At 39.5% G+C, this 63,643-nt stretch overlaps 4 protein-coding genes and 1 pseudogene across 4 annotated transcripts; 3 read left to right on the top strand and 2 right to left on the bottom strand.

Annotated features, from left to right (window-relative positions):
- Window positions 1-16,506: 16,506 nt before the first annotated feature.
- Window positions 16,507-19,377, top strand: LOC107762355 (RING-H2 finger protein ATL65). The gene has a single exon (XM_016580708.2). The coding sequence runs from the start codon at window positions 17,634-17,636 to the stop codon at window positions 18,879-18,881; it is 1,248 nt and encodes a 415-aa protein (XP_016436194.1). The 5' UTR covers window positions 16,507-17,633; the 3' UTR covers window positions 18,882-19,377.
- Window positions 19,378-26,550: 7,173 nt separating this feature from the next.
- LOC107779466 (putative CoA ligase CCL6) lies at window positions 26,551-33,811 on the top strand. The gene is made up of 20 exons (XM_075218126.1): window positions 26,551-26,565; window positions 26,814-26,965; window positions 27,880-27,943; window positions 28,194-28,283; window positions 28,386-28,442; window positions 28,607-28,655; window positions 28,782-28,858; window positions 29,127-29,166; window positions 29,246-29,340; window positions 29,432-29,596; window positions 30,036-30,146; window positions 30,258-30,345; window positions 30,473-30,539; window positions 30,640-30,715; window positions 30,790-30,907; window positions 31,384-31,629; window positions 32,072-32,211; window positions 32,553-32,735; window positions 32,808-32,927; window positions 33,483-33,811. The coding sequence occupies exons 2-20, from the start codon at window positions 26,820-26,822 to the stop codon at window positions 33,528-33,530; spliced, it is 1,980 nt and encodes a 659-aa protein (XP_075074227.1). The 5' UTR covers window positions 26,551-26,565; window positions 26,814-26,819; the 3' UTR covers window positions 33,531-33,811.
- A 532-nt stretch (window positions 33,812-34,343) lies between these two features.
- On the bottom strand, window positions 34,344-36,262 carry LOC107779465 (cold-regulated 413 plasma membrane protein 1). The gene is made up of 4 exons (XM_016599908.2): window positions 35,985-36,262; window positions 35,551-35,658; window positions 35,353-35,423; window positions 34,344-34,833 (listed from the first exon to the last, which is right to left on the bottom strand). Exons 1-4 carry the CDS (start codon window positions 36,167-36,169, stop codon window positions 34,580-34,582), a joined length of 618 nt encoding a protein of 205 aa, XP_016455394.1. The 5' UTR covers window positions 36,170-36,262; the 3' UTR covers window positions 34,344-34,579.
- Window positions 36,263-37,972: 1,710 nt separating this feature from the next.
- LOC107779464 (phosphoribosylamine--glycine ligase-like) lies at window positions 37,973-41,975 on the top strand (annotated as a pseudogene).
- Window positions 41,976-46,661: 4,686 nt separating this feature from the next.
- LOC142162428 (uncharacterized) lies at window positions 46,662-47,219 on the bottom strand. Its single transcript, XM_075218779.1, has one exon. The coding sequence runs from the start codon at window positions 47,217-47,219 to the stop codon at window positions 46,662-46,664; it is 558 nt and encodes a 185-aa protein (XP_075074880.1).
- Between the last annotated feature and the right edge of the window lie 16,424 nt (window positions 47,220-63,643).

The following is a 63,643-nucleotide window of genomic DNA, read 5'->3' as shown; positions in this document are numbered from 1 at the left end:
ATGTGTGCTCTCTCTCCTATGAAAGAGTGCAGGATATTCTAGCAGTTAGGACCATATAAGCGAAGTTACTCTGAATGATATGCATTTGAACGATCAAGCACATCAGACTCTATAAACAAACAGTAAAGCCAAAAAAATGATAAATGTATCACTAAAACTGACAAGGGGAAACCGGTTCCCTACAAGGTTTTTTCTCAAACAAATAAGTTAACATTATCCAATTACATGTCAGCAAATTTCAGAATAGGGGCATATGGTAATGAAAGGACGAGAAAGAAACAAGGTAACCGAAGAGGGGAGACGTTTATAGGTGCATACAAAATATTTGCTCCTCCTTCTGAACATTCATTCCTCGAGAGAAGCTGCGGAAGAAAAAGGCAAAGAAAGTATTGGTGAGTTTACACGATAACACCACTTGATTTAAGCACACCGAATCTAAGAAATACAGTATGTAATTCGATTAATCAACAAAGAAACAACTTAGTGTCAACTGTCAAGGGCGCCAAAGAATGTGCATAATGTAATTGTATCAGTAGAACATCAACCTTCTAAGGAAGACTAATTCTGAAAATGACTACACAGTCACTATACAACATGAACCTTTAGCTAGTACTTAATCCAACAACAGTGCACAGGGATTGATGCTTAATTGCAGTCCAGCTTGAACCTTTAGCTTATACTTGAAATTCTATAATACTACATAGGAATCAGATTTAAGAGTATCGATTTGTGTGAAATAATTTCATCAAAAAGATTAAACTATTAAAGAATTAGACAATTTTCCTTAAAGACTGGATCAACTTTTTTTGAGAATATGACTGGAACAACTTTTCTAGCCCATTAAAATCTTTTCTGACGATGGGTGGCTGGCTGCAAGGCTCAAAGTTAAAACCTTTGCTGGCTCTAATACCATATGAATTGTGTAAGCCAACTCATCTCAATTTGATTATTTCAAGAGATGTCCCCTTGCCTGGTTGCAAAAGGAGACTTCTACCACAAACCGTAAGAATACTCATTCTTCAGCTGCTAACTAAAAAAAAAGGGCCAAACCAACTGCGTTCAGATTGTAATAACGTACCAAAAAAATGATTTTCTTGCACCAAATAAAGACTTATGTAACAAACCGTAACACTGACAGTAGCTTAGTAATGAGTCATGTGTGTGTGTGTGTTCCCATATTTTTGGTGCATGAATTTATTAATTGATGTTTGTTTAGGGCACATGATATGATTAAAAGGCTGCATAACCAAGAAAAATGGGCATTTAAATAAAGTGAATATAAGAGCAAAGGATTGAAGTATTGGAGTGCGCCACGAGCTGAGCCTAGCGCCCATGCGGCACCAATTATAGTCACAATAGGAGAAAAAGAGGTGCTTACTTCTACCCTTTCCATGTGGGAGCCTTGTTAGTCTAGGGCTCTTTCTCCTCCTCTGATAAATATTGTAATATTCCACGAACATGGTAGAGACAATTTTGGGAGCATTCTTGGAGAAGTAGGCACCTGTGACTGATTTCCTTTATCTAGAGTTATGGGAACCTGAGCATGTTATGGTCCATATTATGTTTGAATGAATTGATTTTCGTGAACCAAGGTTTATTTGTTTATTTCAATTCTTACGTATTCGATAGCACAACTAACGATTGAATACTATCTATAAACCCTAGACTGAACTTGGAAAAGGTAATCTAGGGTTGATTTGGAATAAACTTTGCTAGTTTGTGAACCTGGCGGTCGGAGAACTAATTCGTGGATAGAATAGGAATATATCTATTCACTGTGCATAACATTAACAGGTACTTTGCAATTCATTCTTATTAACCTTAATACCATAAGTGTATAGATAGTAGGTTAATTTGGATAAACGAATAAGAAATTGGAGAATTCTTATGAACAATAGATGGCCGTGGTTACTAGCCCTAGTGAAATTAATTTAGTCAAATCGTAATAGGGTCATAAGAGGACTGTGAAGGAGAACCATAGCTCAACTCAGCCCATAACATCAATTCCATTGATGAAAACAAGCTGAGCAAAAATACATATGCAGATGCTATCAATAAATTAATTAATTAACTACGCCTCTTATTCCAAACAAGATGAGACGATTATATGAATACCACATTCAGCAAACTAGAACATTCATCCTAATTTCACTATTTTCATCTTACCACATCCTCTATCCGTTCTTGGAACAATCTAAGCTTCGGTCGCATACAATTAGATAATAATAGTATATAATTAATCCAAGTAAATTCTCAGGAGAAAATTTATAAGCATAAATTCAACTAATAACAACAATTAAGTTGAAAATCGTATAATCATAAGGATAAATTTACCTGAGAAGAAAGAGGAGCAAATAGAATAAGGAACCTAGAGTTCGAGCATGAGTTCTTCTTTCGAATCGGAGAAATAGTGGAGAATGTATGGGGTGACCCGAATCACGGCGACCCAAGTACCAAACAGGGCAACGTGTGTCTTCAGCTGCTTCAAAGCAGCTGCTTTGTCAGGTTTACGCATGAACAATCCTGGAAACATTGTTGCTTCTTTTGCTACTCTGAGATTTGAGATTGAACGATCCAAAAACCCTAGCTTCCAACTGAAAAGGGAGTAGCCGCTGAGGTTTTAGACTTGTGTATTTAGTGATTGTCACTCCTGGGCCTCAGGCCCAATTTTTATTATATAAGGGAGAGTGTTTGGGCCGGGTCTAATATGACTTTATTAGCCGACCCGTTATGATTTGTATTGAATTTGATTCTTGCAAATTGCAATACCATCATCGTGCTTAAAAGTGGAATTGAAGTGCTGAATTTAACAAATGGAAATAGTTCGAGATGATTTGGCCTCTAACTTTATAGGATTACCTAGACAGCAAATTCTTTTAGATGTGGATTTCCTTGTCTGTGGCTGTTAGTTTTACTTGATAAGTGATGGTGGTGGTTGTTTAAAGGTGAGTCAGTGAGAGTTGAGGATGTGTGAGTTTGGATTCCACAATAACCAAAGTAATAGAAAGAGTTTTTTGATGTGTTGAGTCAATTCTTGATACTCTTGTGTCGCACTTAATCCATGGCATTTCAAAGAGTAAATGTTATTAATGATTTATTTGTATTGAAAACAATTGTTAGTCTCAATTGATGCTAGATGAGGTTACTTTAAGACAGCTGAATTTTCTTGGATTTTCCCTTGAGGGGTGGGTCTTATTTTGTTTGCTTGAGGACAAGCAAAAGCTTAAGTTTGGGGGAGTGATAACTAGGGATTTTGATACATTTTATACTCCTTCTTGCTTAAGATTTGATTAGAAATGTGTACAAAATAATCTTAAAGGCTCACAAGTTGTGCTTGATAGCAGGTTTGATCAACAAGGTGACAAGATGTCAAAGATCAGCTCAAAAGGAGTGAAACTTGCACTAGTATCAAGACAAGACAAAGCTCAGACAAAACAAGGCCAGTGCAGCCGCATACCATTCTGTGCGGTTCGCACAAGTGAGGTTCAGAGAGTATGATATTCAGGTAAAAAGAGCAATGCAGCCGCAGTAGTTTTGTGCGGTCTGCACTGGGATCAATGTGGCCGCACTCGATTTAGTGCGGTCAGCAGTAAGAAGGATCAGAGAGTTGCCAGTTCCAAGTTTCAAGCCAATGTGGTCCGCGCTCCATTTTCATGCAGACCGCACTAGAAGCCTCCGCGGTCGCACTCCATTTTGTGCGGTACGCATTGCCTGAGTTCAGAGAGATGGATTTTTATGTCAAGAGCCTTAATGCAACCGCACGTGATTTTGTGCGGTCCGCACTAGCCCCGCAGGGGTATATTTGTCTAGATTTTTCAGCTTAGTATAAATAGCTTCTTTTCCCATTTTTAGGTCATCAGATAGTTTTAGCTAAGAGTTGCGCTCGTGGGTTCGAATATTTTAGCTATTTTGGGCAATTTTATCTACATTTCAACATTGAATCTTCTTGTTTATCTTAGTAATTAATTAATATGAGTTGTTCTTCATCTATTTCTTATTTTTTCTTCTTTAATTATGAGTAGCTAAACCCATAAGCTAGGGTTGTGGCTCAACCCTAGTGTGGGTAATTGATGGGTCTTGTGTTTTAGGGCTAGATTGATTATAGGTGTTTGATATTTGAGCTAATTTCATGTTTAATTGCTGAATTAATGGTTGCAAACATTAATTTGTGTTTAATTGACTTGATCTCTTCTTGAGAAAGAGAGCTTAAGTCTCTCAAATTGGTCCAACAAAGAATTGGGGCGTACTCAAGAGACTAATAGCCCCAATTAGGGTTAAACCTCGAGAGAGTAATACCCGACTTGAACCTTGATTGATTGTGCAAATTTGCATACCCAAATAGTCTTGAGAAAGTCAATTCGGGCAAAATCACTTGAACCATCGAGAGGTGTAGAGTGGGTAAAAATCGTGCAACGGTTATATCATACTCCCCAAATATGTCAATAATGTCTTAGACTCAAGTATATGTCAATTGACCACCTAGGCGAAAGTCACTACCCTAGTGCATTTTAAACCATTTGAACAACCCGCGACATTTTACTCTTAGCTTATTCTAGTTTAATTTACCATTGTAGTTTGATAAAAGTAGAAGTAAAACAAAAATCCAAAAATATTTAGAAGTGTAATTTGGAACACATACCCAACTCTAAATTTGATTGATACCCGACTCCAACATCTAGCTCTCTGTGAAAATCGATCCCGACCCTAAATAGGGTAAAAGCTGCTTCGACCCTCTCTCGCTACTCAATAGTAGTGCAGGGTAGGCTTCGACCACTTTTTGGCGCCGTTGCCGGGGAGCTAACGGTTTTGGCTATCTATTTAAATAGTTTTGTGTATTGTTCTTCTTTCCTTTTTTGTTACTAATTTGTTTGTGTCACAACTCAGGTACTAAATGGCAGCGAATAACGCCAATGACCCTCTTAGAAATGTGATTGCGGGGGAGGAGGTAGATGATGTCGGAGATGATGAGGTGCCTCTTGTACCTCAAGGACAACGTAGAGGCCGCCAGGCTAATGCTAATGTTAATGACAATATCCCAGACCCTCCTCCGTCACCTTCAATAGTGGCTCCTAGAGTACTTCCAAACCAAGGCTATGCAAGTGATATTGTCCCACCCCGAATTCGGGCGGGCAATTTTCAAATAACCAATGTTATGTTGACCTTACTAGAGCAACGTGGGTATTTCCGGGCGCTACAAATCAAAATGCTTACAAACATCTCAAGGGGTTCGTGGATACATGTTGGGGGAACAAGCAAACTAATGTGTCTGAGGATGCTCTTAGGTTGAGACTCTTCCCATTCTCACTTAGAGGGAAGGTATTGGATTTGCTCGAGCGACTTCCCAACCATTCCATCACTACTTGGGATTAGTTGGCGGACAAGTTCATTGCAAAATTTTTCTCACTGGGGCATATAGTTGCATTGAGAGATGAGATCTTGGCATTCAAGCAAGAGCCCACGGAACATTTGCATGAGATTTGGGAGCGTTATAGAACAATGGTGAAGGAATGCCCCAACAACGATATGACTGAGGTGATGATCCAACAAACCTTCTATCGGGGCATTAATACAATAAACCAATGCATAGTGAACCAACTTGCTGGGTGCAACTTCATGAAGCTGTCGTATGATGAGACTTGTGACATTCTTGACGAGATGGCTGACACTTCTTCCGCTTGGCAAAGTAGAGCCAATGTTCCCCAGGGTGACCCCACGGTTATCCATTTCCATAAGGAAATACATGATCATGGGCAGGCTATAGCCGAGTTGACAACTACGATGAACCAACTAGCAAAAGCACAGTTGCAACAAGTTCAAAATCCGTCCCAAGTGAATGTCATGGAGGATGTTAACATGCTTGTCAATAAAAGAAGACAAAGAGGGCAACAGAACCAAGGGAATTCGTAGCAATTTGATAATGATTATTATGAGCACGTGATTTTTGCCCTATGTGAATTACTCCCATAAATTCAAGATAAATAAATTTTTCCATTATTTGCAATTTTGTAGATTGTTTGTAGCATTTCGTTAATTGTTTGCATTTGTCTGTGCATGTTTATTTTATTTCATTCATGAAAAATACAAAAATACATTGCATTTGCATTTAGGAATTAATTTACATTTTTAATTGGTAAATTAATGTGTTTGACAAAAATAGAAAAATCACAAAAAATAACTCATTTTTGCATTTTTATTTTTAGTTTCAAATTTTGTAGTTCTCTTTTAATTTGATAATTAATTAGTTGTTAAATTTTATTTTTAGTAATTAATCTAATTTGGTAGGGTAATTTGGTTTAGGAATTAATCTATGTTTTAATTTTAATTTTTTTTTTTAAAAAAAGAAGAAGAAAGAAATTGAAAAAGAAAGGAGAGGAATTGAAAGAGAGGGCTGCTGGACCATTTTTAATGAAAATTCCATCAGCCCAATCGATTTTTTCCCGGAAACTCTCTCGAACCGGCCCAGATCCGTGTCCCAACCCGGTCCAAACCCTATCAGTGACCAAACGACCCCGTTTTCGTTTTCCCAAACATGAGTCATTGATCTCACCCAATCCAACGGTTGGGAACTAGGGTGCTTGACAGTATATAACTGTCCGAACAGCCTGACCCCCCCAATCCATCTCACTTTATCCCCTTCAGAGAAACCTCCAACCCTAGCGCCCCCCTTGAGTTCTCTGCCATTGTAATCGGCGGCGGCGCCTCCAACTAACCCCAAATTTACACCACAACACCCCATGGATTCCTCTGTCCCAATCCCCAACCAATTTCTCTCGAATCTTTCCATAACTCTTCAAATCTCAAATCTAAGTTCGAAACCCTAAAACCCCAAAGCGCACTATCTTTGATTCTGTGGCATGCAATCGACCTAGGCTTGTGTTTCATTCAAGTTTGAAGTTGATTCAACGCAAATTGATGTTGTTCATTTGTTCTCGACAAAGAACAAATGATTAACATTTGTTTCATTTAAATCAATGTCTCCAGTTGGTTTCGAGTTGGATTTGGTAAGTTTTCTTCATTTCTTTGTCTGTTTTTGTTGCTTCACCGTTTGTTCCTCTTCCTTTCTCATCTTTTTCTCTAGTCAGTTTTTATTTTGATTGAAATTTGACGAGGGTTTGCTGTCAAATTATTTCCGTTCATTTTTTCAGCTTTTCTTTTCAATTTTTAAAGGTTGTGCACTGATTTTGTTTATTCACTTGTTTAGTTTTTAGGTTTAAACTTCTGATTCTTGCCCTTCTTGTTTTAGTTTTGTAGTCAGTTTAATTAGGTTTGCTTCAATTTGAATATGTATTTTAAATATAGCTCATTAGTTAGTTTAAAAAGGAAAATCAGTCACTTAACTAGAATTTTAGTTTTGAAATCCTTCAGTTGTTTAGTTCTTCTGATTTCTCATTGAATAGCTAAAATAGAGCTCTGATTTTGGTTTGGTCCCTGGGTTCAATTCTGACCCATTTTAAAAGAGCAACTTATTCATTTGGGTTTAAGTCATTGGGTCAATTTGACCCATTTGGTTTCTGAAGTAAATAACAGGGGTTTAAAGGGTATTTTGGGTAGTTTAGCTTAGGGAATCTTGCATAACTAACTTAGGAAGCTGCCTAAAAAGTGGGATTAGGACTAATTTAAAAAACTGATTTTTAAACCAAGGACATAAGAGCAAAAATAAAAATTTGAAAAGGGGGAAAGGGCAATAAACTGACCCATTTTCTGCTGCTAAGGCTTGCCTAGAAAGGCATTGTTTCTTCACTCACAAAGAAAAAAGGAAAAAAAACACTGAAAAATTTTCAAACGGCTGAGCTAAAAAGAACTCCAAAACTCTTGCATTTTGGTAGAAAATTGATCTAATTCTGCAATTAGTCTTTCAATTCTGAAAATTTCAAAGGATTTCTAGTTTATTTTGGATTCAAAGATGGTCTAAAGGCTATTGATCACTATTCCATTGCTGTTTTTGAGCCGATTCTATTGTTGTTTCCCCTTTGTTGAGTTACTATTGCTGCTGCTTCATAACTTCAGGCTTTTGTGTTGTTTGCTTGTTGTACTCAGGTACACATCTCTGATTCTGAATATGTAAGATTGGATCGTTTGGCTTGAAGAAATGAAGATCTCCGCATTTACTCGATGTTTTTTTTCTTGTTTTTTCACCCAACTTGTTAATTTATTTCTTATGTTTTAGTATACTTAAAAGTGACGTTATGCCATGAACATTTGGGACTTATGCTGAGAGTTGTACTTGGACTTTTATGTGTGCTTGTAATTTCAGCCTTGTTTTGAATAAATTATTTTGAATTTTAGATAGTTATACAGTCATGCATGAGCTCAATGTGAGATAGTTAATACCATTGTTAGGTTTTTCTTTTGAGTCAGGTGTTGTATTCTTAGTGCTATTCGATTTCAGTTTACTTCTTCACAAATGATTAAGTAATTGATTTAGTCTTTTCCAAGTTCATGTTGAAAGGTTTACCCTTCTTTTTCAGAAATATATAGTTGAAACAATTTGACTTGCTTTGGAATATGGAAAAGGCTTAGGAGTCTGTTATTGGCATTGGGTATTAAGTCATGTGGAGAATCATTTTTTTTTAAAACTTTCAGTCGACTTTGTTCAAGCTTCATACTGATTTTCAGACTTATGATTTAATCATGAAAATTTCGTTAGTTTGTTTTTCCTTACAAAAGTTTGGTTTAGCATTTTGTTCTTGGAGTAATATAGGTTAAGTAGTAAATGGATGGTCTGAGTTTCAATGTTGATTGGTGGGTCACAAACAAAGCTTATGAGTTAAATAATTGTACATGAGTTATGATTATATTTTTATCATAGAATGGCACTAGAATATATTCTGCGTTTGCTTTAAAGTTGCAAGAATTGCTCATGTTTTGGTTTTGTCCTCATTTTCCTGAAAAATTGTAGTTGGGTTTCGATTGGTTGAAATGAACTGCAACTGGGCCTTCGTGATGGCCCAGTCATGCCTGACGCCCTTCGCTGAATTCTGTATGCATCATGGGCTTCCTGAGGCCCGGTTCTCTTCCATGTTATGGCATGGCAACCTATAATGGGCTATTGGGCTAGCTGCCAGCCCAAGTTTTTAGCCATAGGCTCGATTCTTTTTAGTACAAACCCATTAATTGTTAAGTTAACCTTAAACATTAGCCTAAATTAATTAGAACGCTTTTAAGTCTTTCTTAATTAATTAGTTTCTTAAAATTAGGTTGAGGTGTGCTATATTAGTCGAACATATAATTTATGGTCCTCAAAATTAAATTTAGAAACCCCTTTGTTAGAATAATTGGAGGCGTGCCATGCCAAACAAAATCTCAAAACTCATGGCCCTCACTTAATTAATTTTAACCCTTTAGAAATCAAGGTGTGCCATTTAGTTGAACTTTCCATGGCCCTCGCAAACTTGAAAGCGCGTAGTTGGTTTAGGCTCGTTATTTTAAAATTAATTTCCTAAACTCGGGTGTGCATTTCATGTGACCCAACTCCAATTCTCAACAACGTTAAATAAAATGTGTCGTGGACCGCGGGTGCATTTCATGTGGAGTGGTTCAAGATATGTTTTAGATAACGTTGAAACTTCCTAAAACTAATCAAAAGCGGCTAATAAATTAAAATATACCATAGGCTAAAACATGTATTAAAATTAGATAATAGGCCAATAATAACAGTTGAGCGACCACGCTAAAACCATGAAACCCGGGAATGCCTAACACCTTTTTCTGTGTTAACAGAATTCCTTACCCGAATTTCTGTGTTCGCGGACTATAAAATAGAGTCAATCTTTCCTCGATTAGGGATTCAAAACTGGTGGCTTGGGACACCATAATTTATCCCAAGTAGCGACTCTGATTAAATAAATAAATTCCGTTTCGATTGTCACTTTAAGTTGGAAAAAACTCCCTTATACCCTTACAAGTGTAGGAAAAAGGAGTTATGACAATTGTGGTGGATTTCAAAATGATGGTTATGATGAACAAAGTGAAGAGGTGCAATACGTGAATAATTATCAAGGCCAAAGAGGCAATTCTTCCAACCAACAACAATGGAGACCCCAAGCCAATTGGGGCAATCAACAACAAGGCAATGGTAATTGGGGGAACAACAACCAAAATAACAACTGGGGAAATCAGAACAACAATCAAAGCAACCAAGAAAATTGGAATGGTAATAACAACAATTGGGGTGGTAATAGCAATCAAGGTGGATGGAACAATGGAAACCAAGGAAACCTGGGGCAAGGCTTTCAAAGGCCCCCAATGTACCAACAACCAAACAATCCGTCCCCATTTCCATCTCAAGGTCCTAGTTCTTCTAGCAATGATATAGGTAGAATTGAAATGATGTTCGAACAGATGATGAAGAAGAATGCGGACTCGGATGCCCGGTTGGCTTCCCACAATACCTCTATCAGGAACTTGGAGGTGCAGTTAGGCCAAATCTCATAGTCTTTAAATATTCTCCCTAAGGGTGCGCTACCAAGTGATATGGTAGTGAACCCGAAGGGTGGGAACAATCATATTATGGCGGTAACAACAAGAAGTGGGAGAGGCGGTGATGTGTATGCCTACAAACAAAAGCAGATTGTGGATGATAATGTTGAGTTGCAAGAAGATGCAGTTCCTTTGGTAGTTGAAAATGTGATTGATGAAAATGTGAATGAAGAAGTGAGAATTGATATTCAAGATGTCGAGGTGGAAACTCAAAATGATGTGAACCCGTCTAGGGAACACATAATAGACATGCCGGAGCCGGTTGTGTCTAAAGACAAGGCTCATTTGCCAAGGCCACCTCCGCCTTATCCTCAAAGGCTCGCGAAGCAGAAAAATGAAAATCAGTTTAAAAAGTTCATTGACATGATGAAGAACTTATCCATAAATGTGCCTTTGGTGGAGGCTCTTGAACAAATGCTAGGCTATGCTAAATTCATGAATGACTTGGTAACAAAGAAGCGGTCTATGGATTGTGAAACTATAAAGATGACTCACCAAGTTAGTGTAATAGTGCATTCAATGGCCCTGAAGCTTGAAGATCCCGGTGCTTTCACCATTCCTTGCACCATTGGGAATGCGGATTTTGCTAAAGCTCTATGTGATTTGGGGGCTAGTATCAATTTGATGCCCTATTCCGTTTTCAAAACTTTGGGTATTGGGCAGCCGATGCCGACTTCCATGAGATTACAAATGGCAGATAGAACGATGAAGAGACCATTGAGTATTATTGATAATGTGCTTGTCCGGGTGGACAAATTTATCTTGCCAGCTGACTTTGTGATCATGGATTGTGAGGTAGATTATGAAGTTCCTATCATTTTGGGGAGACCTTTCCTTGCTACGGGGAAGGCCTTAGTTGATGTGGAAGCGGGGAACTCACCTTCCGGGTAGGTGACAAGAAAGTGGTCTTTCATGTGTGTAAATCAATGAAGCAGCCCAACACCACCGAGGTGTGCTCTTTTGTGGACCTCGTCACAGCAGTGATAATTGATGACACCAGTACAATGATCAATATGGAGTACCCATTGGAGGCCGTATTATTGAACCTTGATGTCAATGAGGATGCAAGCTGAGTGGAGTGCGTGAATGCTTTACATGGAATGAGCTCTTACTCTTATGAACCTAGGAAATTATCTTTGGACCTCGAGAATAGAAAGACTCCACCAACAAAACCTTCAATTGAGGAGCCTCCGGTGTTGGAGTTGAAACTACTGCCTCCACACCTCAAGTATGAGTTCTTAGGCTCAAATTCTACTTTGCCACTTATTCTTTCCTCCTGTCTTACTAATATGCAGGTTGATGCCACATTGGCGGTACTTCAAAAGCGAAAAAAAGGCAATTGGATGAACTTTAGCTGATATTCGAGGGATAAGCCCTGTATTCTGTATGCACAAGATTATTCTGGAAGATGATGCAAAGCCCTCCTTGGAACATCAAATGAGGTTGAACGAGGCAATGCAAGAAGTTGTGAAAAAGGAGATGATCAAGTGGTTGGATGCCGGGGTTGTGTACCCCATCTCTGATAGCTCTTGGACTTTACCGGTGCAATGTGTACTGAAGAAGGGTGGCATGACCGTGGTTGCAAATTCACAAAATGAGTTGATTCTTACAAGAACCGTCACCGGTTGGAGGGTATGCATGGACTACTGCAAGTTGAATAAAGTAACCCGCAAGGATCACTTTCCTTTGCCTTTTCTTTATCAGATGTTAGATCGACTTGCTGGGCGTGCCTTCTACTGTTTCTTGGATGAATATTCTGGGTACAACCAAATCTTGATTGCTCCGGAAGATCAGGAGAAGACCACATTCACTTGTCCATATGGCACATTTGCTTTTTCTAGGATGCCTTTTGGGTTGTGTAATGCACCAGCTACATTTCAGCGGTGTATGATAGCCATTATCACCGATATGGTGGAAGATATTTTGGAGGTATTCATGGACGACTTTAGTATTATGGGGGATTCATTTGATGAGTGCTTGAAAAATCTTGATAGGGTCTTGGCCCGTTGTGAAGAAACAAATCTTATTCTCAATTGGGAGAAATGCCACTTTATGGTGGAAGAGGGCATAGTTCTTGGGCATAAAATTTCAAAGTATGGTATTGAGGTAGACAAAGCAAAAATTGATGTGATTTCAAGGCTTCCTCCACCTACATATGTCAAGGGAGTCCGAAGTTTTCTTGGGCATGCGGGGTCCTACCGGAGATTTATCAAAGACTTTTCGAAGGCAGTGAATCCCTTGTGCAAGTTGTTGGAAAAAGATGCGAAGTTCGTGTTTGATGAAAAATGTATACAAGCCTTTGAACTTCTCAAGCATAAGTTGACCACCACTCCTATCATTACCACACCTAATTGGAGCTTGCCCCTTGAGCTCATGTGTGATGCGAGCGATGTTGCGATTGGGGTGGTTTTGGGTCAAAGAGTCGACAAAATGTTTCATCCGGTGTACTATGCGAGCAAGACAATGAATGATGCTCAAGTGAACTACATGGTGACCGAGAAAGAACTTTTGGGTATTGTGTTCGCAATGGAAAAAATTTCGGCCGTATCTTATGGGTGCTAAGGTTATTATTCATACCGACCATGCCGCACTCCGGTACTTGATGACGAAGAAGGATTCCAAAGCTAGATTGATGCGATGGGTCTTGTTACTTCAAGAGTTTGATTTGGAGATTCTGGACCGGAAGGGTAGTGAGAATCAAGTGGCGGACTACTTGTCTCGCTTGAAGGAGGAGGGGAGGCCTCGTGACGGCCTATAGATCAATGATTCATTTCCCGACGAACAACTCCTTTCGGTGTCGATGAATGATATGCCATGTTTTGCCGATGTTGCTAATTTCCTTGTGACCGGTATAATCCCGTGTGAGCTCTCTTCTAACCAAAGGAAGAAGCTCAAGCGGGATAGTTTGGATTTCTATTGGGATGAGCCATACTTGTTCAAGATTTGCACGGATGGTGTGATCCGAAGGTGTGTCATGGAGGAAGAGCAATTAAGTATCTTGGAGGCTTGTCATTCCTGTGGCCATCATGGCGGGGCGAGGACGGCCTCCAAAGTTCTTAGTTATGGGTTTTATTGGCCAACTTTGTACAAAGATGCAAGTGAACTTGTGAAGAGGTGTGATGAATGTCAAAGAGCGGGTGGAATTTCGAAGAAAAATGAGATGCCTCTCAATACCATCCTTGAGGTTGATATTTTTGATGTATGGGGCATTGACTTTATGGGCCCGTTTGTTAGCTCGTATGGGAATACATATATTCTTATGGCGGTGGACTATGTTTCAAAGTGGATCGAAGCCGTGGCTTTATCCAACAATGAGGCCCGGAGTGTTGTTGCATTTCTTAAGAAGAGCATCTTTACAAAGTTTGGTATTCCTCGTGCAATCATAAGTGATGGGGGTCTTATTTTTTCAATAAAACTTTTGACACTTTGCTTTCAAAGTATGGTGTCAATCACAAAGTTTCTACTCCCTATTATCCTCAAGCAAGTGGTCAAGTTGAAGTTTCCAACAGGGAAATCAAAAGCATATTGTCAAAGACGGTTAATGCAAATAGGACTGATTGGTCAAAGAAGTTGGATGACGCTCTATGGGCTTATAGGACTGCTTACACGACTCCGATTGGTATGTATCCGTATCGGTTGGTGTTTGGGAAAGCTTGCCATCTACCGGTCGAGTTAGAATACAAGGTCATGTGGGCTTTGAGGAAGCTAAATCTTGAATGAGATGTTGCAGCTAATTTTCGTGTGGAGCAGCTTAATGAACTTGATGAATTCCGACACCATGCCTACTCTAGTTCGTCCTTGTACAAGGACAAGATGAAGTACCTTCATGATAAATATGCTCGTAGCAAGGAGTTCAAAGTTGATGATTTGGTGATCTTGTTCAACTTTCGGTTACGTCTGTTTTCGGGAAAGCTTAAATCAAAATGAAGTGGACCTTTTGAAATGGTGTGTGTGACCCCGTTTGGTGCTCTTGATTTAAAGAACAAAAATGGGAAAGTTTTTAGAGTGAATGGGCATAGGGTCAAGCACTACCTAGAAAATATTGATGACAACCACGTAGTGGCACTTCTTCATCTCAAATGATTTGATGGTAACCAGCGTCGTACCATGACGTTAAATCAGGCGTTTCTTGGGAGGCAACCCATGCGTTTTTATTCTTGTTTTTCTTTGATTTTTATGGTAGTATAGGATTTATTTTTGGACTAACTGGTTGTGAGATGGTACATGATTGTGTTGATGCAGTGCAGGACATAGTGGAAAAAGTGTTCAGGTCTCTGAAGTTGTCAATGCGAACGCACTATATTTAGTGTGGACCGCACTGGTGAAAGGGGAAATGTCCAACTCTCTAAAGTTTGCCACCGCGGCCGCATTACATTTTGTGCGGTCCGCGGTGGACCACTGCGGCCGCATGACATTTTGTATGGACCGCGGTGGGTTGCCTTCTCAAACTTGAAGCATGCTATGTAGTGCGGACCGCAGTCCATTTTGGGTTGGTAAGCTGGGCCCCAGGTCCTTTTCTATAAATAGGGCCCGAGGCCCTCCTTTTATACGTTTCGATCTTTGAACTCTTAGAACTCTTAAAGCACTGTTCGTCACCCCGGTTGCTTGTAATTAATTGCTTGGATTCATTAATCTTCATTTCATCTCACAACTGGTAACTTAACTTCTTTTTAATTGCTTTAATTTTGTTATTCTCCTCTACTTTTTGTTTTTCTTGTCTCTTATTCTAGTATTCCCGTATTTTCTTCAATTGGTTAGGTTAGGGTAACTAGTTCTTCGATTAAAGTAGAATTGAGTGGTTAAAAACAATGGGCAATCACTTAGAAACCTTACTAAGGTGAATATTGGACTTAAAAGCAAATGATTTTGAACCCTAAGTTAGTACCGCAATTGGGCACTCAGTGCGGACCGCAGTGGTTTTTGTGCGGTCCGCAATAACATTTTGTGCGGACCGCATTGCTGAAAGTCCTGAAGCCTGTTCTTCGAGGACCGCGGCCGCATTGCATTTTGTGCGGTCTCCGGTGCCTTAATGCGGACCACATTGCCTTTTGTGCGGTCTGCAGAGTAATTGTTCAGAGAGTGGGTAGTCTGAACCCCACCTCTGTGCGGACCGCATTGACATTTTGTGCGGACCGCATTAGCCTCTGTGCGGCCGCATACCATTTTGTGCGGTCCGCACTGTGTGATTTTTGCAACTGTCTGCAACCTTTATTCTTCTACAACTGTGAACTTAATTGAATCTACTAATACTAACAGAGCATACCTGAACTTGTTTGCAGACAATGGTGAAACAAAGGGGCAAGAGCTCTAAACAACCAGGAAGAGGAGAATCCTCCCGGGGAGGGAAACAGAAAATGGTAAGATTGACTGTTCAAGCCCGACAAAATATTAAAAACATGAGGAAGATGATGAAAGCTGCTGATAGTGCCATTGACATTCTGGGAGTAAGTACGAGCCCTCCCGGGAGATATCTTCAGACTCAATCCCAGAGTACATCCCTAACTGGCCGGAGAGAAACAGACTAAGAGACACTCCTCCCACTTCTTGAGCTTTTCCTCTCCTATATATATTACCAATCTTCCCCTTTATCCAACGGTCTTTAACCAGCGTACCCTCTCGTGACTATACTCTTTCTTACTCGTCCAAGTATTACGATATATGTTCTACCGTGTAAGCTTTCTGACGGCTCGATCTCGGCAGTGGCCGAGATACTCGCAACTATTACGCCTCGTGGGTACGACTATGGCTTAGTCGACCCCTTACCATTTCTTTAAACGATAACCCATGTGGTTAGATTTTGACCCATACAGTGATGTCTTATTAAAAAAAACTTCTAACTAATAGAATATTATGAACTTTATGCTGATGGAAGTTAGATATTAATAATAACATGAGTAACAAGAGAGATGCTCAAGAGAAAGGGGTGACTTTGAAATTTAATAAACTGTGCCTTTGGTATTTATAAACTCTTTAAGAGGTAAACGTATGGTAGTTGCTCTATTAACACTATAATAATTTTCAGGAAAAAAATAATTTCTTTTGCATTTTTCAACTTGAAGACCATCCCTATCGAAGGGGCTTGAATATCAAGATTCAAATCGTAATGGGACACATTGCAACTTGCAAGTACAAGCCTTTTTCTTTTTTTATACAAGACGGAGGATTAATATTTCCAGTAGAAACTCTTATTGGATAACAATATTAAACTTACTAATCAAGAGTTTGGCAATACATAATTACTTAACATCATAGGAGATGGCCATGAAAGGGAGAGATGGCATTTTACTTATTAAACCAGTTTGTGAGGATCGTTTGTTTGCTTGCATTGGTTTTCCTTTTCCATCTTGTATAAATTGCCGGATCCTAGGTAAACTCCAGTATCCAGTTTCTATGAATCAAATATTAGTCTAATGGACTGTGTTTTTCAAGACTAAAGAAGCATAGCTTTTTAGGAGTTCCATCCTAAAAATTGGGATTTAGTCACATGCTCTCAAGCCAATTTAGCTTTGACTTTGTCTCAACTCCCAAACTTCCATGCATATATTTACAATGTTGTTTTACTCCAACTTTTCTCCATTTTCACGTCACATTATAAATCGCATATCTCCATTGCTAATATTGTTTTCCCAATTTTTATATTACTAAAATAAAGTTAATTGACTAAACAATTTTGACTAAGATGTTTCTACCAAACAAACTTAGTTGAACTAATTCTTTGGAATCTTTATCACGACCGAGAAAGATTATACTTGAGTCTTCTCTGTGATTGTGATGCTGCTGCTCACTTCAAAAACTCTTATTTTCTCGTCCATCCAATACATTCAGTTCATTTACCGTCAATAGATGTCACCACATCAGCAATAGAAACGAGAAAGTCAAGCACACTCCAGTGGGACAAGCCCCGCGCATTAAATTCAGTAATGGTGACGTGTCCTTCCTACACTAACTTCGTCAACAAATTGTAAGTTTGCAACAGTGACGTGAAAACACCACAAATCACTCACTCTCGCTCAAAACCCACAACACAAAACACGCACTAACATTTACTTTGCATATTACACACATATTCCCCCCATTAACCAACCCCCCTCAATAAAGGAGCACAGAAAATAAAAGCACCAATTCCACTTCAGTTAATTGCCCTGCAGCTCATCATGCTCCATCATAAAGCTCCTTCTCCGTCACCGTCACTGTCACCGGCGCTTCACCATAACGATACTCAGAAAGCTCCATCGCCTTCAACGCGGCCGCTTCATCATTCGTCGACATTGCCAACTTCATCAACGTCAGCGTCAACGTCAGACTTATCAACTACTCCACCGCCGTCTAAATTACCGGTTGATTTCAGCCCACCTTTGATTGCGATGGTCGTTATTATCGCTACTGCTTTCGTCATCATTACCTACTCGCGGCTCCTGTCGCGTCATCTGCTCCGTCTACACGGCCGTTATAGACTATGGCGTCGCCGTCGCCGACGTTATGTTCCGTCATCTGCCGGCGATATCGAGTCGCCTCCTTATCCTTTTGATCCTACTGATGCTTTCCACGTGCTCTCTCCTTATGGACTGGACGATTCAGTTATCAAAACAATTCCTCTTTCAGTCCACACTCGAAAGAGCAGCGTTCACGATTGTGCAGTGTGCTTGCTGGAATTCGAAGAGAATGACTACGTGCGCACGCTTCCAGTATGTTCACACGCGTTTCACGTGGACTGTATTGATATATGGCTCAAATCACACGCGAATTGCCCGTTGTGTCGTGCCGGAATATTCCGTCCAGAGTCACCGTTCACTCCTTTAATGGCTGCAAGGATACGCCCCAGCTTCGATGACATACTGGTGGAGAACACAATTCTAGAGCCTTTAGCTGAATTTCAGCCAGAATCGGATACAACGACAGTGTCAGAGATCACACAGGAGCCGTCGCCACGGAGAAACATGATCCAATCAGAGGATATTAGATTCAACGGACGTGATATATTGCTAAAACGATCCTATTCCTTCGGATTTGAGAGGAATTTAGGATCCGAGAGACTAGTACTTGAAGCAACAACAGCTTCGCCATGGCGGTACCGCAGAGCAATAGGATCAGGAAGCTTCTGGAGCAAAAGACCTTCACCGTTCAGCTCGTTAACAAAGCCACGAGTATTCTCGTTCCGATATTACAGAGGAATGAAATCGCCGTTCTTCCGCCGGACCAGAGGCGGATTCTTCCCGTTATCGGAGTCAAGCGCGAGATATAGTACCGGCGGAGGCGGAGGTTCGTCGAGACGAAGCAAGTCATTCGCGAGTCCGATGTTCATGAGAACATCGGCGGCGGGAGGAGGAGTATTCTCGTCGAGCCGGCTAAGGAGCGGTGATCCAGAAGCCTTACTGTCACCGGACAGGTATAACAGACGGTGAAGATGAAATCAGATCACATGGAGAGGAATTAATGAACTTCGGGAAAACGACAACCGTCCGATCGATCGTAGTTATGGGGGGACGGTGATCGAGGTCGTGGGGGGTGGGGGAATGGGGTCAGGCGACATTAATTTACATTGGGAAGAAGGAGGGAAATTAATGCGGTGCCTGCTACTATGTTTATTGGGCCTGTGGAGGTCATTTAATACAGAGAGAGAGAGGGGGCGAGTAACTGTGTTGAAATGCTGAGAAGAAAAAGTTATGTCTGCATTTAATGGGAAAATTACACTATTTTTTAAGAGTTACAGAGAGATGGTGATAGACAAGGGCTAGGAGCTTATCCAAAAAAAGGGTTAAACTTTTTGGAGGGTATGGATGATTGAGTTTGTGACTGTATGAGCTCCTCCCACTTGTCTACGTCTTTTATTATGGTTTAAATGCATGTTGATTCTCTGTCGAATTCAAACATTTAAAGCACTACCAATTATAATTATAATACTCCTATATATTAATTTATCGTGTTTATATATAAGAAAATAATTAGTATCCTTAGGGGTCGTTTTGTTGGAAATAGATTATTCATTCCGGAATAACTAATTATTCCGGTATAAATTCATCTTAAATTTAATTTTTGAGCTTAATTATTTCTTATCTCTCGTACCAAATTGCTGAGCAATTGTATATTATTGATAGTGGTTGAATTTACTAAGAGATTCTTTTACTTGTTTGTGTGTGTTTTTGTTTACATGGGACCTTGTGTTGAATGCGCAAGAAATTTATTAGAATTTGTATAAACAGATACTGTTGACACTATAGCGTTTATTATTCCTAAGCCTATCAATCTTAAAGTTGAACTGTTCGTATATCAAATCAAAACCAATAATGGTTCATTTAACGTACGTGGTTATCATTAAGACAAGCCGGTTTCTGTAAGTCCACAAGTTCATTGACACAAACCAATCCGATTTGTTTTACTCAATGGATATAAAGTATAATTACATTCTTTAAATAATTATGATAGTGAGCAAACATTTATTGTATCTATATCACTATATGTATCTTTCAACTATTTATAAATAATGGTTAGAACTAAAAATTGCATTATTTTTGAAGTCTACATCTTCTACTAATGCGATCGTTGGATTATTGTTCATATGATTGTGTGTGTAGGTAGTAGTAATATTTTCCGTTTTCTTTTTGTCAAGTCCCAATTTCAAGTGAAAATATGAAAAATTAATGCTAGACATACATTGAAGATGAAGAACTAGTAGCTGAATGACCGACAGATATGCGTAGCACAACCTAGCCTATCTAGTTTCTACTTTTTATTTTTGCTACTCTATTTCAATAAGTCATCCATGACTATGATATGCAACAACAACAATAACAATTATCCAGTAAAATTCCACAAAGTGGGGTGTGAGAAAGATAATGTGTACGCAGACCTTACTCCTATCCGATAGGGCAGAGCACAGTGGCGGACCCAGGATTTTGTGCAAATGGGTTCAGTCGGAGAAGTCCATAACTAACATAAGCGAATTCAAAAATAATTTCTATACAAAATTTACCTTGCTTTAACCATAATTTATACATATACACAGTATTATTTTTTAACGAAGCGAGTTCAGTTGAACCCACTTCTCACCACTTGGGTCCGCCCCTGGCAGAGCATGACCATGATATGCCTCATAGCAAAATCAGATTTGGTCTTCTTATAGTGCAGAGATGGCCAATATGTGATCTTACTCGCTATATTGAGTTTAACTGTATTATTTGGTTAGGGGTACTAAGGTGAGAATTCAATTTTTAAAACATACATACTGGTTTTAACTTTTCGAGCATCCATTCGGTTCTAAATGGGTTCTACGAATCCATATATTGACAGTCTGACAGTACCAAACTACAAATTATAATTGGAGATAGTAAAAAGTACTAGTATTAAATAGGTTACGATACATTGCTACGTAGTATTATATAAGTTAGACAAAATATTTTACGATAATTCAGAGATTGAGGTACTACCTGGGACATATGGAACGGTAAGATTTGTCCGTATAGGTTTCTTTTGATTATATTTGTCATTTTCGTCACTATTTGTGCAGGAATATCAGACAAATAACATGTCCAAACGTCAACCTTGCTTTCACCCATCCATCCCTAACTCTAACTCCATGACAAAATTAGTTATTAGTATTCATTTTTAATAATGTCAAATTTAGCTCATAAAATGTAATCTTTTAATTCGTCTAAAATTTGATGGGCGGTTGTACATGCCTGGACCAATTTGGATAACATATGTAATGTTACGCAACGCCTTCCTGATGATCTTTGGAAGGGCAACGTAAAGTTAAGCAACCGATGTCAGTGCGGTTGTTGTCCGCCAATGAGGTCCTCGCCGCACGCTAGACTAGATTGTCAGTGCCATGCGGGAAAACCAATGTCGTGAGCAATTGCGGAAGCTGAGAGAGAATTGGGTTTTGAATGCTGATGATGATTTTATTGATGACTGAAAATGATGATTACAATGATGTGGTGTCGAGGGGGAGAGACACCAGAAAATGCTGATTGAAATGTTTGATTGTTTGGTCCCCCTTAATAATGCTTAAAAAAAATAAACCAACATTACAAGACTAGTCCTAATAAAGCTGTAGAAGCACACTGAAATGAAAATGATGAAAACTAGTCTATGATTACAATGAAAAGGACTTAGATTATTACAAGGAAAAACTAAGTCCGATGGCAGCATCTTTGTCTTGCGGGTCTGCGCGCGCGTTGCTGTGGGCGCGCGCGACACTTGATGTGCTGGCCTGAGGCTGGGCACTGGTGCTTGGCATCAGGGTCTGTGCGCGAGGCGCTGCTGGAATGGGCCTGCAGCTGGGCGCTGGCGAGGCATCAGGATCTGCGCGCGCGGCATTGTCAGGGCGCGCGGCGCTGTTGTCATTGGCCAGCCCTTGGGCGCTGGCGAGAGGCATCGGTGGGGCGACAGAGGCACATGCGCGCTTGTCACTTGGCGCAGCCAAGACCACGGGGCCGACCATGGCGCTAGGCATTGTGAGGCTTGCTAGGCCGCCATAGGGCGCGGCCAAGGGGTCATGGGGCATGTCTGGAAAGCAGCCCATGACATTCTCCCCCACCTGAGTTGGCGCCGTCCTCGGAGCCTTATGATGATGATGATGATGATTCTGATGGTTGTTGGATGGGAGGTCTGCGCCCCTCTGTTCTTTGAGCTTGCTATTGTAGCGAAGCAATGATTTCATGCGGCTGACATGGAAGACTGGATGGATCTTCCACCAGGATGGAGTTTTGACCTGGTATGTGGACTTCCCAATGCGTTTTTCAATGGGCAGGGGCCCTATGTATTTTTGTTGCAGCCGAGGGTCATGGGTCCTTTCTGCAAACAAGTACCGCTTTGGGATGCATAGCATTACTTTGTCCCCTGGTTGATGTTGGGCAAAGCAAAGCTTCTGTTCGGTGAACCTTTTTGCCCGCTCTTGGGCCGTGATGAGATAGCTCCGCACTATCTCCATGTTGCGCTCCCATTCGCTCGAGAAGTTGGCAGCTCGAGGAGATTTCGGCATGGTTGATGCATTCACCGTCTGCGGGAGAAGCGGTTGCTGTCCGGTAACAATTTCAAAAGGGCTCTTGTTTGTATGATGGCTCTTTTGAGAATTGAAACACAGTTGAGCAGCATCCAGGAGCTTCACCCAATGATTCTGTGATCCGGTTGCGAAGTTGCGGAGATATTCCTCCAGCATGTCATCGAACCGGTCTGTCTGTCCATCCAATGGTGGATGGATGTCTGTGTTGTGACTCAATGTTGACCCAAAGCACCTGAAGAGATGGATCCAAAAGTTGCTAGTGAAGTGTGAGTCGCGCCTACTAACAATATTTTTGGGCAGGCCCCAATGTTTGACAATGTGCGAGAAGAAGAGTCGAGCTGTATCTTCTGCTGAGATGTTTTGCGGGGCTGCTATGAAAGTTGCATAGTCTGAGAACTGATCTATGACAACCATGATGGATGCAAGATTGCCGACTTGGGGCAATCCCGTGATGAATCTGAGGGAAACACTTTCCCATGGTCTCTGAGGGACATGTGATGGCTGCGAGGGTCCCGGCTGTGATGAGTGATCCGACTTGTCCTTGTGGCATGGCTGACAAGTCTTCACATGATGATGAGCGTCACCAGTCTTTTGAGGCCGATGACATGATGGTTGATTGTTGCTGCGAAGGGTAGCCTGAACCTGAGGTTCATGTCTGTTGACTACCTTCTCCAACTGCATGGCCGAGATGTTTTCAGCGGCCATCTTTATGGGAAAGCATGGTATGGTGCAGGGCTTGGCCCCGTTTTCTCCCATCATCAGGAGCATGTTGGCAAATGGTACCGGAATGGTGTTGGTTTGCCTCATGAACTCTAAACCCACTATGATGTCGAAGTCATCTATGATTGCGATGCGCAGGTCGATGCTTCCTTTGTATGGGCCAAGTTTCACTGGGACATTTGTAGCTGTTCCACCCAATGTCTGAGGTGGTGAGTTGATAGCCTTGACGCGGCCTTTGCTCTTTTGTACAACAAGACCTAGGCGCTCTACTTGCGTTGATGACAAGTAGTTATGGGTGGCACCCGTGTCTATCAATGCGTGAAGGGGCTTGCCGTTCACTTTCAATTCGACGAACATTAGGGTCCTCGCTTGCTTAGGAGGTCCTTCGTCCATCTTTTCTTTCCCTTTCTTGGTGATCGGGACTGATGTTTTCTTAGGAGGACATGCACTGGTCCCCGCTAAGGCATGAGGGATAGAGCCAACAATTGCATTGAAGGCGCCTACCTGGTTGTCTTCAGATGTGTTTGATGCATCTGTCTCATCCTCGACAGTCTGATGAGCATTGACCTTGATGTTTGGGCATTCATTGTTCCAATGTGCCCCGCCGCAATGATGGCATTCTGAGGGAGGCTTTCTCCCCTGATTGTTGTTGATGGATGCAGCACTGTTGCTGTTGGAGGGAGGAGTCTTAGTTTTGGATGCACTCCGATCTCCCCCACTTTTGCTTGGGCCACCATTGCTGGGATGGTGCCCGTTGAATCCCCCTCGGACAGACGGCTGGGGCCTGTCATTCTGAGTTCCCAAATGATAGTCGCCAAGGCATTCTGCAGCTTGAATGGCCTTGGGCAGGGTGTCTACCCGTTGTCGCTGTAGTTCCATACGGGCATGAGGTTTCAAACCTTCTATGAATGCGAAGAGTTTGTCTTTGTCCCCCATATCGCGTATGTTTAGCATGAGTGCGGAGAATTCGCGCACGTACTCCCTCACTGATCTGGTGTGGCGGAGGTCCCGTAGCTTTCTCCTTGCGTTGTATTCCACATTTTCGGGAAAGAACTGCAGGCGTATGGCTACCTTCAATTCGTCCCATGTCTGAAGAGTATCCTCACCGACCTTGATGGCTTCGTGTTTGACCCGCCACCAAAGTTTGGCATCGCCCTGAAGATACATGGCAGCAGTCGCTACCTTTTTGGATTCCTCCAAATGGCCCACGGCATCGAAGTATTGTTCGACGTCGAAGATGAAGTTTTCCACTTCTTTAGCATCCCGGGATCCGTCGTATGGCTTTGGCTCCGGTATCTTAAGCTTTTGTGGAATGGGGGCGAGTTTTGCTGCACCCCTGATGTGATGGTCGCCTTCTCGAAGTAGGCTCTGTAAGGCAGCATTGACAACGTTGAGCTTGTCTGTCAAGTCGTTTATGGTTTGCTGCATGGCAGTTAGTCTGTCTGCCTCATGTTGCTGATGGGCTAAATCGTCGGCACGCTCCTGTTGGAGGTCCTCAAATTTGCCATGAATATTGGCAGTTTCAATGGCTGCCGTTTGTCGGTCCTCGTCGGAGTCACGACTGATGTTTGCAATGTCATTTTCGGCCTGCCGCATTCGGCGGTCCAGGTCGTCCAACCTTTGCACTAGGTTGTTGCTTTGATCAGGCACCGTTTCTACGATGGGTCGTAATCGGTCAACCGTCTCTTCTAGGGATGCTAGACGCTCCCCATGATTCACCATGGTCAGAAATGGTGATGATGGCAAATGTTCCCTCGTCCGATGTCGAGCCTAGGCTCTGATACCAACTGTTACGCAACGCCTTCCTGATGATCTTTGGAAGGGCAACGTAAGGCTAAGCAACCGATGTCAGTGTGGTTGCTGTCCGCCAATGAGGTTCTCGCCGCACGCTAGACTAGATTGTCAGTGCCATGCGGGAAAACCAATGTCGTGAGCAATTGCGGAAGCTGAGAGAGAATTGGGTTTTGAATGCTGATGATGATTTTATTGATGATTACAATGATGTGGTGTCGAGGGGGAGAGACACCAGAAAATGCTGATTGAAATGTTTGATTGTTTGGTCCCCCTTAATAATGCTTAAAAAAAATAAACAAACATTACAAGACTAGTCCTAATAAAGCTGTAGAAGCACACTGAAATGAAAATGATGAAAACTAGTCTATGATTACAATGAAAAGGACTTAGATTATTACAAGGAAAAACTAAGTCCGATGGCAGCATCTTTGTCTTGCGGGTCTACGCGCGCGTTGCTGTGGGCGCGCGCGACACTTGATGTGCTGGCCTGAGGCTGGGCACTGGTGCTTGGCATCAGGGTCTGTGCGCGAGGCGCTGCTGGAATGGGCCTGCAGCTGGGCGCTGGCGAGGCATCAGGATCTGCGCGCGCGGCATTGTCAGGGCGCGCGGCGCTGTTGTCGTTGGCCAGCCCTTGGGCGCTGGCGAGAGGCATCGGTGGGGCGACAGAGGCACATGCGCGCTTGTCACTTGGCGCAGCCAAGACCACGGGGCCGACCATGACGCTAGGCATTGTGAGGCTTGCTAGGCCGCCATGGTGCGCGGCCAAGGGGTCATGGGGCATGTCTGGAATGCAGCCCATGACAGTAAGTTTGTTTTATATGTTAGCATATGGACTAATTGGTCGGTAAGAAGACTTAAGGGTGTAGAAAAATAATTTTTGTTGGATATAGTTGGTTTAATATGTTACTCCTTGCGGTCCACTATTGGTGATTATTTTTTTTATGTTTTCATATAGATTAATAAATTTATTTTTTAACATTAATTAACAATAAAATTGACCATATTAACATTTACTATCTCTTCTCATAAATACTCATAACACATACTCCAATACTATTTACTCCAAAGGTAATGTAAGAAAAAAAAATTAATTCATTCTCGAAATTTAAAAAATTAAATATTTTGTACCACAAAAAAATCATTTATTGTGAACCTAGGAAGTAATGATAATACAGATTATAGCTGAACTCACTAAAGCTAGCTTGACCCTGAAAATCCAACGTCAATAAGTAGTCATCAATTTCCAACTACTTCCTTTGTAGCACATTTAATAACATGACCTTTCTCATCTGCAGGTCACATGCTAAACTGACCCTATTTCTTTAGTTTGTGTGCACTTCGTCAATAATCATCTCAATTAAGGTTTAAGCAAATGAAAAAGAAATCACCTAGAATTAAAAACTTATATAAAATTTTATCATTAACTGTTAAATCACACTCTCGCAAGGTGAATACATATAAAGGTTCAAGGAGCAAATTGATGAAAAATGTCAAACTTCAACTACCCAATTTACTCTTTGTTTTGTTTGTGTATGATCAATGATGTAGGAGAATAATAAACACCAGCAAAAGTAGGTGCCAGTTACTGAAACCAATTAAGGCCTCCATAATCAGTTAGCTGGCATGTCATGAATTTTGCTGCATTTACCTCTGCTCAACTAACCACCTTTTCCTCAACTCTCTCCTTTTTCTCTTGACTTTTGTGAACTAAGTTTGAGCTAAATTTGATCCATTTATGTATAAATTCATAGTATAACATCACATTACTTGGATTGATAAGAAAACTCTTAAAATAAGTTGTGGATTCTTTTCATTTTAGGGAAGAATGGAAAGTTATACGGCGAAAGTTGAAGAAAGTCGACCGGCTTTTGATGGAAAGCCATCTGCAGGGCCAGTTTATAGGTGCATTTATGCTAAAGATGGTCTCATGGACATGCCTGTTGGTTTTGAGTCACCTTGGGATTTCTTCAGGTAAATTACTCACTTGAATATCTAGTTTCTTTTTTCTCCATAATATAGTCTATTTTTCTCCAACTTTTTCTTGGTCGTAACTGGTAAAAGTTGCTGCCATATGACCAGTAGGTCATGAGTTCAAGCCGTGGAAACAGCCTCTTGCAGAAATGCAGGATAAGGCTGCAGCATACAATAGATTCTTGTAGTCCGGCCCTTCCCAGACCCCGCGACAGTGGGAGCTGAGCTGCCCTTTTATACATGCAAATATAGTTGTCACGGTTTCAAGTCGTAAAAATAGCGTCTGATAAAAATGAAAGGAAATACTGTATATAATATACCTTATGCGGCCATAAGAGGATACAAGATTAAAACTCTATATATTCCACATTTAAGGTTCTTAGTTTTTGAACCTATTATATTTTTAAAATCATGGGTTTATACCTACTAACTATTTTTGCAAATTTTTACTTATAAGTATATACTTCGTTATAAGTAAATTTTGCCTACTAACTATTTGCAAATTTTGCAAATTTACTTACAAATACTGGGTTCAGATGAACCTGGTGTATAAATATGTTGCATCCGCCTCTGAATGTGGTCTGACTCTTTTCCCGATCCAGCATAGCGGGAACTTAGTGGACCGGATTGCCTTTCATGAAAGAGGAGGATATGATTGTGATGAGTTATCTGAACTGATTAAAATGGTTCATATAGCAAACTCTGGGATTGAAGCTTAGCTGATTCATTATTGCGGATCTTTCAATGTAGCTCTTTTTCTCACAATGTACCTCAGGATTAAGAAATTCAAGAGTTTATTGGAATTGATTTTTAAGCGAAGATGTATCATTTCATGCTTGTTCTTTTAGGTCTTCTTCCCTTTTTGATCATCGTCATGTGCACATTGTAAAACATCCATTTTTTATGCTTCGCAGTGAATCAGTTAAGAAGAATCCCAAAAACCAAATGCTGGGCCGCCGTCAGGTTGTTGACAAAAAGGTGCAGTTTCTTCAGAGTTCAATCATTTAAATGAGTCTAAGCATAAGTGTTGTTGATCCTTAATAACCGATCAATTCAACATATAATGCAAAATGTTGGGGGCTTTAAGAAATAACCAAATAAAGAATGAACAATGAAGAAAAGGAGATAGTGTTGGTTTCAATCTAGCAGTCCATTTGGAACAAATAGACTAGTGGAAAAGAATTGATATAAATGGGGAAAGAGAATGAATTTTGAGCTTTGTTTACAGGCAGGTGCCTACAATTGGTTGACATATGAGGAGGTTTACGAAACCACAATCAAGATTGGTTCAGCCATCCGAAGCCGTGGTGTCAATCCAGTGAGTGCTAGTCCATCGAAATCATTAAATGTACTCTGAGATTTGAGCATAACTCAAACATTTAGACTAAGTTGCATCTAAAAGTATTTTCTGTTTACTTAGGGAGACAAATGTGGCATCTATGGTGTGAACTCTCCTGAGTGGATAATGGCAATGGAGGTATACACTTGATGTTCTAAATTATCGATTTTTTCACAAACCAAAGACATATATCCAACTTGTGAGTTGCGTCCTTCTTAAGAAAAAATATAGCGAAAACTTGTTTTACCTTCAGTTCACTGTTACTTTGGAACAATAATTTTGTCTGTTCAATTTGATCACAGGCTTGTAACAGCCAAGGAATTTCATATGTACCACTCTATGATTCCCTTGGTATCTTCTTACTCTCAATCTCTCTGTCGTTCCTACCTTTTTGCAAATCAATAAAGAGAAGTTCTCAAGCTGTTCTCCACAAGAGCATAATTGTAGATTTGTTCTTTGAACTTGCCTGAATTGCAGGTGCAAATGCAGTGGAATTTATCATAAACCACGCTGAAGTTTCAATAGCTTTTGCTCAAGAGAGCAAGATACCGGCTGTATAATCTCCTTCCTTTTCCTCAATGTCATACTTTTGCTTTTCTTATTCGTGAACTGCAAATTATATTGCACATTGAAAATGAGACAATAGGACTAAAGTGATGGTTCCGAAAGTGCTATGTGGATTTTCATTGAACTGCTGATTATGTTCTTTCAATGATTTATCTAATGCATTAATACTTCTGATTGATATATCGTCCAAATTCTAGAGACGATTAGCTATCGGTAACATTCTTTAAGTTACTTGATCATTAACTTCTTTTGCAGATCTTATCATGCTTGTCAAAGTGCAGTTCTTACCTAAAAAGTAGGTGAAATTATTAACTTTGTCAACTAAGCTGGTATTTGAAAGTTCAATAATAGTAACTTGTATATCTTTTCTTAAGCTATCGTCAGCTTTGGAAACATTTCCAGCACGCAGAAAAGTGAAGCAGAGGATCAAGGAGTAGCTTGCTTCTCTTGGGATGAGTTTGTTCAAATGGTAAAGTCAATATATCAATGCAAAATATCATATTCAGTGATCTTTCTTAGTTGTTTGTGCCATCGCCTAAGCTTTATATCACTCTATCCAGGGAAGTTTGAATCATGAACTTCCTCAGAAACGGAAGACTGATATATGTACAATTATGTACACAAGTGGAACTACTGGAGAACCAAAAGGTGTCATTTTGACTAATGGGGCTTTCATGGGAGAAGTTCTGTCGATGGATCAACTTCTCGCTGTAACAGACGAAGAGGTAATTTTGAGTTATTGCTCCTGAAAGTTTAGATATCTAACTTGTGAAGACTTGTAGCCTTTAACTCTTTGGAAATCTAGACGTACGATTTTCAATTTAACCAATATCATCAATATTTGTGTTTGGTTAGTGTCTTTTCTTGCTCCATCACAAGCAATCATTTTGATCTAGCTTGAACTTAAGACATCATATCATCTGCAAAACTTGACAGGAATTGTGATTTAAGTGCTCACGTTTAATCTCCTAAGTAAGATTTCATTCTCTATATTGCGCGAATATGCCCAAAGTTTTAAATTGAGCATAGCAATCATTAAGTTACCAGCAAATCCTGTTTGACTATAGCGAATCTCCTGCAGGTTTACATATTTTCTATCTTATTCTCATTGGTGCAATAATAGCCAAGTGTGATCTCACTCTTATGTATTTGTGTCAATTTCAGGGAACAGGAGAGGACGTGTACTTTTCGTTCCTTCCACTGGCTCATATATTTGATCAAATAGTTGAGACATATTGCATATACAGGGGTGCTTCAATAGGATTTTGGCAAGGCGTAAGATACATATATTCTTTGTACCGTGAATTACTTATAGCTTTTCTTTGCCTATATTGCTGTTTGTTCAAGCCCGATTGAATCAAATAGATGTTTGCATCTGAATAACAGGACATTAGATACTTGATTGAGGATCTTCTGGTATTGAAGCCCACTATATTTTGTGGAGTTCCAAGAGTTTTTGACAGGATATACACAGGTCTCTAATCTACTGTTCAGTGAACAAAATTCAGCTTAATTTTTTTACATAAATTAGTTTTTGCTAGTCTCATTTTTTCCCCTATTTCTTTTCTATTAATTTTTGTTTTCGGGTGTGGGAAATTCAGGTGTGATGGATAAAATTGAAGCTGGAGGTTTGTTAAAGAAGCTGCTTTTCCGATATGCATATAACTAGTACGTCCTCTTATAAAGTTTCTGTGCTTAGATCAACATTATTTGCATTTGTTTGCCTTCATTCCTATTATATATTAAGCATTATATATATTTTTTCCAGCAAGTTAAGGAATATGGAGAAAGGACTAAGACAAGATGAAGCAGCTCCTCGCTTTGACAGGCTGGTTTTTGACAAGGTTTGCTATCCGATCCCTAGCATTTACTCAGTCCATAACCCGATTGACTTATTTGCACATACTTCTCGTTCCAGATCAAACTAGCATTTGGTGGACGAGTTCGTCTCATGCTTTCTGGAGCTGCTCCTTTGCCCAAGCATGTCGAAGAATTTCTAAGGGTGACATGCTGCTGTTCTTTAGCACAAGGATATGGTATTGAATACTACTAGTAAACTTACTATGTTTTCATAATTTGTCTAGTTTCCTTTATTCACCTTAAATCCTAAGATCCCTTCTCTGTGTTTCCTTGCAAATTTTGGGGACCTAACACCTAAACAGATATATAGTAAATCATATAAACTCATGTGAAGCCGAAGGTCTATCGGAAACAACCTCTCCGCCTTCACAAGGTAGGGTTTAAGTCTGCGTACTCACTATCCTCCCCAGACTAAACTTGGGATTACACTGGGTTTGTTGTTGTTGTATATAAACTCATGTGAAGCCCAAGTACTTTAAATCAAATAAGAGTGAACAACTTTTGAAAAGCAAGGATGTTATTGTAGATAGTAGAATTGCTACATTTTATATAATGTTGATTCTCATAGAAAAATGTAGTAGCATTTTCACCGCTCTTCTTTGTCAGTTGTAACCTTTTCTTGTGCTTATTTTGACCTACTCTTCAATGTTAGGTCTTACTGAAAGTTGTGGAGGATGTTTCACATCCATAGCCAATGTACAGCCCATGATAGGAACTGTTGGTGTTCCAATGACTACAATAGAGGCAAGACTTGAGTCCGTGCCAGAAATGGGATATGATGCGCTTGCAAGTGTGCCACGCGGAGAAATTTGTCTGAGGGGAAAAACTTTGTTTTCGGGGTACCATAAACGAGAAGATCTTACAAAAGCAGTACTTGTGGATGGATGGTTTCATACAGGTAATGAAGAGAAAGAGCAATAAACCTTCTTACTTCTTCACAGTGCTGTCATGTTCAAAAATGACAGCCCGGTGCACTATGCTCCCACTATTGCAGGGTCCGGAAAAGGGCCGGACCACAAGAGTCTATTGTACGCAGCCTTACTCTGCATTTCTGCAAAAGGCTGTTTCCACGGCTCGAACCCGCAACATCCTGGTCATGTGGCTGCAACTTTACCAGTTACGCCAAGGCTCCTCTTCACGGTGTTGTCATGTTCATACGGTGGAAATGAGCATGCTTCGTTTTGACTCAACCAGCAAAAGAAGTAGACACTATGGAGAATTGAAGTATCACTGAAGTTGCAACGCAATTTACAATTATCTGATGATAGTTTACATCATTAGTCTTGAGCTGTAACAATTGATTTGTGCAAACGAATTCTGAGCATGGGAAAAAATTGCAGGTGACATTGGTGAGTTGCAGCCAGATGGAGCAATGAAAATCATTGACCGGAAAAAGAACATATTCAAGCTGTCTCAAGGGGAGTATGTGGCTGTGGAAAGCATTGAAGGGGTATACTCCAGTTGCCCACTTATTACATCGGTAAGTATTAATTGGTAACCAAATAAAAATGGCAATTTACGTGCTACAATAAGTTAAATTACAATGATCATATACTAGTGTTATAACTTAAAATCCTTTCTAGTAATAAGAGTTGCAGGATGTACAAAATAATCATGCTCTAAAGAGAAAATCTAAACATTACAAAATTACCATAAGTGCTAACACTCAAAACGTTTGAACTTTGGGTTGGGTCTACCTGCCCTGCTTACCCTATTTCCTTTATACTAATCGGGTGTTTTAAACATGAGTTGCTGCATTTTTAAGATGATTGCATGTTCCATGTGACACAATTTCCTTCTAACTCATAATCTGGTCAACAGATCTGGATATATGGAAATAGTTTCGAGTCCTTTTTAGTGGCCGTGGTAGTTCCAGAAAGAAAAGCACTGGAAGACTGGGCTTCAAGTAATCAGGAAACTGGAGATTTTTCAGCTCTATGCAATAACTCAACGGCGAGGAAGTACATTTTGGATGAACTCAACAGCACTGCCAAGAAACACCAAGTATGTAGCAAATTTCTTTTGAGTCTATGGTTTTTTCCAGTTCTTACTCTGATCAGAAAAATACCTCCACAGCTTCGAGGTTTTGAAATGTTACGTGCAGTCCATTTGGAGCCAAATCCTTTTGACATTGAGAGAGATTTAGTTACTCCAACGTTCAAACTAAAAAGGCCACAGCTGCTCAACCATTACAAGGTATACACTTTTGTTTGTTTAAGCCAAAGATTTATCCCTTATGTTGATCCATAGTGGCACTTGTCTATCGGAAACAGTCTCTCTACCTCACCAGGTATGGGTAAGGTCTGCGTACACTCTACTCTCCCCAGACCTCACTTATGGGATTATACTGGGTGTGTTGTTGTTGTTGTTGAATTGTGGTACAATCTCTCACCTAAAAGCTTCGATGGTTAATTGGTCACACGAGTCAACATGGTCTCGTCTAATGTTAGAGAGAGGACACTTTTAACTACTTAATTATATTATGTCTCAACACGTTCTTTTGTAACAACGACTGTCACCTTATCTGTATTGCTTGTTACCTAATAAAACCTACGATATGTTACTGTTTTGAAGTCAAAGAGGTGTGGAACAGAACAGAAGGAACCTTGCAAAAGCTAATTTTCAGTATTTAGAGAAATCTTAATTAGTCTTATCCTGATAATCTACGCACCTCTCGCACTCTGAATGTCTAGATTCATCTGCTAAGATTTGTGTCAGCGTACTTAATAGTTTTATATGTTGTGTATGCAGGACATTGTCGATCAACTTTACAAAGAAGGTAATGCAAAAACTGCATAGATCAAAGCCATAGAACTTGGACTTGCTGATGAATTGGCAAGCTTCAGCTGATTCTTTCGGAAGTTCAACATTATTATCAAGTGCACATTACTGATAAATTAGAAAGAGCATACACATGTACTTTACGCAATCATTGCCCTTATTTTATGTATAGATACTCCTATGAAATCTCCAGCATATAAAATTTAGAATCTCGAGGTTCAGAGTCTGCAAATTTGAGGCACTAAATTTGCTATATCATTTGCCAATAAAATAAAAAGAATAGAGTATTTCATACTAAAGCTTCTAGTTTAATGAGTCTTTTGCACCTTCAACCATACAAATAGAAATTCCTGAAATGATCCAGATCCACATTTACCAAGCTTAGAATGCTATAACTTTTGATGAATACTACCCGTGGGCAGTAGCGTAGTCACATAGAATGAAGGGTGTTGAACTGAACACTCTTTGTCGGAAAATTATATTGAGTATATAAAAAATTATATTATATAAATAGGTTAAAAATTATTTTTTATAATTATATACTAAACCTTGAACACCCTTTGCAAAATTCCTGATTTCGTCACTGCCCGTGGGCCGTGGGGTTGGGCATCAATGGCTACTTAGGCGAGGTTTTGTTTATTCGTTCTTCTTTGGAAAAAGAAAAAAAACATTTTTTTTTGGTTTGAACTGGATTATGCTCAACTCAAATGGATAGATACTTGAAACTAGTAAAAGGAAGTCTATATTCATTCACTTAACTATGGGAGCTTTTAGAAGAAAAACCCAGATCCTAAAATAGACAAGTAAAACGAAAATGTACGTTGTCACTTCTTTACACAAACATCCATAATTCATAGTAGTATATAAAGTAACGAATTCTGGGCACAAAAACACATTATTCAGACAAGAAGAAAGCAATCTATTACAAAATTACTCATACTGATTTTTAAAAATAAAAATAAAAAATCCAAATAAACTGAAGAAAAAACAATCAGACTTGAATCTTCCAAGCAAATTGCAATCATGACAAGTGGTCGTGAAAGAAGAGCCAATATTGTCGACTTTGTTTATAGGAAGTGTAGAATCAATGCCCAGACTGGATATACCAAAAGGAGAACGATCCCAACAGTGTTTGAAATGCCATTGGCTTTAGTGAAAGAATTCCTGAAACCTCCAGAAGCTCTAATGTGTTCTTGCAAAAGATAACATCCAATAACTAGGCAAACCAACGTACCAATCCAACTATCCCTGAAGGTGTCAGCCAACAAACTAGGAGCCACCACCATTAGAAGGACCAGTGCTGCTGGCGCTTCTAGCCAATCTGCACTTAAAATTGTCAAAAATAAGCATAAACTTGCATAATTATAGAAAACTGAGGTTTCATTGACCAAATGAACTGGTGCCTAAGTGAGCGTTTGGACATAAGAATTGTGATATTCCGGAAAAAAGTGAAATTTTTTTCTAAGTGAAAATAATATTTGAAAATTAGAGTTAGTGTTTGGACATGAATACAATTTGGAGCTGTTTTTGAATTTTTGTGAGTCATTTGAAGTGAAAATTTTGAAAAACAACTTTTTAAAGTTTTCGAAAAAATCCCGAAATTCAACTTCATCTGAAAATTGAAATTTTCATAGCCAAACATGATTCTGAAAAAAAGTGAAATTTCTTATAGCCAAATAGGCTAAACCGTTCTACAAGTATAAAAATTCCAAAATTTATTTTAATTATAATTTTGCTTTTGATTGAACCCCTTTTGTGTGTATTATCCCCTAATCACATATCAAATCCAATATAATGTTAAGCTACAATATACAAGAGCGAAGGTGTATATATATTGAACCTGGAAAGTGTTTAGGGAAGAAAAGGCGTGTTATAACAGCGATCAAAGATAGCCATTTTCCAAAATCTCCCCTGTATTTATCAACATACATACAAAATGTTACATCTTAATTACAAAAGGCAAAGAGATAAAGTTACGTATGAAAAACATGCTTTAAAAAATAACTAAGGGAAGTTTCAAAGGGAAATGAAGAAATACCTGAACAAACCAAACAACAACGAAGGGAGACTCAAGAAAATGTAAGGAATTAGGAGAGTTGTGAGCATATTGCTCCTCCAGTTTGTTCGATCCAAGATCAGCAAGTAACTGTAATTATGTACATGTCAAAACAACAACAACAACAACGTGTAATTCACAACAGGAGTCTGGGAAAGGCACGTAGGATACGCAGCCTTACCCCTACCCTAGAAGGGCAGAGACTGTTTTCGATATATCCTTGTCTAAAAAAAGGATAGAAGGGACACTTATAGCAAGTAACATCAATACAAGGTATTTAAAAAATAAACCCAAGATAGCATACATGTCAAAAAAAATTACTAAAATTTCAACACATATAAATTTATGATATTCCTGAAGTTTATATTTTGGATCTGTCTCAATGCATTTTTCAGAATTTAGGAGAGAGAGATTACATAGCAGCAAAAGAAGCAAGCCACATGAAGAAAGTAGTGCCAAAACCAATGCCACCAAGCATAATGGCATGCTTAGCTAATTTCTTAGCAGCAAAACCAATTTCCTTCAAATCTGAATCAATCAGATCACTTGCGACTGCTGCATCTGTCTTCATTGCCAAATAACTCTTCTTCATCCCCATCATCCCCTAACAATTCCTCTGAAAAAAATTTGATGTAAAGAAAGAGAATAAAAGTAATCAAAAATTTGCACAGTGAGATATTTGTAAAAATTTATGTATTTAAAGCATTCATGACAATGAAAATATCGGACATTCGAGGGAGCCTAGTCAAACTCGAATGAGTGTGACAGTTTTGTTAGTTAATGGAATTGAGTGCCACATGGAGCCCAATTAAATAAATTATTGTAGGTACGGATCCATTCAAACATCAATTTTGGCCAGTTGTATCTTTACTTGCTGGATTAAACTTCATCACTTCTTTTTATTTTATTTAATAAGAGTCTTATCTATATGTAAAATGATGATGATTCATTATCTTCTTCTTTTTTCTAAGAACAAAAGGGATATCTTTTTGTCTAAAGAACTGTTTCCTAATATATCAATCTCATTGAATTGGCTGGGCCCAATTCACCAGCCTTGTCACACCCTTTGCCTTATTTGTTTAATTTCGTCTATATTTTAAATGGGAGGGGGCAATTGATGCATATAAATATTAGTAAACTACTTAACTAATTCATGTTAGAAGATAGATATAAGTAGAAAAAATATCTCTGATGAATCATCACTGTATTTTAATAGAAAAAACTGGAACATGGGAGATTTAAAATGCTACTGCCTACATTGATGACTTTACTAGTAATCCATTTTCTTACTTTGCGCATAGATATCCCTTTTTTCCCCTTCTTTCCGAAAAAAAGAAAAAAGAAGAAAACCCTTAAGTTTAAAAAATAGCCATTTTCCAGACTTGTAATTGAAAAATAAAAAAAATAAAAAAATAGCCAATTTTTGGAATCCAATCATCCATGACGATGTTATGGATTTCAAATTTAAAAAAGTGAAATTCCATGACAGTACCATGAACGAAATACAAGAAACTATCATTGGAGTTTCACTTTTTGTTAAGTTCGAAATCCTTATCATGAATTTGAAAAATTAGGAAAGTATCAACATTAAAAGTGGTTACTTTTCAATAATATTTTAAATTCTGGCTATATTTCAAAATCGGCTCGGAAAGTGCTAACCTGTAAACTTTTACACGAAAAAAGGGAAAATAACAAAAGTTTGGTCCAACTGCTCCAGTAATCCATAAAGCGTGAACTTTTAATATTTTTTTGTCTAATTATTTTATATTATTAATTAAAAATTAAATTTAAAAATCCTACGCCTAGTAGCAAAGCTATAAAGATGGAATGACGAGTTGTTGGAACAAAAGAACTTGAATCATGACTTTGTCCCGAATTTGTATTCATTTCTTCCAAAGTGTAAAATTTCCCAATGAAATCGAGTAATATTGCTGATGCCGGATAGAGTTACCAACTTATAAGTTTACATTATACATGTACACAAAGTTGGGTTTTACTCGTTCGTTGGGGAGTTTTTATATAGAAAAAAAGAAAAACCTAAATTGAGTTATCTATTTAGAGGAGCAGGGATGATGCACCCATGTAATAAAAATCTTAAATTTGCATCTGACAGATAAGTTTACCTTATACATGTACATAAAGTTGGATTTTACTGGTTCGTTTGGGAGTTTTTCTATAGAAAAAAAAAAAACCTAAATTGAAAATGCAGACTAGGAAATAATTACCTTAACTTTTGGTTTCTAGCAAATATTGCTAAAAGCCATTTGATCGCAGTTACTATAAAAAAAGGGAATTAAGATATTTTTATCTTAAAAGAAATAATTTTCTACTATTGTCCAAAAGTACATTTCTATATTGATCAAAGACCTCATATTTCATATACTATATACTTTTTTTGGGGGACATAAAAATACTTTGTCAAACGTGCTAAAACCCCAAACAACCCACTAAAACCTAAAGCAATCCGTCCTCTTCCCTACTTCTTTCTTTGAATTTTTTTTCTTTTCTCGGTTAAGGAGGTGAATTGGTAAAGAAATGACCTGTATCTCTCTCAGTATAGGAGCTACTACTGCATTAAAGTTTGTAAGCAATTGCCAAAACCATTCAGCGAAGCTGTTCTCAGCAACCCAACAGCGTTTTTTCAACCTCAGCTCCGCCAGTTGGGATTGTTCCAATTTTTCACTTCGTCATACTTCTTGCCGTGGTTTTAATACTCACAAATCTTTCGCCACTGTTTTCAATAGCCTTCCTGTGGATAATGGCAACCCCAGTAAGAACTACTAACTCTAGTTTTATCTTTCCAATGTATGAGAAATTGGGGTTTTTTTGCTTTTTAATTTTTTTTCCAGTATTATCCCCTAAAGCAGCTATTTTCAATTATTCTGGTTATTTCCGCTTTTGAAAGCTGTTTTTGTACTTTGTTTGGCTAATATTTTAGCAATTATATGTCTTTGATATTTCAGGTTCTCAATTATCCTGCTTATTCTAAAATGATTCAATTTTTTTTTTCTCACTGAACGGATATGTTAATGCCTGCTTCTGTCTTAGGTTCTGATTTTCACTTCCCTTTAGAGTAAAATGAAATTTTGAGTTGTTATTCAATACTTTGGAATAGCCATCATGCCATATAATGCCAAAAGATTCTTTCTTAATATAAGCATCAATTCTTTTGGTTGTATTATTTATCTGGCACAAACTAGCTATTTAACTAGCATAATTAGCACAGTTGATATGGATATAATGTAGAAGCTGTTATAATTTTTTGCATTATTTATTGATTCATTCTATTTGGTATTATAGAGGAAAGGGTGGTTGTCTTGGTAATTGGAGGAGGAGGAAGAGAGCATGCGCTCTGTCATGCTCTGAGGCGATCCCCTTCTTGTGATGCAATTTTCTGTGCACCTGGTAATGCTGGAATTTCCAGCTCAAGAGATGCCTACTTGCATAACAGACCTTGATGTTTTAGATAGTTCAGCTGTGATCGCTTTTTGTCGTAAATGGGGAGTTGGGCTGGTTGTTGTGGGACCAGAGGCTCCTCTTGTTGCAGGTCTTGCTAATGATCTTGTTAAGGAAGGAATTCCTACCTTTGGCCCCTCTTCAGAAGCAGCTGCTTTAGAAGGTTCTAAGAACTTCATGAAGAGTTTATGCGATAAATATGGAATTCCAACTGCAAAGGTTTGTGCAATATATCTTGTTTCATCTATATTTGCTTGTTCTTTTTAATAAAAATGTATTAATATTCATATGATACCTGGCTTTTCTACTTGGCTCAATTCATGTCTTGATTTGACTTCATCTATGGTGGATATATTTGTGCAGTATCAAGCATTTACGGACCCATCCGCTGCAAAAGAGTACATCAAACAGGAAGGTGCCCCTATTGTTGTTAAAGCTGATGGATTGGCTGCCGGTAAAGGAGTTATTGTTGCCATGACATTGGAGCAAGCATATGAGGCGGTTGATTCTATGCTTGTGGAAAATGCTTTTGGTTCTGCTGGTTCTCGAGTCATCGTAGAGGAATATCTGGAAGGAGAGGAAGCATCGTTTTTTGCCCTGGTAGATGGTGAGCATGCCATACCTTTAGAATCTGCTCAAGACCACAAACGAGTTGGGGATGGCGATACAGGACCAAATACCGGTGGTATGGGGGCATATTCTCCGGCTCCTGTCTTGACAAAAGAATTGCAATCAGTGGTCATGGAGTCTATAATTTTCCCTACAGTAAAGGGAATGGCTGAAGAAGGCTGCAAGTTTGTCGGGGTTTTGTATGCTGGGCTCATGATTGAGAAGAAAACTGGTTTTCCGAAGTTAATTGAGTACAATGTGCGCTTTGGAGATCCAGAATGCCAGGTTAGTTGGATTTGCTTGCCACTTGCAATCAAACTTGTTATTTTCGTATTGAAAGTTGTGTTAGTACCATAGATCTTTGTTTCAAGTTAAGCATAGGGAAGCACTGGAAGCGTCAGCTATTTCACTTTGGTTTATGATGAATATGTTGTTTGAAACATACTGCTTTCTATTGATCACATGATGTGGCACTTGCTAAGTAGTGTTTCAGCAGCTATAGATGCACCGCGGAGTAACATATACTACTTTCATTCTTTTGTGAAAAAAGAGTTATCACTATTGTGTCCTACAAGTGAAAAATATTACTAAATTGGTTGAAAATCACTTGTGTGGGAAACTGATTGGTTTCAGAGGTGGATAATAGCGGTGCTTTTGCAAGGTGAGCTGGTGCTCTTCTTCCAATTATGGACTTGAATACCTGATCTCTAAGATGATTCATAGTCTTTTGGCATTTCTATTTGGATAACAAGTTACTATTGCCTCTTTACATAATCCTCTTCCAATTTGTTGCCATATTACTTGCAATTTGTTCATGTTAGAGCATCTCTCCTAGGGTGTTCGGTTTCATCGCGTTTTTATCGAAGTATGGTTGCTATTATACTATCTTGATTAATAGACTTAGCTTATTATGGGACCTCATAGTTCCTATTTAATTGCATCTAATGATGCAGTTTGAGTAGCTGAATAAGGGTTCAAGTGAACATTCGATTGAACCTTTCTTGGATGATTAGCAATCCCAAAGAGTTGCTGGTAATTTTTTTTACGTACGTTGGGTTGGAAATTGAGTACAGTGGGGTGAGGGAGGTGATGTGGAGACCCTGTTTAGTTCCATATTGCTGGGATATCACTTTTCAAAGAGTTAAAAAAGAAAACAATGGATGTCTTCGTGTTCACTTGGGTTTGCATATTGGTCTAGTTAAAGCAATAGTGATTGAGTTAGTTCATCATATATCTGTGTCCTATGCTTTGTGTATTGAAGGAAGGCAGAATTGTAGGGAAGGGCAATTCTTGGTCACAAAAAGAGCAGAAGTTTGATTTGATGTACTTCTCTTCTTTTGATGTTTGTCTACCCTACTCAACTATAGCTGGCAAACTCTTCTGGTTACTTCTTTGGAGGTTTTACGTGGAACATGATGCAAAAGCAAGTAAAATAGGAGTGGGTCCTAATTGTTCTTAATGTAAATACTCTATCCCATGTTGTAGTTTTAAACTCTTTTTACTATGCTTGCAGGTGTTGATGGTTCGGTTAGAGTCTGATTTGGTCGAAGTTCTGCTGGCAGCTTGTCGTGGAAAGCTGTGTGGGGTGTCTTTGGACTGGTCCCCTGGGTCAGCGATGGTGGTTGTTATGGCAAGTAAAGGCTACCCCGGCAGCTACCAGAAAGGAACAGTCATCCATAAACTCGAGGAAGCAGAGCAGGTTGCTCCGTCAGTCAAAGTTTTCCACGCTGGGACTGCTTCCGATGCAGATGGAAATTTCATAGCTACTGGGGGACGTGTTCTTGGAGTCACGGCGAAAGGGGAGGATCTTGAAGAGGCACGAGATAGAGCCTACCAAGCCGTTGAACAAATTAGCTGGCCTGGAGGTTATTATAGACGAGATATTGGTTGGAGAGCACTACCTCAGAAACAATATTCTTGAGGGTGAACTCCTACAATTGTACGTTACATATGGAGGGAGTATGATATCATTTTTGGAGCGCGATATGGATATCAGCTTGTTGGTCGTATCAGACAACTCATCTGGCGTGGTGTTTGATCAGACTGAAGTATCTATAATGGAGTCATCCAATGTTAGACTAAATAATAGGATCCGGGAATAGATTGAAAACCTTGAATTAAGAATAGAACAATTTAACCATAATAAGTGTTTTTGTTTTGTCTGGAGTAAGTATGATTAGCTGCAATGTGTTATGTGCACATCTGATTTTGTAACTTAATAATCTAGTTGGATCACTGTACTTTTTTGTTTAGAGAGTAGACTTTGATATGATACTCTATTGTATATTTTGATGTCACACTCCATTTGGGGAAAGGGCAATGAAGATGTTTCTTTAGTTAAAATTTATTTGTCAGATGAGCCACTAGGAAGATTACAGAGTAACAAAGTGTTGGACAAATTTGATTATGGAGGATAGGATTATCAAAGCTTGAGGCATGTCAAGGGCACTGTCCTTAAGGATGTTCCGCTCACACTAATGATGAATAAAATTAGGCATATTTTTCAGGATTCAACAAGCTCCTTCAGTAATAAATTGGAAACAGAACTAGCAGAAAATTCAATAAAGAACACCAACATAGAAGGAGCAGAAATAAAAAGGAGAGTTGGAAATAATTGTTACTGTCCACAAGAGTGACATGTATAGGTGTAGGAAATAATTGTTATTGTTCACAATATAAAGAAGTTTGAAAAAAGTGTCTCTTTAGCTCTCCAAAAACCATGTATATATAGGTTTTGCTCCAACGACTTGTTTCCATGGGTTAGTTCACGGTTAATTTCTAACAGCTAGTTTGTAACGCTAATTTTACTATTTCAAGCAAAGAGAAAGTAGATAAAAATAAGTGGCATTTTCTGTCAACAAGCAAAATCAAAATGTCTGTAGAAATTTCTAGAAGTTAAACCCTAAGAACACGATTGAGAATCCGATTGTACAGAGAAATATGTTAGCTTTATTATTGATACTCTGTCTTTTTGAAAGATTGAATATTACACCAGTGTAAAGAAAAAAAATCTTCTATTATATACATAAAGAATACAACCGGGTCGGGTCTGTCACTTAAATAAAAAGAGATCCGCGTGTAGCCCAGTTATGGAGGCCTTATTCTTTCTTGGGCCGATATTACTCTTTTGGGCTGCAACTGAACACTTTGGAGTTCAACACCACCCTCAAGCTGGAAGGGGAGTCCATTCCAAGCTTGGAGATGAAATACTGCTGCTCAACACCTGGCAAAGACTTGGTGAAAATGTCAGCTAATTGAGAAGTGGTAGAAATGGAGCGAAGACTAATAACCCCATCAGACAAAGCATTCCTCACAAAGTGGCAATCCACTTCTATGTGTTTAGTGCGCTCGTGGAACACCAGGTTCTTATTAGCAATATGGACAGCTGCTTGGTTATCACAGTAAACATCAACCGAAAAAAGAGCAGTAACACTAAGTTCACCAAGAAGTCTTAACAATCAGGATATCTCGGTAACAACTAGACGCAATGCCCTATATTCTGCCTCAGCAGAAGACAAAGCAATAGTAGGTTGTTTCTTGGATTTCCAAGAAATAGGACAACCACCAAGAAAGAGAATAAACCCACTAATAGACCTCCTCGAATTAGCACAATTGGCCCAGTCATAACCACTAAAACCTTTCAGACAAAATCAGAATTAGCAGAGAGAAACAACCCCAAAGTACGTGTCCCAGAAAGATGCCTCAACACATGTAAGGCGACATCCAAATAAGGCACTCGAGGAGAAGACGTAAATTGGCTTAGATGTTGGACTATGTAGGACAAATCAGTGTTAGTGTGTTGAAGATAATTCAATTTACCCACAAGTCTTCTGTAGAGGGAAGCATCAAGTAACAACTCACCCATATCAGCAGACAACTTAAGATGAGGATCAAGAGGTGCTACCATAGGAGAAACAACAGAACAGTTAAACTCAGAAAGTAAATCTAAACAAAACTTATGCTGGTTCATGAAAAATCCAGAAGACTGCCGAACAATTTCCAAACCAAGAAAGTAGTGAATTTCCCCAAGATCTTTGATCTTGAATTCAGCATCTAGAAAACGTTTGAGACTAGTAATTTCAGCCAAATCATCCCTAGCAACCAGAATATCGTCAACATAAACAGCAACTACAGTCAAAGAACCATTCACTAGCTTTGTAAACAAAGAGTAATCATTTAGACTAGGAAGAAAACCTTTAGACTGAAGTGCTGAAGACAACTTAGCATACCACTAGCATGAAGCCTGCCTCAGTCCATAAAGGGATTTATTGAACTTGCAAGCCCGGGTGGAAGAATCAGAACTAGCAACAGAAAGCCCCCGAGGAATCTTCATGTAGACCTCCTCATCCAAATCCCCATGCAAAAATGCATTATTAACATCTAATTGAAAAACTATCCAATTGCGTTTAATAGCCACAAAAAGTAAATATCTAATAGTAGTAAGTTTCACAACAAGAGAAAATATTTCAGTGAAATCAATACCCTTTTTTTACTGTCTCCCCTAATGACCAACCTAGCTTTATACCGCTCAATGGAACCTTTTGTTTGAGTTTATACACCCATTTTCAAGGAATGACCTTCTTCCCAGGAGGAAGTGGGATAATTTCCCAAGTGTGATTAACTTCTAGAGCCTAAAACTCTTTCATCATAACATCCTGCTAATTGAGATTAGAAACTGCCTAATGATAGAATTAAGGTTCTAGCAAACAAATGTCATCAGAGGAGAGAGGTGTCTTAGACTTAGACACAGAGGTGCATACATAGTCCTTCAAATAAGCAGGAGTATTATGGACTCTAGTAGACTTCCTAAGGGGAGGAAAATGATCAGAGAGGGATACAGAAGGAGGATTCTCAGTGCTAGGCATAGGATTTGGAATAGGGACATGAGTAGAAGCAGAAGGAGAAGGCATAGTAGAGGGAGGAGCACGAGAAGAAGGGATATCAGAGGGAGAGATGGAAAGAGGAAACAAATGAACAGAAGATGAGTTTGAAAAAGGAAAAATATGTTCATGAAAAACTACGTCTCTCGAGTGAAATGTGGCTGAAGAAGAAAGATTAAGGAGTTTATAGGTTTTCTTCCCAGGATTGTATCCAATGAATACAGAAGAGATGGTCCTGGATTTAAACTTGTCTCTATAAGGTTTTGGCACAACAACAAAGGCTAAGTATCCAAATGTTTTCCAGTGATTGACAGAAGGAGAAACTCCATGCAAAAGCTCAAAAGGGGATTTGTTATCCAACAAAGGGGAAGGGAACCTGTTAATCAAGTGAGTGGCTGTTAAGATACATTCACCCCAATATTTGACTGGCAATTTGGACTGAAAAAGAAGAGCTCAGGCAATTTCTAATAAGTGCTTGTGTTTCCTCTCCACTGCACCATTTTGTTGAGGTGTGTGAGAACAAGAAGTTTGGTGTAATATCCCAAGAGAAGAAAAGAATGAAATGGCTACAGAACTACTACTCGGCTCAAAATAATTATCAGAGCTAATGGTTTTAATAAGGCAACCAAACTGATTCTGAACCATATATATGAAAGTCTTGAGTATAGTGAAAGCATTTGCCTTAGAAGATAAAAGGTGGGTCCAGGTTGCCCTGATATAGTCATCTACAAAGGTAGTAAAGTATTTAAATCCATTGTAAGTATGAGTATGATATAGTCCCCAAAGATCAACACGCACTAGTTGAAAAGGAGTGGAAGAATGAATGTTGCTTTCAAGAAAAGGTAGCCTCTGATGCCTTACCATGGGACATATTGGGAACATAAAGGTTTGCTTCTTAGGAAGCATATCAGATAAAAGAGGAACTGATTTTATTTTAGCAAAAGGTATATTACCTAATCTTAAATGCCATGCATGATCAAAAGATAAAGCAGAAGGTAAAACATTGCCAGACACATCAATTAAGGAACTGACAGAACTAGATTGAAAACTACTCTTATTAGAATAATTAATGATGGCAGTTATGGTATTTACAAATGAAGAATCACAGGAATCAAAAGATGAAAGAGTATCTGAATACAAGAGGTATAACCCTTTCTGAAGTCTACCAAGAACTAGTGGCTTCTTCAGAAAAGGACCATGCAACAAGATGCAAACAAAAGGAGAGAATAAGACATAACTACTAAGATGAAGCAATAATTCAGAAAGAGAGATAAAATTGTAATGAAATGAAGGTACAAACAAAATATTTGGAAGAGATATATCATAAGAGAGGGAAAAAGTGCCATTACAAGTAATTTTAACCTTGTAACCATTAGGAAGGGTTAAAAGATAAGGAAAAAGTAAAGGTTTAATATCTCGAAGAAGTGATTTGTATGGTGTCATGTGGTTTGTATCACCCAAGTCTATAATCCAAACACTACTATCTATCCTAGACACATTGCAAGCAAGAAAACCATTAGAACGAAAATCAGCAGAGTTCAACATACCTGCAAAATTTGCAGATCCTGAAACTGATTCTAGAGGTGCAGAAGACACCTTTGTCTGCTGAATGAGGGAAATGAGATGCTCATACTGCTCCTTATTTAACATACTGCCTCCAATATCAACCTGAATCACCTTGGAACCATCTGCGCTAGAATCCTCAGAATGAGCCACCATTTGAGAATCAGACACTTGAGCATAAGCGGCAGATTGCTTGAACTTTGTCCCAAAACTAGGGGGATATCCATGTAACTTGTAACATCAATCAATCGAATGGCCCGGTTTCTTACAATATTTGCATATAATGCTAGAATTGGGTTTCTTAGGCATCTCAAAACTAACTCTTTGAGTGTAAGGTTTCTGAATGGAGGCAGGAAGAGATTGACCATAGGGCTTCTGTACAGTAGTGGAAAAAGAGGCAGACACAGAGCTGAAAGAGGGAGCAGAAGTCTGGACTTCAGCCTGACTTTCATCTTCAATAAGCATTGCATATACACTGTCAATATCCAGGAGAGGCTTTATCATCAAAATATTCCTTCTAACATTAGAATAGAATTCATTCAGCCCCATTAAAAATTGGTGCACTTTCTGGTCCTCCTCTAGTTTCTAAAAACCTTCTTTACACCCACAAACACAGGGAGGATATGTGATAGAGAAATCCAATTCATCCCAAAGCTTTTTGATCCTACTGAAATAGGAGGCTATGTTGGATGAACCCTGAGAAATTGAAGAGATTTCTTTGCGTATTTGAAACACTTTAGTTCCATTTGGCTTTCCATAACGTTGTTCGATCTCCTTCCATAGTTTTTGGGCAGATTCAGTATACATCACGCTTTCTCTGATTTCTAAATCTAGTCTATTTAGAATCCAAGCTGTAACCATGTCGTTGCACCAATACCAAGCCTCATATAGAGGCAAATTCGTACTGGGCTTAGCAACTGTCCCATTGATTAAACCTATCTTGTTCTTACATGAAAGAGCTATGAGCATACCTTGACGCCAACTTCCATATCCTAATCCATTGAAAATACTAGCTACAATTACAGTACCAGGAGAATCTAATGGATACAGATAGAGTGGGTGGGATGGCTCTACAATTGACAGTGCAGATTCAGAAGTTGTAGAATCACTACTCACATTCGAAGAATTACCAGTAGAACTCATCTTTACGTCAAATTAGGGTTTTGAAATGTAAAAAAAGTATTCAATCAACTGATTTACGAAGCGGAGTAGAAGATAACAATACCAGACTTCTCAACAGAGTGAAGAGAAGAAAAAAATCTGTAAAAAAATCAGGTGCTTTCGTTGCCGGAAAATAAAAAAACTGCGATTCAAACCACAAGGGTAACACCGGAAGAATTTCCACACGACGATCTATCGAACTCCAAGCTCCAATACCATGTCAACAAGCAAAATCAAGATGTCCGATGAAATTTGTAAAAGTTAAACCCTAAGAACACGATTGGGAATCATATTGTAGAGAGAGAAATACGTGAGCTTTTTTATTGATACTCTGTCTTTTTGAAAGATTGAATATTACACCCGTGTAAAAAAAACAATCTTCTATTATATATATAAATAATATAACCGGGTCGGGCAGTCACTTAAATAAAAAGGGATCCGCGTGTAGCCCAGTTATGGAGGCCTTGTTCTTTCTTGGACTGATATTACTCTTTTAGGCTGCAACTGAACACTTTGGAGTTTAACATTTTCTTTTGAGATACTTAAAAATGTCAATACCAAGTAGCTTAGTGTTAGGGCCTCACTCTTTGACATCGGGCATGACCCGGTTGTGGAAAGGATTGGGCATGATGGACTTGTCATTGGCCTATGTGCGGGTAGAACAATCATGCGGGCAACAGACAAGACATTGTCATGTGGGCTATTGTGAGCAGGTATTGGCCAAGGTCTTGGGAAAAGCAAGACATGCTTGGAAAAGGCTTGACAAGGCAGTGTGGGCGATGTTGGGATGACATGGCATGACATGCGCGCCAACGTTAGTGGCACAGGCACTTCAGGTTATGGCAGCAACAAGTATGGGCTAAGCTAAAATGCGATAGTGCTGGATGATGGCAAAGGCTTTCAATAGCTAAGACAAGGCTATGTAAGGAAAATACAAGCAATGGCACGGGTGAAACAAGGGGTTGACATGGGCAAGGCAGAAACTTGGCCAAGGCATGTGTGGCAAAATCATGGCCGGTAGATAGTGGCAAGGCATTGGTGCGGAGCAATTTCAAAATGAGCCAAGGCTGGGCGCAATGCCTCCTCTAAAATCAACTCTCGAAGACCATCCACATTAGGCACACAAACTCGACCCTGCAATCTCAATACTCCATCATCACCTAAGGAAACCTGCTTGCCACCTCCGTGCTGCACCGTGTCTCTAAGGACACACAAATGGGGATCATCATACTGCCGATCACAGATACGCTCCAATAAAGAAGAATGAGCGACCGTGCAAGCTAACACACGACTGGGCTTAGAAATATCCAACCTCATGAACTGATTAGCCAAAGCCTGAACATCCAAAGTAAGCAGCCCCTCATCGACCGGAATATAAGCAAGACTGCCCATACTGGCTGACTTCAAACTCAAAGCATCGGCCACCACATTGGCCTTTCCCGAATGATATAAGATGGTGATATCATAGTCCTTTAACAGCTCCAACCACCTTCTCTGCCTCAAATTCAACTCCTTTCTGCTTGAACAAGTACTGCAGACTCTTGTGATCCGTGAACACCTCATATGCCACACCATACAGATAATGCCTCCAAATCTTACAATGGTTGCTAACTCCAAATCATGAACCAAGTAGTTCTTCTCATTAATCTTTAACTCCCGTGAAGCATAAGCAATGACTTTGCCATCCTGCATCAACACCGCACCAAGCCCAATACGAGATGCATCACAATAAACTGTGTATGGCCCTGAACCTATGGGCAAAACCAACACCGGTACCGTAGTCAAAACTGTCTTGAGCTTATGAAAACTCGCCTCACACTCGTCCGACCACCTGAACTGGGCACCCTTCTGGCTCAACCTGGTCATCGGGGCTGCAATGAACGAAAACCCCTCTACAAACCGGCGATAATAGCCTACCAACCCCAAGAAACTTTGGATCTCCATAGCTGATGCTGGTCTAGGACAGTTCTTGACTGATTCAACCTTCTTCGGATCAACCTGAATACCCTCTGCTGATACAACATGACCCAGGAATGCAACTGAACTCAACCAGAACTCACATTTTGAAAACTTGGCATACAACTGACTATCCCTCAAAGTCTGAAGAACCACTCTAAGATGCTGCTCGTGCTCCTCCCGACTGCTGGAATATATCAAAATATCATCAATGAAGACTATCACGAATGAATCCAAGTAAGGCCTGAACACTCGGTTCATCAAATCCATAAAAGCTGCTGGGGCATTTGTCAACTCGAATGACATCACCAAGAACTCATAATGCTTGTACCGAGTGCGGAAAGTTGTCTTAGGGACATCGAATGCCCTAATCCTCAATTGATGGTAGCCAGATCTCAAGTCAATCTTGGAAAATACCTTGGCACCCTGAAGCTAATCAAACAAATCATCGATCCTTGGCAATGGATACTTATTCTTGATTGTAACCTTGTTCAACTGTCGGTAATCAATATACATTCTCATGGATCCGTCCTTCTTCATAACAAACAACACCGACACACCCCAAGGCGAAACACTAGGTCTAATGAAGCCTTTTTGAAGCAAGTCTTGCAACTTCTCCTTCAACTCTTTCAACTCAGGCGGGGCCATACGATACGGTAGGATAGAAATGGGCTGAGTGCCCGGAGCCAAATTAATGCAGAAGTCAATATCCTTATGGGTGGCATACCCGGCAGGCCTGAAGGGAATACCTCAGGGAACTCACGAACAACATGCACAGAATCAATAGAAGGAACCTCGGCACTAAAATCACGAACATATGCTAAATAGGCCAAACACCCCTTCTCGACTATACGCCGAGCCTTCACATAAAAGATAACACTACGTGTAAAATGACCAGGAGTCCCCCTCCACTCTAAACGAGGCAAACCCGATAAGGCTAAGGTCACAATCTTGGCATGACAGTCCAAGATAGAGTGGTAAGGTGATAACTAGTCCATCCCCAATATAACATCAAAATCAACCATGTCCAAAAGAAGCAAATCTACACGAGTCTCAAGACCCTCAATCACAACTATACAAGAGCGATGAACTCAATCTACCACAATAGAATCACCCACCGGTGTAGACACATATACATGGGCACTAAAGGAATCACTAGGCATGACTAGATATAGTGCAAAATAAGATGACACATATGAGTATGTAGACCCTGGGTCAAATAAAACTGAAGAATCTCTGCCACAAACTAGAACAGTACCTGTAATAACTACATAGGAAACCTCAGCCTCAGGCTTGGCGGGAAGAGTATAACATCAGGGCTGGGCCCCTCCACCCTGGACTACATCTCTGGGATGGCCTGCAGCTGGCTGGCCTCCACCTTTAGCGGTTTGAGCTCCACCTCTAACATATCTACCTCCACCTCTAGCACCTCTACCCCCACCTCTAGCTAGCGGAGCGGGTGGCGAAACACTTGGTGCCTAAACCATAACACCGGAACCCTGCTGCTACGACTGAGTACCCACTAATCTTGGATAAGCCCTCCAGATATGACAATACTTACCGCACTCAAAATATCCACCTGAATGTTGTGGCTGAGGAAACTGAGATTAACTCTGGCGACCTGAATGACCACCTCGAAAATTTTGGAGCGGCGGTGCGCTGATAGGAGCTGGTGGTGCACTATAGAGCTGCTGATTAGAATAATGCATATGAGAACTACGACCACCTAAAACGCCATGAGAAACCTGAAGTGCTGACTAAAAGGTCCTAGGAGGATGGCCTCTACCATACAAATCCCTGCCTCTAGACGAGGCACCACTGAATCTGCCTGAATGACGAGGCCTCTTATCCGACCCATGACCACCTCCCTGCGACAGGACCATCTCCACTCTCCTAGCCACATTGGCCGTCTCCTGAAAGAAATCTCACTCCCTGTCTCCCTAGCCATCTGAAGACGAATCTGATGAATAAGTCCCTCAATGAACCTTCTCTCTCTCGGTGGAAGTATGATAAGAGCATTACGAGCCAAGTCGATGAATCTGGTCTCATACTGGGTAACAGTCATAGAACCCTGCTGGAGATGCTCAAACTGTCTCCGATAGGCCTCTCTCTAAGTGATGGGGAGAAACTTCTCCAGAAATAGCTGAGTAAACTACTCCCAAGTCAAAGCTGGTGATCCGGCTGGTCTAGCCAAACAATAGTCTCTCCACCAAGTCTTGGCGGATCCAAACAAGCGAAAAGTAGCAAAATTGACCCCATTGGTCTCCACTATCCCTATGTTCCTGAGAACCTCATGACAACTGTCTAGATAATCCTGGGGATCCTCAGAAGATGCACCACTAAAAGTAGTAGTGAAGAGCTTGGTGAACCTGTCCAATCTCCACAAAGCATCGGCAGACATAACTGCTCCATTACCGGCTTGAGCTACCACACCTGGCTGAATTGCTCCAACTGGATGAGCTGCTGGAGTTTAAAACTGGGGAGCCATCCGCTCCGGAGTGTGAGTAGCAGGAGTCTGGGCTCCTCCTCCAGCCTGAGAGACGGTTGCTGCTATAGGAAGCAAGCCTGCCTAGGTGACACTCTCCGTAAGGCCCACTAGACGGACCATAGCATCCTGGAGTACTGGGGTAGTAATTAACCCCTCTAGGACCAGAGCTAGGCCCACCAAAACTGTTTGGGCCGGAACCTCATCATCAAAGTCAACATGAGGCTCCACCGCTGGTGCTGCTGCTCTGGGCTGAGCTCTGCCCCTACCTCGGCCTCTAGCACAGCCTCGACCTCGCCCTTTGCCCCTCGTGGGAGCTGCTGCTAAGGGCTCGGGCTGCTGATCGGTGTATGAGGAAGCGCGTGTTCTCGCCATCTACAAAAGAACAGAGTAAAAATTCAATTAGCATTGAGAAATCAAACCGCACGACAAGAAAGAATAAATGTGAAGTTTTTCCTAACTTTGTAGCCTCTGAGGAATAAATACAGACATCTCCGTACCGTCCCTCAGAATCTACTAAGCTTGTCCGTGAATTGTGAGACCTATGTAACCTAGAGCTCTGATACCAACTTGTCATGACCTAGATTTCCCATCCTCGGGAGTCATGATGGCGACTACTCGTGAAAGCTAGGCAAGCCGCTATTGTAGAATTTCTAACTCATTTATTAGCCCTTTATAACAATTTAAACTAACATGTGATCAATAGTGAAATATTAATGATAAATAAATGCAAGCGGAAGATTTAATCTGATAAATTAACCATAAACAGTGCGACAATGCCAACATACATCTCTACCCGGAATCCGGTGTCACAATATCACGGATTATCTACGAATACTACATACAAATGTCTGAAAGAAAAGTACTATCTGTCTCAGAAGTAGATGAAAACAGAATACATATAAGGATAGAAGAGAACGTCGGGCCTGCGGACGCCTGCAGGACTACCTCGGGATCTCTAGCTGGACTGAAGGCAGAACCCCAAAGCTACAATCCCAAAAGCTACTCCGGGATCTGCACATAGTGCAGAGTGTAGCATCAACACAACCGACCCCATGTGCTGGTAAGTGGATGGCCTAACCCCGGCGAAGTAGTGACGAGACTAGAACCAGACTACCAAATAACATGTGCAGTTATATAATATGCAATGAAAAATAAAACAGGAACAAGAGGTAAAGATAGGAGGGGGTACATGCTGCGGGGGAGTATCAATATCAACAGTAAATCAAGAGAAAAGGCATAAGGATATCTTAGAATTCACAGCAAGACAATAAGGAACTCGTAACCAATCTATAAACACATTGTATCATTAATTATTGTGGCGCGCAACTCGATCCCAACACATAACAACACTGTTGCGGCGTGCAACCCAATCCGATTATATTACTGTTGCGGCGTGCAACCCGATCCAGTTATATCATTGTTGCGGCGTGCAACCCGATCCCCATACAATATTGTTGCCGCGTGCAACCCGATCCAAATATATCATTGTTGTGGCACGTAACCTGATCCACATATACAATCAACAACAATCATAATAAGAGTCTCGCCAAGGGATCAATAAAGAACTACACTATCCCGGTAAGGGAATCGACAGTTTAAGTAAATACATCTCGGCAAGGGAAAAACAGCTATAACCAAACTTGTTCCAATATCTAATTACCTCAACTAGCACCAATACTCAATCTTAAGTAACTTTCACAAGAATAATCATAATCCTTGCTCAACACCGATAATCAACCACTTAGGCATTCATAGTAATTACTAAGAATACTATAAATTTCAATTTAAGACTCACGATCATGCTCGACACCAACGTATAGATACTCGTCACCATGCCTATATGTCGTACTCAACAAGTAACAAGTAGCAAATAGGACACAACTCCTAATACCTCAAGCTAAGGTTAGACCAAACACTTACCTCGAACTTCCACGGCCAACTCAAGCCTCAAACACCACTTTCCCTTTTGAATTTGGCTCCAAATCAATTGTATCTAGACATAATCGACTTAATAACATCAATAAACGCTAAACAATCCAATTTCAATGCTTAATTATAGATTTCCTATCATTCTTCCCAAAAAGTCAAAAATTGACCCTAGGACCGCTTGGTCAGAACACTAGGTTCAGACCAAAACCCAATCACCCATTCATCCACGAGCCTGAATATATAATTAGTTCCAAAATTTGACCGCAAAACGAGGTCTAAATCCCAATTATACAAAAAGCTCTAACTCTACCCAAATCCCTAATTTTCTACCCTTAAGAACATGATTTAAGCCTAGAAATCTAATAGGTGTTAATAGAAATTGAAGAAAATGAGTCTAAGATTACATACCTACGGATTTGTGGTGAAGTTCTATTTCAAAAATCGCCCAATTTGGAGTTTGGAAGAAGAAGTAATGAAATTTTGGTTATATGCCCTTTTGGCTTCTGTTTTAAAATCACTGGATAGGCCTTAATCGCATTCCCGATAGGCCTGTCGCATTCCTGATGAGTCAGGCTTAGGTGACCTTCACATTCGCGATCTCAGGCTCACATTCACGGAGCTGTGACTCCTCGAGCCTTCGTGTTCGCGGGCCAGTGGTCGCGTTCACGTAGAACAAAAATGTGAACCCCTCCCCCCAGGCCATTAGCCTACGCGTTCGTGAGTGCCTGGACGCGTTCGCGAAGGGTACTCCCCCCACAGCCTCGCGTTCGCGTCCCAAGCTCCACGTTCGCGAAGAATAAATAGGCACCTGAGGAAATTGCCTTATGCGTTCGCGAGTGGGACCACGCGAATGTGAAGCACAAAATCTCTGTGCACTGAGAGCAGCAAAAACCTGCAACTTTTATGGGTTCAAAAACCTTCTGAGACCTATCCGAAACTCACCCAAGCCCTCGAGGCTCAAACCAAACATGCATACTAACTCAAAAATATCATATGAACTTATCCGTGCGATTAAATTGCCAAAATAACCTCTTAACCAACAAATTTAGCATTAGTAATCTAAGAAAAATCTCAACACTTTCAAAGTATGAATTTTCACAAATACGGGTACGAATCACCTCAAACAACTCCCGTTTCTTACCAAATTTCACAGACTCATCTTATTTCATATATAAGACCTGTACCGGGCTCTAGAACCAGAATACGGGCTCGATACCATCAAATTCTAAATGTATTTCATTTCCAAAACTCATAGAAATTTCCAGAAAGCAATTTTCTTTAAAAATTTATTTCTCGGACTTGGGACCTCAAAATTCGATTTCGGGCATATGCCCAAGTCCCATATTTTCCTACGGATCCTCCAGGACCGTTGAATCATGAGTCCAGGTCTGTTTACCCAAAATGTTGATCGAAGTCAACTTAAATTCATTTTAAAGTCAAAATTTATCATTTTTCACAGATTTTCACAAAAATGGCTTTCTGGCTACGCGCCCGGACTGCGCACACAAATCGAGGTGATGTCGAAAGAGGTCTTTAAGGCCTCGAAATGCAGAATTCATTTTAAAAATAAGTGATGACCTTTTAGGTCATCACATAGTGGCAGATTTCGTGGTGCTATTTGAGAAATGGTTGGTGGCACAAATGCTGAACTGCGTCGAAGGGTGGAGCAATTGGAAGCACTCATTGGGCAGGCTCTTGAAATAGGTGTTGATTCTTCTCTTGCGAGAATGGCACGTTTAGAGGCAGATTATGCGGCGAGACATGAAACTACGCTGGCAGAAATGGCCTTGGTACGCTAAGAAAAGAATGAACTGCGCGAGGAGGTGGTTCAACTTCGAAGGGCATTGCAAAATACTATCCCTAGAAGTGATGATCACACAAAGTTGAGGAATCCCGAGCCAAAGGCTTATGGTGGTGCAAGAAGTTCCAAAGAATTGGAAAATTTCATGTGAAATATGGAGCAATATTTCTAGGCTGCTCGTGTGCCGGATGATGAAAAAGTGACCATCACGCCTATGTATTTGACTGATGATGCGAAAGTGTGGTTGTGTACACAAGTGGTAGAAATGGAAAGTGTTGGACTTTCCAAGATTGAAACTTGGGAGATGCTAAAGAAGGAATTAAAATCTCAATTCCTTCCAACTAACTCATCATGGGTTGCAAGAGATGGACTGCATCACTTGAAACAAAGTGGCACGGTGAGGGAGTATGTCAAGGAATTCTCGTCCTTAATGCTGAATGTAAGTAATATGGCAGAGGAAGATAAGCTGCATTACTTTATGAGCGGACTGATGGGCTGGACGCAATTGGATTTGAGAAGGCAGAATATTCAAAGCCTCTCTACTGCTATTGCGGCGGTAGATACATTGGCTGACTTAAAACATAGATGATGACCCTGCTGAAACTTCACATTCAAAGTATGACGGTAGGAAAGAAAAAGCAAAGGAATGGAAGAAAAGTGGGAAAGGCCAAGCTGCCGAAGATGAGGGATTTTCCAAGAATATGAGACAGGAGATTCACAATGGCAAGGAAAGAAGCGGCAAGTTCAAGGCTGCTTTACTTGTGGTGGACCGCACTTGAAGAATGCATGTCCGGTGCAGGCTAGAGTGAATGCTATGCTGGATGCAGAAAAGCAGGAATAAGTGGCGGATGCAAATGCCATTGTGGCAGATGTGAATGGAGCAACATGGGCGTTGTATGTCAACAACCCCTTGGGGATAATTAATTGAGTTGGCTCGACGAGGACGTCGATTTCAAAGGGTGCGGGTGGTTTGTCAGGGCCTGACTCTTTGACATCGGGCATGGCGCGGCTGTGGCAAGGATTGGGCGTGATGGCCTTGTCATTGTCCTATGTGTGGGAAAAACGATCATGCGGGCACAAGGAATTGTTATGAGGGCTGTTGTAGGCAAGTATTGGCCAAGGTCTTGGGGCAGGCAAGACATGCTTGGAAAAGGCTTGACAAGGCAGTGTGGGCAATATTGGGACAGCATGGCATGGCATGCGTGCCAAAGTCAGTGGCACGGGCACTTCGGGTTGTGGCAGCAACAAGTATGGGCTAAGCTAAAATGCGGCAGTGTGGGATGATGGCGAAGGCTTTCAATAGCTAAGAGGCTATGTGAAGGAAAATACAAGCAATGGCACGGGTGAAACAAGGGTTCACATGAGCAAGCAGAAACTCGGCCAATGCATGTGCGGGCAGAAATAGCGTCGGGTGCGGCAAAATCATGGGCGGCAGATTGCGGATGTGAGCACGTGATTTTCGCCCTATATGAGAATCACTCCCAAAAATTCAAAATAAAACAATTTTCCTTGGTGTGCAATTTTTGAATTTTTGTGGTATTTTTGGATAATTATTTGCATTTGTCTGCGCATGTTTATTTGTTAAATTAATAAGAAATACAAAAATATGTCGTATTTACATTTAGGATTTAATCCTACAATTTTTAGTAATTAAGTTTGCTTTACAAAAAAATGAAAATTACAAAAATAGGCATATTTTGCATTTTTTAGCATTTAATGTCCAATTGTACAATTTTATGCTTAATTATTACTTAATTGTGTGTTAATTGTTACTGGGAGTTAATTTGCACTTTTATAAATTAATTTAGTTCCATATGATAATTAAGGATTTTTAGAATTTAGTTTTAGAAAAATAAAAGAAGAAAAGAAAACAAAAATGTAAAGAAAATCAGAATTGGGCTCTTCTTCAAATTCAAGCCAAAGGCCCAAAAAATATCCAACCTTCCTCCACGACTCGGTCCATTCCAAACCGGGTCGACCCAGTCCATAACCCAACACCCCTATTATCTTACATTTCACAAAAGAAAACAAAAAACAAAAAACAAAAACCTAAACCTAAAAGCTAACCATAAGCCCCCTCTCTTCTTCTTCCTCTCTTTCTCCTCCTACCCCAAGCTCCTCCCATGGCAGCCCTTCCCCCTCACACCCCTGCCCCCTCACGTCAACACACACACACACACACACACACACACACACACACACACACAGAGCCACCCTCACCCCCATGACGTCCCCTCGCTGCCATGGCTGCGTTTTCAAGTTCGTCGGGCAACTGCTCCGCCACCATTGCTGCCCTTAGCTGCTTCTCCTCTTGCTGTTGCGTCTTCTTCATCCTTCGTGCTGCTGTTGCTTCTTCTTCTCCATTCGTTGTTGCTGCTGCTGCGTTTCACATCCAATGCCGAGCTTCTATCGTTGCTGGTCACTTCTTCTCCGTCCGCTGCTGCGTTTCACGTCGCCATGGCCGCGGTTGCGTCTTCTTCTTCATCGCTACTGCTGCCTCGACGAGTTGCTGCTGCGTTTTTGTTATTCACCACTGCTGCTCGACGCAGCTGCTCCTTCCAGCTCAAAACCACCATCCATGGCAGCCCTCACGTCGAGCATGCTCAGCAGTAGCAGCTGCTACTGCCTTCACCGTGGCTGCGTCTTCTCCTTCGCGTCGCTGCTGCCATGACTGCGTCTTCGCCATTGGACTGCTGCTGCGTCTTCTTCTCCTCCGCTACTGCTGCTGTCCGCGGCTTCCTTCTTCCGTTCTTCGATCATCGTTTCGATCCGGTTAGTGGGTTTGAGTTTCCTTTTGTCCGTATTTTGTTTGATATTTTCGGATCTAAAATTAGATGTGTTCGATATTAATTTCATGCTTATCGTTTTGTTATTTTCTTCAGTTTGTTTCATTCATTCTTTCTTGTTTATTTTTAGGAAGAAATTGATTAGTTTAATTATAATGTTATTAGATTTAAATTGAAGATTAAATTAATTATTTTTCAGTTTGTTTTATTAATTTAAGAGGATTTAGTTTTAATATAGAAGAGTGTTAGTTTAAATCACTTGAATCCGTTCTTTGTTGTTTAATATAGATTTAATTCGTGTTCATTTTATTTGAAATTCGTTTTTAATTCAGTGATTTAATGTGAGTTTATGTTTTGGTTTTTAATTTTTTTGATTTAGTTTGAATTATGTATCTTTGTTGTAATTTTGTTGAATTTAATTTGAAGATCAATTGATTATTTGAGTTTAGAGTTTCAGTATGTTTATTTATTTTGTTTAAACTTTAATTTGAATTTGAGTTCATGCTTTGAATATATTTGTTTGTTATTGTTGGTGAATCTGAAAATAGGTTTGTTGTGTAAAAAACATTGTTCAGTCAAAATAATTCAAGTTATTTCTTTGTTGTTCATCATATAGTTTGAGTTTGTTCATAAAATCTGATTAGGAATTGGTTATAGCTGCTATATTTTGGTTAGAATTGATTAGTTGAACTTGTTATAGCTGACGGGGTAGATTGGTAAATTACAATATTTTCAGTGTCAAAATGGTAATTTCAGTAAGGTTAGAGGAGTATTTTTGGAATTAAAATTCTGAACAATTATTTATTTGAGTGTTATGTCAATTAGGATTAAAATAATATTAAAATAATCAATAATGGGGGAACAAGATATAATGGTGGGGAATAATGCAATTATTTAATATAAGCATGTGAGACAAGATATAATGAGGTATTTGTTTAAATATAGTGGGGGACAAAACATTAGGTAGTGAGATTAAAAGGGGATGAGTGGGAAGATAGTGGGTTTTATGTTTAAAAATGCTGAAAGATGGGGATAAATAGAGGGACTTGATCAGATTTTAAAAAGAGGAGGGAGATAGATAAAAAGAGAGTTGGATATTAAAGAGAGAGAAAAAAATTCCGAAAATATTAAGACTTCATAAAATAAAAAGAAAAACATTCTGGAAATCAAAAGAGAGAGTAGAATACACCCGATATACAATTTAAATATTCTGATATACGGATTCAGAAATTAAGGGTTGAACATTAATTAGTCTTTCAAATCTGAAAAGATTCCTTTTGGCTTCTGTCCGTTGATTGTTGTCGGTGTTTCTGAATTTTTATCTTGATTTTAAAATCTGTCACTGGTTTCTCGTTGCTGGTTGTTACTGGTTGCTGGGGTTGCTGTTGTTGTATGCTACTGAATTTCTGCTGATCTCCCTTTTCTTTTGCTTCCAATATCAGGTACACGACTGTAATACTAGCTATTACAAGCTAATAATGTGGAAGCATGCATACATATGAAGAATGAAATTTTGAAGTTTTAATTTCGCTTTTTCTTTGTTCCTTTTATTGAATGTATTTAGGCTATTTTCATGTATTACTGAATAATAATTGGAATAATAGAAAATAACATAAGTTAGTCTTTAATTAATCAGTTTGGCAAAACGGGTTAATTCACTAGTTATGAAGGTTTTAAGATTATCAACAGTAGGTTAATCGTGAACAAGTAGCTAAATTTAGCTAAGGTATGAATTTAAACTGAATTTCGTGAATTAGGCATTAAGGCATGATTTGAGTTCAAACAAGATTAGAAGAACGATAAACTTTCTAATAAGCATTAGTAATTATGGTTAAATCTAGTTTCAAATGGTTGTGAATAATTAATCTCAATAGTTTTTTTATAACAATGCGATTTTTAATCTAGTTATATTTGATTCTTTTGAATATTAGTTGTCGAATTTTTATTTTATTTATAATTTCGAATTTTTTGAGTAAAATTCCTTTTCATCAATATTTGTATTAATCCAACAATTAGTATGTCATGCTTTCTTAAAATAAAAAAAAACTAGTAATTAATTAGGATTTTCTTTCTTTATTTTAGAGACTAATTTTAATAGAAAAATGTAGTCGCTTTATGATTTGTCCATTTAAATTAAATAAGATGAGCCTCGCCTAGTAAAATGTATAGATTGCGGGGCCCTCACAAATTTATGTATTAATTATTTAGAACATCGGAGTTGGCCGTCTAGTGAAATTTTATGGCCTTTCCCAAATCAACAATACGCTAGTCGCTCTAGGCGCGTCTTTAACAAATTATTTTCTTAAATATGGGTGTGCATTTATGTAACCCAAATCCAAATCTCAATGGAGTCAAAAGGGTATCGATAACCACGGGTGCATTGATTGTGACGTGGTTTGAAATACGTTTTCACAATATTGCAATTCTCCGTAAAATAATAACAATAAATAAAAATAATAAAAGCGGCTAAGGGATAAAATTTGCACATAAGTTTATAATATGTATTATATCAGATAATCAAGCCGAATATAACAGTTGAGCGACCGTGCTAGAACCACGGAACTCGGGAATGCCTAACACCTTCTCCCGGGTTAACATAATTCCTTATCCGGATTTCTGGTTCGTAGACTGTAATACAGAGTCATTATTTTCCTCGATCCGGGATTAAAAAATTGGTGACTTGGGACACCCTAAATCTCCCAAGTGTCGACTCTGAAATAAACAAACAAATCCCGTTTCGATTGTCCTTTAATTGGAAAAAACTCCTTCACCCCTCACGGGGACGGAAAAAGGAGGTGTGACAGCTCTGGCGACTCTGCTGGGGATTTAACCCAGAATCTCTGGTTCAGGGTTCAAGAATTCGAGCTCAGAATAATTGTTATTATTTGGCTTTATTTATTATTTGATTTTATTACATGTTTTGGCCTAAATGTGCAAAATGTTGCTTTTACCGCTTTGATATTATCTGAACTGTATATAAACTGTGCCGAAACCCTTCTTTTCTCATCTTCGGGGATGTGCTCGCTGGCCGAGACTCTCTATTCTGTTAGTGTCATACCCTAAAATAAGAAAGAGGCCGGACATGTTACAAAGCCGGACGATCTCGCGGGTCCCCGGTACGTAGCCCCCTCCTCGACTCGAGTTGTCCGCTCGGGTCCACAGTCTAGAACAAATACCCAGGTTATGAACCTAGAATAATTTAGCTTCATGCCGGATCCCTAGTAGGAACGCTTATCTGCATCATGTTGCATTTGACTTAAGGGAGTCAACACAGGGGTTGGGTCCGTCTAGGACTAGCAACCTGAAATGAAAAGACCATCCTGCTGCATCCTGTTTGCTTTATGCATTTATTTGCTTCAGACTTGCATGCTGACCGGCTTCGAAAAATCAGGAATATTGGAAAATTGTGGGAAAAAAAGAGCGAAGTAACAGTGTAGAGAATTAATTGCCTATTTTAGAAAGAAAAAAAATACCCAAATCCTGTCGAAATTCTGCCGAAAATCTTGAAAAAATGAAGAAAAGAAAAATGTTTTATTTTATTTCACTCAAAAAAAAAGAGTCTTTTTATTTTAAGTTTGGAAGAATAGGTTAGTCATTTTTGGTGAAACAAAAAAGAAAAAAAAATCTTCACTTTGTCTTGTTTTCAAAAAAAAAAAAATAGTTTGTGTTGCCATGAAAATTGAAAATAAAAAAGAGTCTTGTTTGTAAAATAATTATTTATTTATTTATTTATTTGGTTATGAAAATGCCAAAAATGAAAATAAAAAGAGTCGTGCGTTGAACGTGGTTTTATTATTTGTTGCAAATATATATATATATATATATATATATATATATATATATATATATATATATATATATATATATATATATATATATATCCAAAAAGTATTTTTCTTGATTTCCTTTCTAGAAAAGTTTTTTTAAACCCCAAATTTTCAAAAAAAAAAATCCAAAAATATTTTCAACTATTGATTTCTTTAAAAAGTCTTTTTAATTTTTTTTAAAAAAAAAAATAAAAAAAAATATTTTCTTTTAATTTCTTCCAAAAAAAAAATCCAAAAATATTTTCATTCTTCTTTCAAAATTGAAAAGAAAATTCAAAATTCAAAAAATATTGTTAGAAGCATTTCTTTCATTGAAAGTAAAATTCGAAAAATATTTTCTTTCTTCTTTAGAAGTTTTTCTTTCGAAATTCCAAAAAAAATTTAAAATCTTTTTTTTTAATAATCCTTCTTTGCAAAAATGCTCCCTTTCTTCTTTATAAGTCGTTCCTTCAAAAAACAAAAATAAATAAATAAAATTAGTTTATTTACTTTATTCATGATCGCCCGAACTACGCGGGTTTGATTCTCACCGGATGTGAGATACGTAGGCAACCCTCATCGGGTCCAACCTCCCCTTTTGCTAAAATAGCCAAAAAATGTCAATTTTAATAGTCGTCATAAATATGTCGGGTGATGCCATTTTTGTCAAAAATAGTCGAATGTTCCCGAAAGGGGCGCCGGAAGGGTGACTTTGCATAAACTGCCACCTTTGGGTCATTTTTTTTTTAGATTTTGGCCAGTTAACCCACACAACCTTAAAATCTTCGTCCCCGAGGCGCTGAAAGGCCGTGTTTGCTATACCGGGTCTTTTATTTATTTATTTATTTATTTAAAAAAACAAACAAAAAAAGGGAGTCATAATAAGCCGGGATGATGCATACGACCGGAGCAAAAACATGTTAGAAGTGGTTAACTGCCTAAGAACATTGCACCCCCCCAACGTGCAATTACAATATCTGTTAAGACTCTAACACTCACAAGTTTGTTGTTTTTCCAATCTATATCAGTTAGTTTGTTAAAGCGTACTGGCACTGTACCATTATCAAACAAGATCAAAAGGGCCCATACCAGAAAGCATGACTGGCTCAGACAACAGTGTTGAGTCAGAAAAGATGGCAAATCAGATGCTGAAGGAGGTCATGGAAAAAATGGAAAATATGAGGCTAGAAATGAATGAAATGCAAATAGCCTTAGCTAGAGCCCAAAAGGGGCATGAACTACCTGTTACTCCAACTCTCCAACTAGGACACACGCCAGAATACCCCTCTCCCGGTCCTTCAACGAGTTTCCCAAGCCATCACTACTATCAGGGAAGAGAGGCCTATGATCCCCAAGCTCCACCACCCAATCAGAATCCTCCTCCACCAAATGTTCCCATCTTTGTGGCGCCTGCCCCAGCCCCATTGCACAGATCGTCTAGTGAGCCCTTGTTTCAGGCTCATGATACACAATATTACCCCCCCATGAACTCACATTCAAAGCACCCGAGCCACATACCTATCATCCCCACTTTAAGGTCCCGGCGGAGATTGAAAAGCTGGCTAAGAGCCCAGAGCAGGACGAGGTGATGCGGAAATTTAAAAGCCTGGAGCAGTCCTTCAGGAACATGCACGGGTTAG

Source organism: Nicotiana tabacum, chromosome 7 (genome assembly GCF_000715075.1).
Source record: "Nicotiana tabacum cultivar K326 chromosome 7, ASM71507v2, whole genome shotgun sequence".
NCBI classification, from domain to species: domain Eukaryota; kingdom Viridiplantae; phylum Streptophyta; class Magnoliopsida; order Solanales; family Solanaceae; genus Nicotiana; species Nicotiana tabacum.
The sequence above is the reverse complement of the archived record's forward strand: the minus strand, read 5'-3'. Positions and strand labels throughout refer to the sequence as shown.

What these genes read in the sequence shown, in the direction of transcription:
- LOC107779466 (XM_075218126.1), top strand. Translation starts at nt 26,820, where the DNA reads ATGGAAAGTTATACGGCGAAAGTTGAAGAAAGTCGACCGGCTTTTGAT. An exon ending in ACCACTCTATGATTCCCTTG is followed by an intron (nt 28,656 to 28,781) that starts GTATCTTCTTAC and finishes CCTGAATTGCAG; the next exon opens with GTGCAAATGCAGTGGAATTT. An exon ending in GGGATGAGTTTGTTCAAATG is followed by an intron (nt 29,341 to 29,431) that starts GTAAAGTCAATA and finishes CACTCTATCCAG; the next exon opens with GGAAGTTTGAATCATGAACT.
- LOC107779465 (XM_016599908.2), bottom strand. Translation starts at nt 36,169, where the DNA reads ATGATGGGGATGAAGAAGAGTTATTTGGCAATGAAGACAGATGCAGCA. An exon ending in CTTGCTTCTTTTGCTGCTAT is followed by an intron (nt 35,659 to 35,984) that starts GTAATCTCTCTC and finishes ACATAATTACAG; the next exon opens with TTACTTGCTGATCTTGGATC. An exon ending in CTTCCCTAAACACTTTCCAG is followed by an intron (nt 34,834 to 35,352) that starts GTTCAATATATA and finishes TTTTAAGTGCAG; the next exon opens with ATTGGCTAGAAGCGCCAGCA.
- LOC142162428 (XM_075218779.1), bottom strand. Translation starts at nt 47,219, where the DNA reads ATGAGTTCTACTGGTAATTCTTCGAATGTGAGTAGTGATTCTACAACT.
- LOC107762355 (XM_016580708.2), top strand. Translation starts at nt 17,634, where the DNA reads ATGCTCCATCATAAAGCTCCTTCTCCGTCACCGTCACTGTCACCGGCG.